The sequence below is a fragment of the Gymnogyps californianus genome, chromosome 8 (assembly GCF_018139145.2).
Source record: "Gymnogyps californianus isolate 813 chromosome 8, ASM1813914v2, whole genome shotgun sequence".
Taxonomy (NCBI): Eukaryota; Metazoa; Chordata; class Aves; order Accipitriformes; family Cathartidae; genus Gymnogyps; species Gymnogyps californianus.
Window position 1 is genome coordinate 31,150,552 of NC_059478.1, and position 72,089 is coordinate 31,222,640.

Consider the following 72,089-nt stretch of genomic DNA (forward strand, 5'->3'; position numbering starts at 1 on the left):
GGACCTTTTTCCCAGAGAGCACTGAACTTCACCCAGAAGAAAGCTTCCAAGCCATCTACAAGGAAACCTAAAGCTGGAGCAAAAGGTTGGAGTTAATGGAAGTGGTTTGTGGTTGTGGTTGCTCAGTGGTCAAAACAGTTTGCTCTTCCATCTGTGCACAAGGGTCTTATTCTAGGAATTCCTGCTTGTGTCACTCAGGCCAAAATAGACTCCCTGGGTCACAGGAGAAGAGAGAGCATGGCTCAGGAGTCAGAAATGCACAAAACTTGGCCTCGGACAGAGTTTTGCACTCTCTAACTAGGGCAGAATCTGATGTCAAGCTTTCCCCAAGAGTCATACTCCTAAATGGGAAGGAGCCCAAAATGATCACATGTTGACTGCCTGTTCAAAGACAACTGACTCTTACTGCCAACCTAACTGTTTGGGGAGGTCTGCTCTTAGAAAATTCACTGCTGCGTGCATGCTGATCTTCCTCCGGAGATCAGGCATTTCTCAATCGTGGCTGGGCCACTAGCTCTTTCCAAACTCAGGGTTAAAGGAGTCATCTGCTCTAGCCTTATCTCCATCTGCACCGGGGTCAGGAGCTCAGCAGCTGATGCTCTGCCACTCAGCTGTCCCTTCCCTTTCAGCCAGGGTTTGTGTCAGTAAACCTTTCTGAAGGTGTGGGAGTTTCCTTGTGGTGGGTTCTGGCAGGAGGTCCACAGAGGAAAAGAATATCTACCTTGGGTACATCTGCTTTGATTGTGACCCGAGCATGCTTCTGGTTTTTCTGGTTTTGTGATATGGGGTAACATAACAGACATGAACATGGGAAAAATAGTATGTCCCTCCGGTTCTTCTACTGCACTGATGGATTTTAAAATATATTAGATTTCCACTCTCTGAATGAAACATTCCTGGAATTTCTTACTGCGGAAGTTAAACTGAATTCTTGGCCAAACAAGTCCTCTGAAGATAATGCTGTAGGGTTTTAGGCATCTACACACTTGCCATCATTTGAGTTATTCTTAATTATATTAGGGTCCTTGCCTAGGTTTCTCAAGTGATGTTCATGTTTCTAAAGATAGGCAGGTTTTGTCCTTTAGGTAGCAGGCAAGGGTAAATTCTGGAGGCTGTAATTATTCAGTTCAGACAAGCACATCAACAAGCAGTGACCCATCCAGAGGAGAACTGAATTTCTTGGATTAGTCAGATTTGGCTACGAAACTCTTCAGTGGTCCAGCAGAAATCAGTAAGCAGGTCTTCTACTGGTATGTGAGAACCATCCAACCCAGTATCTCCACAGTTACATAAACATTTTAAAATTAAGAAAATAAGGTAATTCATCCCTTCGGCCTCTTTTGAAGGTAGGATTCATGGTTTTATGAACATGTGCCCTGACTCTTTCTTCTGAACTGATTTGCCTATTTCTCCTCGTGAGAATGGCCCATCAGCCAGAGCATCAACGATCCCTGGTTCCAGCATCGTCGGAAGCCTGAGATAGTCCACATCAAGATCTGAATCCCAAGACTGGCCTCTGCCAAACTGTAGGCTGGGGTCCAAACGTCAATAGCAGTTATTTAGGAAAGACTTATTCCGAGATACGGTTTAGAAATGCCTGAAGTGTTTCCACCCTGGTAGGCAGGGACCAGAGGACACTCCCAGCTGTTGCTCCTCGGCATGGTCCCAGCTCCTTGCAAGCCAACTGCTGACCCCTTCTCAGCCTGCCTGGTGGCAGCTGCGTGGGCTGGGTTTGAAGCCTCGGTCGAATCATCTGCAGATCCCACTTCCCACCCTTGTACAGCAAAACGACACCTTTTCCCTGCTGCCAAAAATTTTTCTAATGGCCAGGCAGAAATCAAGCTCTGGCAACAATCCCCTCTGGTCCCTAATATTTCCACCTAAAAAAAGAAAGAAAACAAAGCAGCAGAAGTAGCTATTTGTGCGCCTTTCAGGGTTGCGAAGTCACTTGCCTGGCGGCGGCAAGGCGCACACCTCGGGAAGAATGGCCTCTTTTCATCCGCTGGCATTTTGTTGCAAGTGGATGGGGCAGTGGCAAAGCCCTTCTGTTCAGTGCAGGCTCTCGATCCATGACGCTTTCACCGTTCCCAGTAACCCAAGATCCAACAAGGGCTCCTTTGACATCATTTGGGACTGAGCTGGAGCAGGGCTGGGCAAAGTCTTCCCCTTCAAATGGGAGGAGGAAAGGTGTTTATGCGAACGCCTGGGCGCTAGTGGGTATCTCAAGTCTGTGGGGAAGTCACTGAGCAGTCAAGTTAATTATTTTTAATGAACTGGGCCAAAGCTGATTGTGTTATTTTGTAACATATTAGTTTGGAAAGCAGCGAAAGTATTTGGCATCCCTCCCTGGCCATCACAGGGACCCTTTTGTGCTTTCCTTTTCCCCACTTTTCTCTCGTGTGTATAGCTGGCTCCCACATCTCCACTTGCTGACGCTGATTGATTGCATTAATATCACTGTAAATATTACATAATCTCTGCTTACAATGCTAGAAGGAACTGATGAGTTTGACTTTGCCAGGAGTTTTCAGGCTGGAAAATAATAATAAAAATAATTTAGAAAAAATAAAATCTTTCTTCTTTATTTCCCCCCATTTTTTTTTTTTGGCCATGTGCGTTTGCCTTTGGCCCTGTTGGCTGCAGACCAAGAAAAGGCTGTATCCACCATTTGTGGCCATTGCTTCCATGGGACAGTGAAAAAGAGGTGGGAAAAGGCAGTTGCAGCATGGCAGCAAACTGTGCCTGGCCTCATTAGAGGCATGGTAATGGGGAGAGGGGATATTGAAGTATGTTAGACCACTTATGGAGAAAAAGGAGGTGTCAGAAAATAGGGTTCAAGTAAGCTAAGGAGGAGGTGGATGTGCAGGGAGGTCTATACCCATCCTAGCATTGTGGGCCAGTGGAAATAGGGTTGCTGGAATAGGGTTGCTGGAGTGTGGTACCTTGTTTTCTCCATTAGTGGCTGATTTTAAGTCGGTGTACTGGGTATTTGAGCTCACCCATTTAGGATTTAAAGACCCTGCTTTCACTTGCCTGCAGAAGTGACAGCTTTCCCAGGGTCTTTCCAAGATCATGTCCCGGGCTGGGGAGGCTGCACCGCTGCAGGGAGGGATGGAGGGGAGGCTCCCCTGCCCTCCGAGCAGCCCCGTGGGACCGTCCTTCCCACCATGCGTAGGGCAGGTGGGAGGGGAGATGTGACGCCGCCTCCTCCAGCACCAGTTCAGGGTCATTTGACCTCGTACATGTAACACATCCTCCATCCCGACCCTCGCTCAGGCCAGTTCTGTTTCTTTTCTTTGTCTCCCTGCCGGAGACAACTGCATATCAGGTTGCGTTTTGAAGCAGGCGCACTGTTTTCAGACTCTGTAGAAAATCCATTTATCATATCAGCCTTACATTAGCCAAAGTATCGGAGATAAAAATTATCTTGGAAATCTAAACATAGATTCTAATCTAAGGTACAGCAGCATCTGTTTCCCATTACTTTTTATTACTTGCAAGATTTGAGCAGTATTACTCCTGTGGTGAGATATTTCTGAAAGCGGAGGTCTGCGCTTCCCAGAACTGCGAGTCCCAGTGCTGATTGCTGCTCCTCTCCCGGGGCTCATCTGCATGGGAATAGCTGATTACTCAGCGTGCAGCATCGGGGAAGCGCGTGTCCTGCACACAGGCAGGCTCCCCGGGCAGCGGACTCGACTGAGATCAGGGTTATGCTGACTTCAGCAGTATCAACGTCGCAGTTGGACTTCTTTCAGAAGTCTGCTCTGGGACCTTTTTTAGAGGCATTTGCAATACCAGTCTGCTAGGCTTCACTGGTACAAACTGGCCGGGGAGAAGCAGTGATGTGGATATGTGGACACAAAGCCGTGACTTCAGACTCCCCCTTTCTAGGGGAGCTCTTTCTGAGCCGTGCTTTGGGGACGATGAGCTCCTCACAGGTTGCTGCCAGAAGTGACGCAAACCTACCACTACTTCTCATCTCACGAGGCTAAATCCTGCACAGCGTGGTGCACGGTGCAGCTTTCAGCTAAGCCATGGGGCAGGCCACTTGGTCTGACGTAACGCAGCCAGCCTTGCCTGCACCCCGGAGACTGGCTTCAGGGCTTGCAACGCCTGAAGCTACAAGTCAAGTGGCCATGTCTCGGGGACATCCATGCACCAGCTTGGGGCCCTCAAGGCACTAACAGACCTCGATTTCCCTGACCAGCCTCGCCTAGGACCTTTGGTGGTCCCCACTTGAGCTCAGCCCAGCCTGAGCTACACTGTAGGATTGCCTGCCCCTTGCCCTGTTCCTGAGTTGTTGCTCGGTTTTCCTGGATTTTCCTTTAGGGAGCAGCCCCGCTCTTGCTTCTCCCTGACGCCAGCAAGCTTGCTGTTATTTGCAGTGCATTGGGCATGGTGAAGGGGGTGTGCTGTGAACTCAGCCTTGCCCTGCCGCACGGAGACAAGTATGCAGCTCTGCAAACTACTGTTTGCCTCTTGAGACAAATTATGGCATACTGCAATAGTTGAGGAATAGCATAAGAGGAGTATGCAATGAATCATGATGCATATGCACACGAGGGGAAAAGTTCAACCTTCTGTTTGCCATTATCTGACTCTTGAAAGCTGAACTGTTCAATTCTTGCATTTTCTTAGCAGAGTTTATTTCTGTGGCATTTCCTAAGTCTTTCTGTCTGTCTCAAGGCAGGAGAAAGAAAGTGCATCCCTCCTCAGAACTTTGCAGTTGTGCTGGCTTGCAAATAAAAATCAAATCGAAATAAAATAGGGTAAGAGAGCAGAAACATGTAATGTGTAACTCTAGATCTCTGCATTTGCAGAGTTGAATGCGTTTCTTTAGCTTACCCAGCTGGGGCAGCCGCAGTGTGCCTGAAGCCCGTCACTGCTGCACGTTCTGCCTGGGGTGGAGGTGGGTACAGGCACGGGGACCTTGGAAAATGCCTTGGCTGCAGGAGGCCACGTACCCTGCCATACCAGTGCAGCGGGGTTAAAAAAATCATGTGTTTCGCTTAGAGGCAGAGATGTCAAGTCATGTTTTCTCATTGCATCAACTGAAATGGGTTTTCGCCGATAGAGAAAGCGGAGACAGGAAAGAGTTCCTCCCCACCAACTAAAAGTTGACTTTACCTCTCAAGGTACCTGTTTTTCCCCAGTAATGATAACAAGAGCATGTGCTGACTGATCTCCTAAATTAGCTCCCTTGGGGTGTATGACTCTGGGCTTTTCAGAGCAGTCTGAAATCCCATCAAATTACTGTTGCCAATACAGGAAAATTAGTCTTTAATTCGTTTCGTGGTCACTATGCATAAGTACTCCTAAAGAATTGTGGTACCCAGGACTAGATACAAATCAGGGATTTGTTAGTCTCTGCTCAATGCATCAGATTTTGTCAGACTTCCAAACTGTATAGTGGATATTTGTCCTTCCTCAGGCAAATGTTTAACATGCAAAGAGCAGGCCAAGAGGTTTCCCATCATCTCTTAATCATCTATGAATACTCACGTGGGAGAGGGTTTTTTTTGGGGGGGGGGGAAGAGTATCTCCTTAATCTAGCGGAAAAATGAGATCCCAAAATAATGAGGAAACAGAAGCTAAACACATTTAGAGTGGTGACAAGACATGGGTTTTCAAGAATGACACTAATTACACATTGAAACCCATTAACTTGGTGACTGGAGGAGTCTACATTCCTTCCTTCCTCCCCTTTGCTGCCAAAACTCGTCTGGAGAGCGCAGGCTGAGCCGTGTGGGAGGTCAGCGCTGGGAGCGCTGCGACTCCTCCTCTCTGTGAGCTGGGAGGAGCAAGCGCGGTAATGCCGTATACCACTGCACCGGCTCATAATTGTAAACTGTCCCCCAGCTCAACACCCTGGAGCGTTAACCCTGAAGCCTAATGATACCCATTTCTACTTGAGGAGTACTTCAGGCCAATTCCCTTGGCAACAACATGTGCTTTTGCTGGGATTGGGACCAGTAGGAGTAAAGTCACCTCGTTTCACCCCAGATCTCCTTTCTGAACCGCCTCGCTCTGCCCTACGCCTGCTTGCGTGAGCTGCTTTTGTTGCAGTTCTGCGTATGTCCTAGAGAAGCATGCATGGTTCATCTAGCTAAAACTACAACTTGGACTACATAGCAATGAAAGTAACTAAATGAACCATTTCATTTGAACCTGACCTGCCAAATGAACCTCACAAAAATACAATGGCATTTGCAGTGTTTACACCAATCTGATTTTTCTGGATGTTCTCCTGGAAAAAAAAAAAGGCATCCTTCCCCTCCTTAATTTCACAGTAATATTTGCTTTCTTATTGTGTACTTAAACTGGCAGTACAATTACCAAGCTTAGAAAACTGTTTGTGCCACGTCTTATCTTTTTATTAAAAAAAAAAAAAACAGCTTTGACTTTCTGAACTTGCTACATGCAGCAGAGGAAGGTCATTCTGGAGAACAGGGACTGAGACCGAGCACTGTTTGGATGCTAACGGGCCACGAGCAGTTTGAGATCGGAGGTTTTAGATGGGATTTTGCACAGTATCGGATACAACAGAGCCTAGACCTCAAAATGCTCCCAAAACACAGCGGATGAGGATTGCCTGTATGGGTTAATCCTGCCTGTCCATGCACTGGAGGAAATACTGCAGCGCTCCTCCTGTGTCCACCCCCTCGGGAGCCGGAGGAGAATTTAGGTCAAAGTAGAGAGGACTGTATTACCGGTATTAGCACTTATTAACCAGTTTGATTCTATTAAGGGAAACCTGCAGTGAATAATGAGAATTGCGTTGGCCCTTTCCGCAAGTGCTTTAACAGCTGGTGGCCTGAGAGCTGTTTTGATGAAATAAATCACCCCGATGGAAAAATCGCAAAAGCCGCAGACTGTGGAAAGTTGACCAGATCTTTACTGGCAATATTTAGGGATGCTCTAAACAATGAGACAGTTGTTTTCCTGTTACTTTCAGTACTGTGCCTGGAAAAACATGATATTCCTGAAGCTGGCCTGCCCTGAAACGTTTAGGATGCAGGGCACTGCTCAACCTGACTGCAGGACTCCTGGAGGGACTTCTGCACTTGTAAAGATTTTAATGTATGCAATAATTAGCAGGATTGCCTTGACCTCAGTTGGAGATGGCAGGACAGGCAACAGTGGAGGGGTTTTTCCCTGGAGCCTGGCTTTTTCCTGCGAGCATCCTCCACGATCCTGCACCTGCTGTGAATTCCTAGGCAAAAAAAGACTTGTTGCAATGCACAGCCACTGCCATAAAACCTGTGAAAAGTAAATACAGAGGCAGGGCTGAATGAGCCCCTGAGATCCCAGTGGAGTAGCTATAAGGTATCAGCTCTCTTTCTGCATGTGGCAGGATCTCCCCTCGGAGCCGTCCTGCCTCTGGATGGCATTGCAGCAAGGCAAATCCAGCATTTCCATCTGCTAACTCTATTTTGGCTCATGTCTTGAAGGAGAGGCGCTGGGAAGAGCATCTCCTGGGGCAGACAGAGCATCAGTCTGCAAAGGCTGGGGAGAAGAGCTGAGGAGCGGCACCGTTGCACGCAGGGCAGGAGCCGAGCGGCCCCGCAGCAGTGCTGGACCTCCCTTAGCCTCTGTGCTCAGCAAATGCAAGGGAGCGAGGCTGTGCCTTGAGCCCCCTGGACCATGGAGGTGGGGGAACTATTTTTTCTCATCGAGCTGAGCTGGCGAAGAGGGTTTGGTTGGGTTTGTTTCTCCTCTTTTGGAGCTCCTGGAGCAAAGTGCTATGGAGACTTTGCTGAGTTTTAGAACAGAAAGTGAGAGCTGAGGTGACTGGCTCAAGTATAGATAACTGTAGATAATTTAGCAGATAGCAGGAGTTTCTTTTCATCTCTTCACCTTGACATCCTCCTTTTGACCTCTAACTGAAACTGCTTCCTCAGCAGCCTGTCTTTGGGGAAACAAAACATTTGGAGAAGAAATGAGGAGGTAAATGTAAATCAAAGGTCGTCTTGGCAAGAAGAGATCTAATTTTCACTTTCTGTTCTTGGGAAGGTCTTCAGTTCAGCCTGCAGGACTAGGTGTCCTTTCAAAGGCTAGGAGTAAGGATAGGCAAAAAAGTAATCTGGTCGAAGCTTCTCAGCTTAGAAATCCTCGTGCAGCAGGTTATTGAGCAGCAATAAAAGGAGGTTAAGGGCGTACAAGAAAGGAGACCCATCCTGTCTGGTTGTTGGTCATAGCAATTTCTGAGCTAGGTTTGACTCTTCCACAAATGCCTGTATGCTGCAGAGGAGCTTAACGCTGGCATTAAGCGGTGAGGAAGTAAAATAGAAGTGATCTGCCAAATTCTGTCTAATGAGGTCTTTCTCTTTAATTGGGTGTTTGTGGAAGTGGAAATGGTAGTTTAAATACCGTGGAAGACATCAAACCAACGAGAAGGTGCATGGGTGGCTGGCTGGGCTCCTCTTTTCCGGGCAGGCTCTCACGAAGCCGGTCGGGTTACCCTCGATGAAACACCCTCCGCTGTGCCTCCCTGCTGATGTTTCTGTCAGTGCTTTTCATAAAGCTCAGATGAGAGTGTGTCACCAGTCGCCCCGCTCGACTATTAGCTTGTTCTCCTAAAACTGAAGCCTAATGACCTCCCAAGATGGTATTGCTGGCACCTTTTCATAATCAGCAGAACACCGAATCTTGCATACTTTTTCTTTCCCTACCCTGTTGTCTTGGCCTCTCTCCCGTTTACACTGATGTTCCATTTACACCTTTTAATGACACAAAGGATGAATCTATCATGTTTATGAGAGATGCCTTAGAGAGCCTTTACTGAGATTCATTCCACCTTATGGAGCATGACCAGGAAAATAAGTTATTACAGTCAGAAAGTCCTGTTTACAGGGGAAAAAAATAGATCAAGCCCAGCATGTAATGCAGTAACTGTGGGCTGTGGGAGAAAAGATGTAATTGTTGTCTGTGCTAAACACAAATCTAAACAGGATCACAAGTAATTAGCTATTTAATAGGTGACTAAAGTAAATACTGCAATTAAAAAGCCTATTAAAATAATATTAAAAAAAGAAACCTCACGAGAAACGCAGCTTTGTCCCGCACTGCCAGTCAACAAAATCAACAAACCATTAAGAAAAAAATGTCCGTGCATGCCCAAATCAGTAAAACACATAGTAATTACTTGGCACATTTTATCTTCAAAGTCCTCTGCGCACGCTAAGTAATTAATCCTCCCAACACCTCTGTGCGGTATGTGCAGCAGGCACTGGTAAAAAGCAAGCTTGTATTGCAGCCAGGTATAAATACCTTGTTGTGGGGCTCATTCGTGATAGAGGAAATGCCACTCTAAAGTCAATAACAGGGAGTGGAGCGTGGTTATCTCTTCAATGGCACTCATTGTAAGCCATGGCTGCCTTTGCTTGAGGGAGGGGGAAACTGAGGCACGTGCCAAAGGAGTTAGTCGAGGCCGTGGAAAGCTGCCCTCGGTTTCCCCACCAGCCTCTGTGACGAGCGGAGTGGCTTTAGCGAAACCCTGTGAGCTTATGCAGCTCTCTTGCCTTCAAACCTGTGTCTGAACATCAGGTGTGACCTGGGGTCAGGTTAATCTGCCGGCCTGAAAACACTTTCCAACGCAAGCTTTGCGTCGGCTGAGTTGAAGTTAATGAATTTCAGTTTAACTAGTTGTTCCAGGGCAGAGGGAAGAGGGAGCTCCCCCTCCCTCACAGTGCCCACCGTGGCATCCATGCTCCACCAGCAGCTGCAGGAGGACCAACAAGACATAGATGATATGGCTTCGTGTGCCTGTGGTATTTTGAGCCCATTTTCGTGCTCTCTGCCAAACCGAAGACAGTTTTCTGCTCTGATCCTTCCATCTGTTGCTCCATGTGATGAGTTTTTGCCATAAAACCAAAAAGTGGGGAAAAGATAAATACAAGTAGTAGATCAGAGCAGAGTAACACGTGGGGGAACGATAAGTAAGAATGCAATGGTGGGGCACAGAAAACTGCCATTAACATCAAGCTGTGTCATAAACACGTCCAAGCCTGAGCTCCGGGAGTGCCAGCAGAAATGAAATACCGTACAGAGAGAAATCAAAGATGATGCCATCAGATCCCATCCATGTCCCGTTAAATGCAGCAAAGGGCTGCGGATAAGAGACCATTTGCAGCACTGGCTAATTAGGCTGAGCATTTATACCGTTGTCCAAAAATAAACTTTCCCACAAAGAAGGTTGAGCTACAAATGGAAAACTACCTGTGCTGAGATTAATTTTGGTGTGGGAAGGAAGGCACTTCTGCAAAATGAAAGGCTGTATTCAAGAAAGGACTTGTTTTCCCTTTGATCAGAGGGGCACCTGTGCAGCAAGGAGGAAAATGGAGGTTTATGGATTTGCAGCTGGTGGAGAACAGCGTTTTCACCAAAACTGAGCTTTTTGTAGTTCCATTTGCAGGTGTGCCAGTGTGTACGTGGAAGATGAACGTTGCTGTACATCTGGTACAGGTCAGCAGGGTTTGAACGACACCAAAATGTGGCTCCTCTGGTTGGGGAGATGTTGAGCTTTATGAGCTGGTCGCCGGCACTGCAGCAAGGTGCTGCTGAGTGGCCCTGGGTCACCCTTCTGCCACCCCTGGGGACAGCCTGTGGGTTGTCTCCTCCTACAGCCACAAATGCCCACAAAATAACTGCCTAAAATAGCTGTTAGCTCTTCCTTGCCTCAGACTCTTCCATAATCCTAATTCCTCAGTGGGATTTGGGACCGTGTTGTCTACGGCCATTTTCTTTTGGTTCTCAAGTGACATCTTGTGTGGACCACAAGGTTTCTCTCTCTTCATCTCCTTCTCCCTACAGTGCTCAGGGAAGGTCCTGTCCTTTTCTTTACTCCAGACTCCTTTGCTTCTCAACTCTCAGATGAGCCCCATGCCTGTCTCTATCCTCCAGCCTGCTTTTGCTCAGCCTCCGGGCCAATTGGTCAGGAGAAATGCTGTTCTTGAGGATGAATCCCTGTGAACACGTACTCATCAGTGTTATTAGCCTGGTTCTTTCCCTGTGGATTTTCCATTTGTCTAGGAATTAAAATGACAACAGAGAAGGCAGAGTTCAGAATCTCAAATGGGTTTTATAACACGTGAAACATTTCCCAAACCATCACATCGTGCAGGCATAAGTCATACAGTGTTTTTCATGTGCGCACAAGTCCTATCTTAAATCCAGAGTAAACTGCCAAGTTATTTCCCCATAGGACATGCTCCATGACGTAGATCAGCTGGATCATTAGGATAGTCCATCCCTGCAAAACAGCATCCGAACACATGCTGCGGTTTAAACAAGGAACTTAAGCATGTGCTTTAAGATTATGTGCTATCCTGATTTGTAAATAATACCCATAACTCTGATTAGGACCGTGGAATGAGGCCGGTCTCTAGCCTGAGATATATTGACCTGTCTGTCCGGAGGTTTCCAGGGAATGTCACCTTCCCGATTCTCTTTATTTGTGCAATTAGGATTTCAGACTTGGCTGAAAGAGGTGTATGCATGTTTGCATTATGTGACTCTTCTTTGAAGGTTGATCCGACAGCACCGGGTGGAAAAACTCCTATTAACACTGAACAAAGCCCAAACTGTTACTCCAGCAAATATTTGATTAACATCAAATACCTGCTCATTTCTGCTGTTCCCAAATAATTCACTGTTTGGAGGCGATTTAATTTTGTTATTTTTTCAGTGTCTCTTTTTCATGAGAGTAAGTGCTTTGCCTCACCAGTTGCTTCTGAAAGAACGTTGAGGACAAAACATGTGCAGAACAGGGGCACTTGAGATCCATCCTTTCCGGAAGGTGATGGACTGCCCATTGTTCATCCAGGAGCTGCTGGCAGCCCAGACCCCAGAATGCCATGGAGAAAAGGGCATCCAAAATGGGTCATGTCCCTAAAAGCAGAACCAGAGCATACAGAAAAGAGCAAAGGTGAAGAATTGGAAATGAAACCTAGTAGCAAAGTAGGGGAATGTCAACGGTGCGCAGCAAGGAGCTAGGGCATGGGGTGTGTGAGCTGTAACGGCGCTGGCTCTGGGTACCGTGCTGTGAAGATGTCTCTGTGTTCTACACCCGTGCACTGTGGTCCTTGGATGTGCCTCCTCTGGGGCTCTGCTCCCGGGTCGGGGCCGGCTGGGGCTCGGGGCAGGCTCAGCTCATTGCACAGCGCCGTGGGACGGACACCCAAGCCCAGCCTGCCTCGCTGTACACCGCTGAGACCTCCGTGGCAGAGCGCCCTGAGCACCTGGGTGTCGGGGAGCGCAGCATGCGTCAGGATTTCTCGGCATCAGGCGGGGGTTGACCTAATTTCTGCAGTTCCATTAAATGATGAATACTGGCTCTTTTGGTATTTTAGTATCTCTGCTTTTCCTTCCTTGCATGCTCACAGCATGGCCTCGAGATGTACAATATGCGCGGTTAGCCCAGTCCGTATACAATACAACCTTTATTAGATTATATGCTGCAGTAGCCCATTAACCCTCTTGTTCCTGTCAGGATTTTTGGACGCTTTCAGTAATAACTGGTACATGTTCTGGCACCTCAGTGCCACAGACGTCAGCAAATAACCTTGTGCTTCTTAGCATTTTTCAGAGCAAATATCCCAAGCATAGGACTTTCTCTTCTGCCTTGAAGGGAGTGGGAAGCAGCATTCCCAGCCTCCGCACGTGACTTTCCCCTGTTTATCCCACGGGGTCTCTCAGAATAGACCCTCTGCCATCCATCATCCGTTCAGAGATACAGATTTCGCTAATGGCCACAGTGTAAATATTTACAGTAAACAGTTTTAACAGCTGACTTTTAGTAGCCACTGTGCAGATGGAATTGCATAAACAGGAAGGACAATTATAGGGATGGAAAAATTGGCACAGGAAGCAAGGAAAAGTAAGAAACTAAAATGCTGAATTCCTACAGTATATAATTAACATAACAATTTATTAGCAATGACCCTTCTCTTCTGAAGACCCACAATACAGGCGTGAAATGAACACGTAGAAATTATTTGGCCCTACAAAATAATATATGGTGCTGAAATTTGCATTATGTTACTTTTTTGACCCAAGTGATTAGCCAGGATGTGGGGTCTCATGGCTTGTTTCCACTAGAAGTAGAAATTAATGATGGTCTCAAGTATTTCTTTAACACAATCCTGTTTATTTCAAAGACTGTGCAAAATCCTTGTTCCCTGAACTCATTAGGAATTAAATAGCAGGAGGCAGTTTCCTTGGGCAGCGGTCCAAGCCCCCTTTTCCAGCCAGCACTCAACCCAAAAAGCTCACTTCATCAGTCTCATTTCAAGGTCACGCTTCATGTGCTTCTTTAGTTATCCTTGACTTTTTCAGCTGCCTTCTCTCCTTGCTACTGTGATATTTCTCATGATGTTTTTCCTGCTTTTTTCTCCCCTTTTCCCCTACCTCCTTCCCACCTTCCCACCCCCAAAATCCCTGCATGAATTCCTTCACTCCTTTAAAAGAAATTCAAATCCTTATCCCTTAGCACCTGGCTAACTCATGCTATGTGCTTTGGGCAGTGGCTCCTACTGCTTTAGACACTAAATCTCCCCCCCCCCCAAAAAAACCCCCTATTTCTTCCATTTATTATCAGCAAAAGTGGCTATTAGGCATCCCCTCTCCCACCTGACAATGGCTTTGTGTCTTCAGCCGTCGTCGCTTGATCTTGCCAGATACCTGCGATTCTTATTACCCTTTTTTTTTCCTTCTTTTTCTTGTATCCTCAAGAATCTTCCTAAGGGAAAGACAGAATTTGTTCTGGTCTTTTAGACAGGCTTTGCCCCTGAATGGGGTTTTGTTTTTACTTTCCACTCGAGCTGGTAAATCCCTGTCACCATGAAAAACACAAAACAATGAAAAATTCCCGTGCACGCTTTGTCTGCGTGTACACACGCACGCGCTTCGGACCTCAGCACGAAGATATATTAGCTCTTATTCCCCGTCTCTGCCAGACTAACTTTTCCTTTCTGTATGTTTATTTAACTAATCGGCGCTAAGGCCACCTGCTCTTTGAAAGGCAGAAGCAGTATAAGGCAATAACAAAATGATTCAATATTTCAGTGGAAATCTAGGTTCCGTAGTTGGGGTTTTTTGGGGCATAGCGAGCAGGGTATTTACAAGGCTAATTTCAGCTATTCAAAGTATTTCAACAGGTTTTTAAAGGGACGACCTACAAACTAGAACTGAGAGCGAGGCTTAAGCTTGGGTTTATACATCCCAAGTGCCAAGATTGCTCAGATATACGTGCTGTATTCCCTTGCTTGGATCTGTTTTATCCTGCAGAAGGCAGGAGGAGGAAGGTTATTTGACTTGGAGCTGGGCAGACGTCTGACAAAATAATGTGAACAAATTAAGACAGATGAAAAGTGGGGACACAGGGGGAGAGAAAAGTGAATTTCTTTTCCTCTTCTGGAAAATCCAAACAGTCCAATATCTGCTGCAGTCCAGGTGGCATTCATTTCCCTCGTTTAACTAATTGGGGAGACTGGGATTTTTATTTTATTTAATTTATTTTCTTTTTACAATTTTCTTGAAGCTTTTTTTCGTCTATATTTTGATTTTCTTTGGAACCACATGTCTTCCTGCTATATGGAAAAGAATCAGTAAGCCATCACCTCCACTTCCTAAAACACTTTTACTGCTGATTTTTTTTTTTTTTATTAAATGGATTTTTGAAAACCTGCTGTTGCGTTAAAACATTGTGAAAAAAAACTGTAGTAAAAGAATTAAGAATTCTTCTAATAACTCTGTGGGAAAGACATAGCCTGCGGTGACTGGCTGGGGCTCGGGGCAAAATCCTGCTAGGTCCTGCCAGGTCTTCCTTGGAGGACCATATCACAGGTGAATCACAGCAGCAGGGGGAAATAAGTATGTCCTTCTTCAGGACCATTTTTTGCTGGGGATGCAGGCACCCAGCCCCACAGCTCAGTTTGGGGGTTGCAGGGCAAATCAACGTCTTCTGTCTCAGGGGCAACCTCAGGCAATAAGTGACTTTGGGCCATTTTATCAGCTCTCTGCACCAGCCTTGTGTACGTGCGTGTGAAGAGAGGGCAGTGGAACTAAACTTCTCTGATTTCCTTGGAAAAATGTTTATACAAACCTAGATGCCATGTGAAATCTGTACAAAGCAGCACCACAATGACACCAGCCTGCTGGATCTCACTATTTCTTAGTAATTTGACTCTTGGTCCTAGAAAAGGATGGATGTTTTCAGCTCTGTTGAGTTCATATTCAATGGGAGACCCAAGTGCACACAACCACAAACCTTAATCGTCAATTAATGCTCAGATCATTAAATAATTTCAGTCCAAGGCATGCTGCCAAGGAAAACACCACAAAGATTGTGTTATCGTAAACTGATTAACAAACTGTGAAAGAGAGACTTTTCCTGACACAGAGGAAAGATGGAAATATCTGAAGAGAGCAGGAAGGGTAATGTAATTAGGAAGAATTTGAAGCTACAACATAAATACAGGAATATACCCCCAGAGTCAGCAGTGCTCTTCAATATATGTAATTTTAAACTCACAAAATGCACCCATTAAATCACATACATGAATTGTGTGCTTAAAATTAGGCCTATGCGTAAGTCCCTTGCAGAGCTTGAGGCCAGGTGAGGCACAGGTCTAAATGCTGTTGACATTTTATTCTCAACAAATTAGGTCCCAAATTGTTTTTAACTTGCCTTTAACAAGTCTGACATAGTTTGGGTTATTCTTATCGTTGCTGTTGGTGTTTCCCTTCTCTGTTATTATTATTCATAATAATAATGTAATTCCCACTCGCATCTTGAGGCTTTAAGAAAGTCAAAAGAGCACTGGTAGAGACTGGTAGATCTCTCGTGTTGTCATTACCCACATTCAATATTAAACTATACCCTTGATACAAAGGAATGGCCAAATCCCAAGGCTCACACGAACATTCACGCCTCCCTGAAGGCCACAGCTCCGTAACACGTGCTTTCCGAGAGATCCTCAGCACATGCTTATTCACATACATGTAAGCTCTCTGGTATGCATCCGAAGAGAGAAATTTAGCACGCTACTCATTTGTTTTACAGCTGGTTAATGATGCTAATTGTGCCTGCACCTGTTCACTCAAAGGCTTTATTTAAATGAATTGACCTAATCTATGCAAAGAAATGGAGGGGCTGGGTCTGTAGCTGATGTTAGTCCACTGATGCTGGCCAAGCATCCCGTAGAGAGCCTCTCTCCTCCCAGGATTAACTGGTCAGCACTTTTGCACTGATAGGCCATAAACGGAGGATTTAGGGGAAATAATTTAAAGAAAAGATGCTGCTATACATCAGAGGTATTAAGAGCAAAACTGAGTGGTCTTGCAGCACTCTCAGCCTCTGTCTTTCTCAGGCAGGTAACCTTCCATCCATCCTTCACACTCAATTGGCTCTGAAAGCAATGCTCCCTACATGCTGGACTGGGACTCGCTGTCCCCACAGCTCCCCAGGGCACTGCTGGCTTAAACAACCTCTTCCCCACCTTGCTACTCACCTTGTCCCCAACACCAGCCCTTGCAATGAGCCATAGGGTGGGAATGTGACCCAACTGCTGTCCCCAGCCCCTTCTGCAAGTGGCCGATGCAAGGGGCAGTCAGCAGAAGGCAAGCGGCCTGAGTTTTGGGTTGTTTTTTTAAACTGAACGTTATAATTTTTTCATGTTTTATTGTAGGCTGAGAAATGAATGCAAAAAAAGCCGTGGCTAAACCCAGCTAAAATTAGCAGAGCTAGTATTGCGCCCATGGTATATCACGTAGAGTGGAAAAAAAAAAAAAGAGAAGAAAAAAAGAGGTGAGAAGATGTGTAATAAGGAAGCAAATTCCTGCCTTGACAACTAAATGTACAAGGATGAGGCTAGAAATATCACAGCAGAGGGCTGAACAGGAATACCTTTGGAACAGAATTGCGTTGGGTAACCTGTTCGAGGAACGACCCAGCAAAGATGAGGTTGCTGTGTTGGTGAAAGGAAACCTGCTATTCCCAAAAGACATGATTGGGCTTGAGACAGGGCTTTTCCTTTTCATAGCAGGGTTCCTTTCATTTCTTCCTTTTCTAAAAAAAGATAGGAGATCTTCTGCCTTTGCGTAGGAGCACTTTCTGGAGTCCCATCACTGCTGCTCTGTTGCTGCAGATGGCATCCCACACCTTAAGTGGCAGCTTAAAGGTCTCCAGAGGGTAACTAGAAAGTAGCATACCATCTGGTTGGAAAACCACTAGCCATTTAATAAATACTTCGGCTTCCTGCAATCTTATCAATAATTTTGGTCACAAAGACAGATTGCCGGTAGAAAAAGACTTTTACGGTTCTAATCCAAAGTTCAGATAAAGTCAATGAAAAGATTCCTATTAATTTTAATGGGAATTGGCTCAGACGCTATCCATGTGAAACCACATTTTGTCCTGTCTTTGTAAAGTTTGCAGGAAAAGAAAAGAAAAACTGTTCAACTTGTCTAGTTACTCTTTAACAAATGGTTTTAGTGTTTTTAAAATTCTGCCTTTGGGATGTTCATGCATCACTGAACACTGTTAAAATGGAATTTGACATTGGTATTCATGGCAATGCTAAGAAAACTGCCTTTCTTTATACGAAGAAAAAAACCTAACCCTAAAAGGAACATTAAACACATAAATAACATGAAACATAGCTGTTTCCACAATAATTTGAATGATTCATTTATTTGTTTTTAGTCCAGAGCTTTTAAGATAAAGATTCATCATATGAATTATTTTTTTAGGTAATGCACACTATAAACATTTTATTTTTCTCCCCCCTCCCTCATGATCCGATCCTTTTTTTTTTTTTTTTTCTGTGGAAAGCAAGATTTTTCCAAACTTTTTGTGAATAAGTGATGACGACGGGAAGTTCTCTAATCTCTTGCCATTTACAAGTGAGTCCACGTGGAGTTTTTGGATGGAAAGTTGCAGCAGAAGGTTCCAAGAGCTGCAGGGCTCTCTAGCTCCAAGCTGGGCTGAGTGTATGGAGATGTATCCCAGGCAGCAAAATCCAGCCTTCCAGAGTACGCTTATTTTTTCACTCTCATCCTCGCCCTCTAATGAGCAGTGGCAGCCTTTTCTTGCCTGCACATTCCTTACTACCTATGTAGCCAGATCCCTCTAGGGTAGGTAGGGGAGGATTTGGCTGCTAAAGGACCATCACAGGATCAGGGTGGCTCATTCTGGTCTGGCCCTGGGGACCGTGCTCTGATTTTTCCCTTTTTGCGTGTTCAGAGATGTTTGGAGGGAGCACGAAATTTGCATTTCAGCAGCCCAGACTTTAGTCCTGGGATTAACTCCTCTTGTTCCTCCCTTAAAGAGAAGCTGTATCATTTGGACAGGGGCTTCGGTGTGAGGAACGAGTCTGTCCATGACTTCTGATGATTTAACAGGGCGGTTTATTCCATTAATACATTATGTGTTGGGGCATGGCCCTTTGGAGTCAATGGGAATCTTTCCAGTTGGTTTCCATTAACTTGACATTAACTAAATATAAAATGGAGCTGCAGCTTCAGAGGCACTTAGCTGTGGAGAAACACGAGTGCACAAGGCCCTGCAGATCACGTCCCTGGGTGGCGGGTGGCTATTAGCTGTTTTGGCTGTAAATCTCAGCTTCATGTCATGCAGCAGGCCCAGGTGGACTGCGAGCTCCACGCTCCATACTGACATTAGGGGATGCTCGTGTGTCTTCTTGTGGTGCCTTACACAGCGTTTTATGTACCGAAAGAGGTCCACTGCACCAGGGGTCTGAAGATAGCTTGGGAAAAAAGCTTGCATTGCATCCTTAGTGCAGACATATTTGTGATATATTATTTTTTTGCCGCTTCTAGAACAGGCAGTCTCCTCTCTCAGGGTTAAGACCAAGCCTTGGAGGGACCAACTCTACCTCTAACAGTTACTCTGTTTAGAGAGCACAGGGTCAAGAGCAAATTCCTTTGCCCTTGCTAGAGTTCCCTCACCAAAACCACCAAGAAACATGGCATTTCTTCCAAGGCTAAAACATTGCTCTAACAGTAAGACATAAGATATCTCAGTAGGAACACCAGCTGTAGGCTCGTGCTTGTGATGGTCCTCTCCATTCTGCCACATGCTTTCTGCAAGGGGACGTTGCCTCCGCTCTCGTGCTCCAGGTCTCCAGCTCTGTGGTGGTGACAGCTCTCCCTCACTGCTTCTCCTGTTTTTTTAGTTTGTAAACTTTTCAGGACTGGAGCTCCTTTATCAATATGGGAATGTGGGGGAGCATTTTTTTATAGTCCATACACAACCGAGGGGTACAAAAAGGTCAGCTGTGTTCAGGTCTAAGATTCGCTGTAATAAAAATAATACAGAGACAAAAGTGATTGATGAATATTGAATATCAAGTACGGACTCACTTCTAGAACATTTTGAGCATTTTTGTTTTGGAGAGAATACTCCACTTGGGCTAAAATGTGAAAGGTTTGCAGTATTTTTTTTCCACAGAAAGAGTTGCTGTCTAACTATGTGGAAATACTATCTATTATGCCACATAGTAAAGCACATTTTTTTCCTCTTTTGCAAAAAGTGGTCAGAAGCCAGCTTGCTTCTTATTTATGCAACTTTTGTCATCCCACAGGGAAAGGACTGGAGATTTAGTAATATCTTGAAAAAAAGGATTGCCAATACAAATGCAATTGTTTCTTGCAAAGGCTCATTAAGGAGACAAGATTCAATACTTCCAAAAAGGAAGAATAAAGCTGAATGTAAAATAATTTTGAGGGGAATTTGTGGAATGTAGCAAGGAATAAGTCTGTGCCTGCTGCGATGATAGATCGTTAAAATTCAATGAGACTTATTTCTCTAGAAGTCAGATATTTAGTGTGACATAACTCACGATGCCCCGGGGGAGCCGCTGTAGGTGGGGAATGGACTCTTGGGTGGTGTGTTTATGGCACAAGCTCAACGGGAATCAGAGCTTTTTCAACTGGAGAGCTGTTTGCATGCTTAAGACATCATCTAGAGTTGCCCAGCTGGGCTGGCAGGACGCTCTAGGTACAGCCAAGAAAACATGGACTGAACACTGGGATATTAACCCATAAACAAAAGAGGGATCCAGGACTCCTGTGTGTGGGGCTTGGCAGCTTCAGCTCTTTGATGACAGCAGAAGAGGGACAATTCAGATCCTAGTTCACTTACAAAGTTAACCGCACCTCTGCATTCCCAACTCTATTAAGTTCTGGTTAAATCGTATTAATTCTAGTATAAACAGGACGTTTTTCCTATTTATGCATGACTTTGGCTAGGTTTGCTGTCCTGAACCCGAGCCATGACAGATGAACATCTCCACTTTAGCCTTGTTTTTGTTTTGCTGGTTATACTTACAGCAAACAACCGTGTCTGAGAAGCCTGGGGTCTGTGGCATCAACTGTTTAATCAGCTGTAGCAAGAATGTAATTGTCTTTGTTGTTAACCGTTCAGCTATGAAAAGCGTGAATAGTATACGTACATTTGGAAGCACTACACGAGTGGTTTTGTCCCTGCTTTGCTCCCTCCTACTGATCAAATGCTCGAAATAACTTAAATATTTTGGAAGTCAAGCATTTTGCTGTTTTCTCCAAAGTTCATGTTTTCAGTTCAAACAGATAATTGCATATGTAATGGATAGATGCTTTCCTCACTTGGCTCCGTTAACATCATAAAACACCTGCTAGGGCTGAGCTTCTTTTAGTTCTGAAATGTTTGTTTCTCACAACTCTTTCTGTAATACAAAAGTACCCCCATAAATACAAAATTTTTGCTTTAAAAATTTTGAAAAGCTACCCTCCTTGCTACTAAAAATGTATACTCACTTTCTCTGGTTTTTGTTGGTTTTTTTTTGTCTTTTCGCTAGAGCATAAACATTTTCCAGGCTTGCAAAAGAAAAGAAAAAATCCAACCAAATTTAATGCAACTCTTAAGGTGCCAAAAATGCAAATCTCCCGCAGCCATTGTTCCTGAGTACAGAGGACGTAGGATAAGGAGGTGGTTCCTCCTCCCAGGGCAGCAGTTTTGCATCCCTGCGAAGGAAAGCTTGGACTGTTTCTCTCTGCCCATACCACAGCCTGAGCGGGCTCTTTCTGCAGTTTAGGGGTGCCCAGCACACACCCCACTGCCCACACTGAGCTTTTGAGGTGGGAAGGGGCACTGGTGTCCACCCCGGGGTCATGCTACTCTGGGTTTGGGTACTCCATAAACCATGGAGAGGCAAACTCTGGTCCTGGTTACTCTTGGGCTCTGCAGACAGACTTCGGCTTAACTAAGCTGAAAACCAGCTCATGTGGATGATTGCTTCACTCTGTTGAGTGGCTGGATGTTGCAAGACCACTCAAGGTTTCAGTTGTTTTCCTGCACACTGGAATGTGTCTCTGGTCCGAGTGTTGAGTCATTTCTCCCAGGAACGAGTGGCTTCTGGCTCTTGACATTCAGAGCAGCGCCTGTGCACCCAGGGGAGCGGGGCGCGGGGGGCAGCCCCTGGGTCAGCACCCTCTCGGGAGTACAGAAATCGGGTGTTGCAATGCTTGCGTGAAGATTGCCAAGTTTTTAATGGAAAGTTAATGGATGGCTAACCTCAAAATGCTGGGAGCTACCTAAAGGGTTACATCACTCTACCACCCGCAAGCGTTTCTTGTGAACTTTTCCTGACTTCACCCGAACCTCTCAGCTGTCATCTCCTCTGGATTTGGACAGGCAGCAGCATTTGGGTTTGGTTTTAATCCCCTATGAAAGGCATTTTGTTAAGGTGTTGCTGAGTGCAGAGACAGGAGCAATATCCCATGTTGCCAAGTGTGGCAGAGACGCGCTTGAGCATCCTGTTCCAGACTGAGCCCTAACTATGTTAGCGTTAATATCAAGGAGCTGTTGGGTGGGAGAGGGTCTATCTCTTTTTCCCTCGCCATTGTCACATCTGAATCCTCCTTGAAAGTAGTCAGAGGGGAGCAAACCACAGGCTTCTTTTAAGTTGTTCCCACTATCGCTGTCTCTGTGTCGTGCTTTTGAAATGGCAACCCAGGAAATGAAAAGTCCCTGTTTTCTCTCTCACGCCCAGCATCTCCCTTTCCAGCTCTCAGTTCCAATTTCAGAAAAAAAAGTGAAGAAACCAGAACTGATAAACATCTTGCCATGTTGCATAACTCCTGCCCTCAGTGCATTTTCCATGCTCCCGAGCCAGACAGGTTTTTCATTTTGACGTTATAGTTATGTCTCACTTTCTAGAGCGACAGCTCTATCGCAAAAATCTCTATCTCCTGTTTTCTAAACCTGCAACTGTTTATGTTTGTTTAGCTTTCAAATTGCTCTTGGTCCCTCGCCGGGCTGGGGTGTCCCAAAGACACCGGAGGGAGAACAAGCGCTCGCTGTGAGCGGGGACCTGGAGGTGGTGGGTGGTCTGTGGGGGAGTGCGTCCGGAGCTGGCTGCGCCGTGCCTTAGCCCTCCACGTGTGCTCAGGCAGCAAACATCCTGCAAAACACGTAAATGTATTTTCCTTTCGTATGCAATCTCAGGCTACGGGTAAAATTTGAGCTCCCGGATCACAAGCTTTGCCAAGGGCAGGCAGGCTGCTCCTTGCTTGCCTGCAGTGGTGTGCCCAGCACAAATGCTTGGCTGTTTCCGACAGCCGAGAATTGACAGGGAAAGCTCAGATATTTTGACTTTTTTTCTTCGCTTTAGCGTACAGCAAACCTGAAAGAATACATTTGCCCCACTTTTCCATGTGGTGGAGGGTGGCACAGAGGCAGCGAGGAAGAAATCATCTCTGTGTTGCTTTGAAGGCGCTGCTGTTGTGCCTGAGTTTGCCTCCCCCTTCCCGCAAAATGTAACTTGAGCCTTCTGCATGAAACTTGCTCAATCTAAAGTTTACACAAATCGTCTTGTTACTTCCAGCTTTCCTTAGCTCTTGCATGGTTTTATTTGTTTTTCAGCCCTTTTCTCAGAGGTGGGTTGCTTAACACACAGCTGCCCCCCTAATTCCAGGGCAGAGATAGCTTTGGGGGATCAGGTTTCCCACCTGGAATACACTCAGCAGCCCCCAGAGCCCCAGGGAAAGGAAGGGCTATTTGATGTGAAGGAACTGAGAGATGCTGGCTTGGTTATCCATGCAAAAGGGAGGTCGTGAGGGTATTACAGCTCTGCAGCATCCTAAGAGGGGACCGTGCCAGGAGGACACCTAATGTCCAGGTATAGCTTTACAATAAGGAGATTTAGGAGAAAAAGGACAGATTTCTGACAACCATAACTTTAGTTGTCAGAGTTATGGTGAGTTCAGGTTATGTATGGTTCTGTATGAGTTCTGACAACTCATAACTGTGTGATTCTGAGCACTTAAGAAGGCATAAAAATCCTCCAGTTTTATAGGGATGTTAGACAGATTTATGAAAAGTGCTATATGATGAGAATAAGACTTGAGGATGCCGAGCTCCAATCCTAAATGCCCACTCTGCCTGGGGACCAGGTGCATGTACCTTTTCTGGGTTGCTTGCACTGCCAGAGCTCCTTTGACCCTAATTCCCCCCAGTGTGCCCGGCTTTATATAGCCATGCACTATAACATAATCCTCGCCCTGCTTTTGTGGAGTTATTTTTCCCGCTACTCCGCTTAAACACTATAATTTAAACCAATCTCTCTTGGCTTAATATGTACTGAAGCTTTTCGTTCTGTTGCCTGTGACTTAATTTTATTCCTTTTTTTTTTCTCCACCCCCTGCTAATTCCTCCCCTCGATTTTCTTGTCCCAAGACCATAGCTAGAGCAGTTTTTGTCATGATTATCACTCATCATAATTGAGTCAGCATAACTCATGATGTCCTGATAAGAAATCAACTCGCTTAAGCTATTTTGTAGACAACTCATCTCAATAATTCCCCTGCCCTCACGCTGACAATAACCTTCTATCTTTTTGGCCTGCTTTTTTTACTAGTATAATTGTTTTTGTCATGACGGTAGCAGTGCTTTGTGTGCCAGAAACATATCCCCAGAGCAGCTGTGATGAAAAACATAGTAGCAAGTTTTGCAAGTCATTATTAGTCATTTGCCAAAAATGAATGGCAGCTCAGGCTGGAAGTATGGTACCCAGATGATGCCCAGGAAAGCAACATCCGTGGCGTGTGCCAGGGGCTTTCTTCTTCCCACACGGACACGACTGACTTTTGCTGAGGGTGGTCGGAATGACTCATGTCCTGCCAGGAGAGAGCTGGGACCCATTTCTTGGAAGGAACAGGAGTGGAGGCAGAGCCTGATTCACAATGTCTAATTTTTCTTGAAAAATTGCTTTTGAAAGCTCCCTATGCTGTCAGTTCAGATTCAGTGGCCTGCCAGTGCCTGAACTGTTCTTTTGTCCTTGCTCCTTTCCCTAAATGCAGTTACTGCATGCCTAGGGGTTACAAATCCGTGCTCTTGACTTGCAATTTCTTGTGCCTGTTCTTTTCAAACCCCAGGATGGATATTTCCCCATCCCTCTGGATCTCCCCGTGTGATGCGATGGCTGTAACTCCCTCTGAGCTCCATCCTTTCCATGTCCTCTTCTCACTTGCCGCCCTGCCTTCACCCCACGCTCTGCAGCAGCTCTTTGCTGAGCACCACAGGCAGGGTGGCAGGCTGGTTGGAGTAACCTTCGGTTCTCCTATTTCTGCTCCATTTTTACTGCACCACAACCCTTTTCCTTTCTCCATGTTGTGGCTTTTTGTGGCTGGAAAACGTCTGAGGCTTTTTTCCTCATTAAAAACTCTAGCTGGATTAATTTTGACAGTTCTCATTTTACCTCCTCTCCCCAGCCTCTAAGATGCTTCCTTTGTTGCTTTTGTGTCCCTTTTTGCATGCTTGGTAAGACTCCTACTCTTTTGCCACCTTAAGATATCCATGTAGATCAGTGAGGAGTCCTTCCTCTTTTACCAGGGAGATATATTTGAAGGCATTTTTTTGTGTTTCCTAGAAGAAATTCCAACCCCCTTCATCATAGCAGTCACTGAGCTCTTCAGTCCCCCTGACTCCTCCAGCTCTACTTCCTTTTTGATACTGAAAGCCATGGTTTTACTTAAAGTGAGTCAAGTTGTGATCACTCAGTTTAAGGCTATTTGCTATGACTTAGAAAGCATTCTTTTGGTGCTTAACCAAAAGCAGGTCAGAAATAGCGACTAGTGAGGAAGCCTGTCCAGGAATAACTGGGCTCCACCAAGACAGTAGAGTGATTTCCCCAGTTTCCCCGAAGGAAACCTGCATCAAGAGCACAATTCCCGGTAGCTTCCCTCTCTCTAACACCATGCAGGGGTCATTGCCAAGGTCAAGTCTCAGTCAGACACTCAGTGTCACAGCATCACATCTCAACATGATTCTGTCCCGGACAGATGCTAACTGGTCCCTGATGGACCTCGGTTCTTTGCATCAGCAACGCAGCAGTGGCTTGTGATTTATCAGAGACCACCACACCGTAGCTCTTGCTGCTCTGCAGAAATCCTGCTGGAGAGTCTGGACCAACTCGCCTGATAATGTTAAGGGCTTTTGTGGTCTTGATTGGGGAATGTGTCTCTTCAAGTGTAATAAGTCTTCCATCCCTGAAGGCCCTCTGTGAATTTCATGGACTTATTTGGCTCTTTAAATCCTCCCTTGCTGGGAGGATGTTGCTGTGAACTCATGGATGGCTGTGCTCCGTCTGGCCTTCCATAGGAGCCTGCCTTCTTGTTCAGACCTCTCTGAAATCCGCCTTTTATCCTCTGCCACTTTTGATTTGTTGGTGTTTCTTCTCCCACTAGTATTTTTTCAAGCCTGGTTTTAAGTAGAAGTGAAGTTTACATATATTATGTTGTTTATAGCAGACATTTCTCCTTCAGTTCAACTGGAAGTGCTGCATCAGGGGTGGTCCTTCCTTCACTTCAAATCACCTTTTAATCTCCCATCGACCAGGGGTCACTGCCACTTTCCACCGAGTGCTACGTAGGCAGCTTGAGCTTGGCTTTGCTTGATGGCCAAGGGCCCAGATAACCTGCCCTTCTGCAAATTCTTCTTCCAAAGAAATAAAACTCTCCATTTCCAACCTGGGGCGGGGGAAAAACCCACAACACCCCAAAAAACCAAAAAGACCATGATCTCATCAGGTATGAGAAATTCCTCTGGGGACAGATATTTGGCGCTCTCCTGTTAGCCGAACGAGTGAACAGCCTATTTCAATGAGCCCCAGTGAGACCCTGGATTTGGGCAATCTCCAGTAGATGACAGGCTGCTCACCAGAGCCCTTTCAAACCAGCTCAGCTAGAAAGAATTGTTTCACTTCAATCAGACGTGTCCTTACACCCGCCCCTTCTGTGTGGGATTTCTTCCTGTTGATGTCCTTTTTGCAGTGGGCAGGGAACTTAGAAAGGATGGGAAAAATTGTCTTCCTGTGATGCTGTCATTAAATGTATACTCTGGGAACTGCCTTTTTGGCAGAAATTTAGAGAAATCATATATTTCCCTTTGTTTTGTCTTGGAAATACATAAAAAAATGACAGCAATCACAAAGCTGTATTGTTATCAGTGAATGCTGTTTGGGGAAACCTTGCTTTACTGTTTTTTTTCCATACATTTATTTGGGGTTTTTTTGGCTGCTTTTCTCTTGCATAGGCAGTAAAGTTAAAATTATTGTAGGATTTGGAGATTTTAGCCCAGCTTCACTTACAAAAGAAGTCAGAATTTGATAAAATGCCCACTAATAGAGGTGGAAAGGCTCCCACTGACTTTCAGAAACTGTTGCTCATGTGTCAGAGAACATCCAAGAACTATTTTATTTTATGATGGTTTCAGAGTTAAGGAAATGGTAATTCTTTGAGTAGCAGATGGATATTGGCTCACACTTTTGTACAGTTCCTATGCTGCTACAGCATCACTATTTGACTTTGGATTGGGCATTGCTGAGGACAAACAGTAGTATGGAAATGTGCTTTTTCCCCCTGTTGTCCTTATAGACTGCCCAATCATCTTAAATTTTATTTAAAAAAAAATATTTGTCCAATCAACTTGAAATTTGGAGAAAATTAATTTGGGAATGGGATCTCCTTTGCATATCAAAAGGAGGGATAACAAGATACAATGGCTGTAAGCCACATCCAGACAAATCTGGGCTAGAAACACAATTAAAAATTTTAATGGTGAAAGTAGTTAATCATGAGATACCTTATAAAGATTTGATTTGTGGATGGGAGATGTAGGATTCTCCATCACTAGAAGCCAGGGTTGGATTGTTTTCCTCTAGCTGCTCAGCATGACTCAGAGACACCCTGGGGACCGGGTAGAGAAACTAGTTCAGGACACAGGTCATGCCTGCGTTGGGCAGGAGGTGACAACAGGACAAGGTTCATGCTTGGGTTAAGCAAGAGATGACAAAAGACAGTCATTACAGTCCGCCTCATCCTTATAATCACAGATTTGCATTAAGTAGGTAATTATCAACAATATGCACTTCAAATCTCAGTTCTCATGTAGGCGACAGAAGAGTTCATCTGCAGAGAAATTTAACCCCCCAAGACTTCTGCAGTTTTGGTCTGAAAAGACTGTTGCAGTTGTTGTAGATGGAGCTGACCAGGCTCATCGGCATCGCTCTAAGCCTGCAAGAAATATTATATACACATGGTCCAGGGAAATTCTGCTGCAGCCTCTGGGCAGCAACGTGGTATGGCAGGCGGACAGGAGTTATAGGAAGTGGAAATGTAAATGAGGTGTTTGGTGCAGGTAAAAGCAAGCCTCCTGCTTGTCTGGTGGTGCTGTGATGACAGTCAAACTGTCAGGATGCAAGAGTTATCCCAGGGACTGCTTGGTGGCTCCACTCCTTGAAGGAGGGGTGCCCCAACATGCTGATGAGGATATTTTGGGTTCTTGGGCTCTGGTAACATCAAGCTACTTCAAAGGAAGAAAAACTGTGAAGTTAACACTAAGAAAAAAAAAAAAGAAGAAAGAAAAGAGGCCCGTGTTTTGTGGTTAACAATCAGTGAGTGTCACATCTCTTTCCAAAGCAGAGGCCTCTTGATTTTTGCTTCTGTCTCATTCAATTATGCTCAAAGGACCATACTTAAAAGCTTCAGGAAAAGGAGTCAGACCTTTACAATAAAAGACACGAAGCTGCGTTTGCGAGTGCCAGCCTTTAGTTCCTGCAGTTCACATGCTGAAGAGCCGTTGAAATGCCATGTCAGGGCTGGGCTGATGCCGGGGCTGACAGGTAATCTCTGAGACACCATGCCCATGTGGGCATGTTCTGGTTTGGTAGCTGTGTACCAATCCGTGTTCACTGCCAGACTCTTTCAGAGCATCTTAATAAAGACATTTCTGATGGCAGATTAATCAGGTAGCCCATTTTCTTGTCCCAGATGATAGAAAATTTGGAAGAAATGCTCCAAAAGCATGAACCCTTTTCTTGACCAAGACACAAATTCCCAGAAAGTCTACATCTGAGGTCCTTAAATCTCTGAGGTTGGGCTCAGTGGACCCACATGTCTTGTTCTGGATCAATGTGAATCTCCCCTCCTGAAGGGCTAAGACCCCCATGCAACCCATGCACATGAAGGTCTAGGATCCCCAATTTACCCATTTCCTGGGATTGTGATTGAAATTCTTGGCCCAACTGTCTCAAGATTATTAGTTAATGTTGGTGGATACTTATGTCCAACAGACCTTTTTTTTCCATGAGTTTCTTGTTGTTACTCTTGAGTTGGAGCTGTTGGAGCTGCTGTTGGAAATCTTAGGGCAACAAGGCACAGGCTCAGTGCTGCACAGGCTTTCACAAACATTTCTCTGCCTCCTGCATGGCAGGCACGTCTCTAGGTCTACTCTCATTCTCTTATTTTTACCAGGATGGAAGGAAATCATACAGACGACTCTGTTCCCACTTTTATTCCAGCTACATAAAATGCTAAGAGCCTCCCTCACTTTTTCTGATTTGTTTCAAAGTTTATTTGAAGCTAAGGACAGGCAAATGGGATATAAATGTGATGGTGCTGAGCCCAGACTGGGATACCGAACTGCAAAATTTCTTGGATAGGGAGATAGGTAAGGAAATATGTTAGAGCATTAATAAAAAATAAATCTTCCTCTATTGTTTTTCTTCTCCAAGTAAAATTCTAACAGATACTCATTTACAGTTTGGATATATGCCGTGAAATGTTTGACATACGGTTAGCTTCACGCTGTTAATTATTTGAGGCTTTCTAGAAGTCTTATGTGGGATTTGGTGCAGAGCTGTGTGGCTCAGTAGATCCCATGCAGGAGGGATGGCATCTTTTCCTGCTGCTTCTGTGTTGTGAAGGTTGCTCACAGGCTGTGTCATCTCATCAGCTGGGATGTCAGCGGCTGCTTGGAAAATTCATAATTGAGCCATGTGCAGTAGGCACAGGGTGTGCGTATTTTGGAAGAGAGATTGCCTCAGGGAGAAAGGTCAGCAGAAGGGGCAGTGCTGAGCAGATCTGGAGGTAGTTTAACTCACTGCCCTTGAGAACCGGTGTGCAGCAGCTATTTGCCTTTCCCATGAGCAGAGTGTAGCGAGGAGACCCTCCTCTCTGCTCAGCACTCAAGCCTTGGTCCTTCTGACATCCGGGGGGTCCGATGTTGAGTGCCAGCATGGTCCAGTGCTTCTGGAGAGCCTTTTTTTTTTTACAAACCAGACTCAAGTTTGGAGCAAGCCAGAGACTTTTTTGTGTGTACACGAGAGCTGGAGCTCGGGCTAAGCAGCCATGTAGACACAGCCAGTGGGAGCAGCAAAGCTTAAAACTTCAAGCTCTGCTTTGTTCCCCGTGAAGCCAGTGAACGTTAGATTCTCCTGCTTACTGAGGAGGCAGGAAAGACAGGAATTTCAAAACTTCATTCCTTCAATTCGCCTTTCCCTCAAAAATGCTGCTCTTCCTTCAACTTCTTCTCTGGTCTCCAGTCTAAGCCAAGTTTTCATAACTCCTTTTTCCCCCACCCTCTGGTTTGAATTACTGCAGTGTCTATCACTTTTAGCTGACTTTGTGAATAAACGCTTATAACGCAGAGAACATCTTGCTTTCTAAATCACTTAAGTGATAATCAAATTTAGCAGCATGATTTAGAGCCCAGGAAGTTCGGAGGGTGTGTTTATTTTACTAGAATTTCTTGTACACATAAGTGACCATTCTGCTGACTATCTGTATGAAGAACTCCTCGTGGGAAATACTGTGAATTTTGCTTCACTACCCGATTGCCACTTTTACTGTAATCCAGTGTTTTGGAGGGTGCTAAAATCACAGCTTTTGTTGCCGGAGATGAACTAATGCTGAAAACTCCCCAGAGAGAAACGAGCTTTCATCCAAGTGGAGGCCAGACAGCCAATTATTTTTCCTTAATAAGAACAACAACCGCTTGATGCTGCATCCTACTTCAAACTAATAATGAGTTAAATAATAACAACAGCTGGTGGAAAGTGAAAGAATACCAGGAAATAGCTCCTCAGGCATCCTATAGTTAGCTCGTGGACTTCATTGCCACAGGAGATCGTTGTGATGACTGCTATTGTACAAACGCCATGGCCCTTACTCAAGAAAAACTGCCGCTTATCTGCATAAGAAATCTCCAAGGGAGGTTTCTGGAAGAGCTTGTTGTAGCGGTAAGGTGGGACAAGAATGACTCCACGCTTTGCTGTGCAGGCCAGGTGACTGTTCATCACGGCTAGGAAACTCTGTCAAGGCTTCCTGGGAAGCCCCGCTAGCCTAAAATAGATAACCCGGGAATAGCTGTTCCTAGGATCACAATGCTTAACCTACCATGCTTCCTCATTTCCCCTAAGCCCCCTCAATTCCCTCAAATTAGTGGTCAACTGAACAGAAAAGGGTTTCTGTGTGCAACACCTGTCAGGTTTCCATCGCAAAATCACTTGTCAACTCTACCTGCCTCCAATCTGATTCTGCAGGAAAATTATTTTCCAGCCTTATTTTGGATCTTAATTAATGCCTGTGAAGTAAATGCTGTAGTGCCATGGAAAAACAGTCTGTGAGCTCACAAGCAGTGTGAGGGTCGGCAGCCTGTCCCCAGCCTGAGATTTCCATCTCTGCATTGACAGCTTCTGCCTCAGGCAGATCTAATTAGATGTAAGATTGTGCGAGGATCCGAGCAAATTTATTCAGTTATTCTGCATATCTTGACACCAGCAAGGTTTTCTCCTGAGTCCGCACATTAATTCTGACACTAGATTTCCTTTGTAGGTTTGTAAGTTTACACTTCTAACAAACTTGGCCTGTACTTTTTCCACTGATGCCCATAATATGCTTCATTTTAAGACCAACTGGACAAGCTGGGATTTTCTAGTTGTTTTATTTCCAGAATACAGGCTGGAAATTACACAAGGAGCTAAAACATACATGAACCTCTTATCATCATAATCAGATATATATCAGTGTTACATAGGAAGGGCTGTCTGTACAACAACTGGGAAAAGGTGTGAGTCATCGTTTCTTACTCCATATAAGTAAGTGGAACATCATACCACGGCTCGTAAGATGGGATTACATGTGAAAGAGAAGATTTGAACGATCAAGGGTTATCGCTGAGATTTTGTAATAGAAATGACCTGTGATTCACTTCTAATTTCTGAGGTTTTTGCAGTTTTTTTGGAGCTAACGAAAAGCTACAAGGAATGCTTCCTGTAACATCCAGAGCCCTTCACTGTACAAAGGCATCGACACGCCGTTTTGGACACATAAAGGGCAAAGGGCTTGCCAAACAATTGTGTCCTGACACTTCACTATTGGCTGAAAATTGACATCCACACATTACTTCATATCAGCTCAGCTGTGTCTTGTACTCATTATAGTAGCTCAGGAGCTGCTTTTTTGCAGCCATGAATACGTACGTAACTTGTGTGTGCCGTTCAAGCTGTCTTGCTGGAGATCTGCCATCAGCCGGGGAGGTCATATGCATCTGATGGCTAGAAGGACAAATGAGTCTGAGAAAATCAATAAAAACTCTACAGAGCAGCCCAGGAATCCTTCCAAACGATGGAGATCTGCTGCAAACCAATGCTTTTCAAGCATTTGTTGCTACTTCAGAAAGACCAGCCCCAGTAAAAACAACTTCTTTACTAAGTAAATGCAAGTATTTTGTATTTTTCCTGTGTCCTGAAAGCAAAATCCATTCAAGGCAGCATCAGATGCAGCAGAAAACCTAGTGCCTCTGTTCACTGGGCTGTTTTCTTCTGACTGGACAAACTTTCATCCTAGTATTCTTGTTAAGTCTCATTGTCAATAAATGAACAGCCAAGCTGCAGCCAACGTGTGTCATGGGAACATGACCAGGAAGAGACACTTGGAAGAAAGAAGAACGCAGGACTACACAATATCTTGATAGTTAACTTGATTAGAGCGATTAATGCTAACAACCCAGAACAAAATGCAAAGTTTTGGGAGCTTTTGGGTGAAAGCAAACATTGCCGTTTCCCGTTAACTCTTTTGCTCCCTGGCTGAGTTTTGCTCATACTCCAGATGTTTACATCGCTTCCTTTTTTCAAGACCTGGATAGTCATGTTGACCAAATATTGGGTTTATAGTTATGGTTAACTTTTTGTTCTTCTTGCCCAGGACAAACAAAGAGCGATGATGGTGGAAGAAGTCTAGCTGAAGTCATGTAGGCCCTTTGAATCAAGGACAGATTTTTGTCTAGAGGACACTGTGACTCTGACATGCACATCTGAATTACCTTTGGAAACATAGTCAGGGCTTTTGCAGGAGGGCAGCTGGGTAGTTATAACAGTGTTTTCTGGCTTCCAGATCCATGACTCTATGCATCCTCTCATTAAAAAAAACCTTTTCCTCGGTATTTTAAGAAGCTGAACTTTGGCTGCTGATTCCTAGGTGGAGTAACTACTTCCAGCCATCATGAGCTATGAAACACCTCTTTTACCAACATCGTTACGACTCTTATCCAAAGTCCACTGGACTCTGCAGCTCTTCACTGACTCTTGCTGGCCCTGGGCTGGTGTATTTATACACAGAAAAAGCTGTCTTGAAAATTTTTTGAGGCTTGGGTTTTGCTGCCACTTTACATATTGAACATGACTGAGGTTTTGGTAATTGTTCCAATGGTGAAAAGCAGAAGAAATTTAGCTCACCCGAACAATCGCTCTTGTCTGATGATCTGGGTTTGATTATGGCCCTTTGTAGATGTCTGAAAATCAGTTCATATCCTTTGCTTCAGAGGCAAACGCTATAAAATGCATTTAGAGTCCCACTCAGTATTGCTCACATTTAATTCTGTGTTTATTTTTGGTCACAAACTCAGTGGGAAACTGCATAAACAAAGCTGCTATAAGCATACACACGCGCACACAAAAAGGTTGCCAAGCAAACGATGCCAATCTGGGTAAATCTAATGTAAACACCGAGTCTAGACAAAATGATCTAGAGACAGAAGCCAGCTCTGATGTCAAAGGAGATCAAATATTGATAAAATTGCTAGAATCAGGGAGCCAAAGGGGTTTTGTGTTAAACTTGGATAGTGGTTAATGGTGATGTTTTTACTCAGCTTGAGTTAATGGAGTTTTTGACCTAATGTATTACTTCAGACTTCCTAACTCTGCATCCAGCAACTGAGTTAACGGGTCTGAAAAGCCTTTGCTTTCATTAGTCCTTAGATGCCTTTCTGGACTGCAGGGTACAAAGCCCATCTTCCAGCTCCGGGCGAAGCCTCCGTGTGCTGTACCCTAACATGTCCTCCATGGTGCCTCCACAACGCTGCCTGGTGTGGACAGGTGTATGGTCCCGGGGACAGACCAACTCACCTGGTCCCCAAATCCCCCTTCCGTGTCTGTTGCCTCCCGTGAACATAGTGGGTCCATGCACTGCAGCATCTCTGCTGCAGCAGCTCTGCACGAACGGGTGCCATCACCTTCTGTTCTACAAATACTCTTGAGTGTGTAATGTGGAGCTGGCTGTGGGCGATGCAGCTGAGGTCTGCTGGCTGCTGCTGCAGAGAACATGGCTCAGAAACTTCTACACGTTTATTTGCATTTCCAAGAAGGGCTTCAAGGTAAGGAACAGTTGAAGCCCCGAACCTGAGCAACACTTACCGTCTGGAAATACGCTCCCAGCACAACTGCAATGATGAAGTAAAGCACAAACTCCTTTTGATTTGCCACGCTTAGTTTTGCCATTAAAGCAATGCTATGGCTTCTTGAGGCTGTATTAACGCTGCATATCATGCAAGTCACAAAGGAGCTGCTGCCCCTGCCCAGAGCATTCAAGAATGCTTGACCATCCCCTTTCTGTGCTTCATGGTTCATCTTGTGTTTTGCATGCCTTATCTGAGATCTGTATCACATATTCTACTCGCCCATTGTGTCGATCGGTCTGGTTGCAAGAGTACTTGGTCAGATCCTAATTTGTCTTGAGGTTGTGCTGCCAACATCTGCACACACTCTGTTCTAGAAGGGAAACTCCTAGCCTGATTTCTGGAATACAGTAACAAAGTTTCCCCAAACGAAAATAACTTCTAGAGAAGAAAGCAAACTAACAAAAAAGTTATTCATGGGAAATGATTTAGAGTGCAGAACAATATGTCACTTACTAAACAGGTTAGGGTCAGTGGCATAATAAGCACCATGAAAGACAAAATCTGCTGTGTGGTTCCTGTGGTGGGACAGATCTCCCACAGCCTGTGTACTCGGCTGCCTCTGTTCCCAAAGCACTGTCCTGCTCCGGTTAACTTCCAGGACTAGCTGCAAGCCTCTCCCAAAAGATGATCTTCATTGCTTCCAGTTAGGCAGAGGTTTCATCTGCTGGATGCTTCTGCTCTGGCTCCTTGGCCAATGACATGTTAATGAAGATGTGGGACTGAACCGTGGCATTGATGCTCCTGGAGATCTGCTCTGAGGAGCCAACAGGGACGTCACAGTCCTGACATTACCAGCGCAAGGGCCACCACTAGCTCTGGCCCCTCCGATGCCAGTGCCCCTCCTGGGCATGAGCTGTGCGAACATGAGGTGTGCCTGTGGTGGCGGTGCCCCCCTCCCCGCTTTCCCCAGCCCTCACTAGGGAAAGCCCTAGGGAAGATGCTCTTTCATATTTCCTCCAGCTGCCCCTAAAGGCACAGAAAAGCCCTGAAATGAGGGAAGTCATATAATCTATGTTTTGGATTTTGCTTAAAAGCATATTAACCCCCCTCCCTTTTTTCTTTCGGTGGGATTTCCTTTGTTTTACTGAGCAGCTGCAGGCTGTAAGGTCCCAGAATTGTAATTTTGGCCTGCAATAGCACCGTATACTGTCACAGTGTGTATTACATATCCAATAAAGCCTGACTATTGCGTCCTCTGGGCACACTTTAAAATAATTGCTTGTAAAAGCACATACTCATCTCAGCTGCATTCGTCTGAGGGACCAGCGACAGAATAGGCTCCCTGACTTCCCAGACCACAAATTCTCCTTATCCTCCTCCATTGCACTCACCCTCCCTCACCTTCAGCCCCCCAAAACAAGCTTTTCCAAGGGAATCACTCAATGTCTGTCTCTATTCCTTCAGCCTCGCTCAAGGTTGCATGGAGGTGGCCCAACACATAGCGGAGGAAGCTCTTCAGGGGCAAGAGGTGGCAGAGGAGAGGCAGTGGGACTGTCCTGTTTGTCGCATAGGAGATGGAGGGATGCCTTTTCCACCTCCTCCTCCACAAATCCCCTGTCCTCTGTGCACAGAGGAGAAGCAGGGCCAGACCACGGTGATGGCTGTTGACTTGCCTACAAGGACACCATGACACCCTGATGGCTGCCCTCACTCTCAGCCGTTGGGCATAGGGTATTGTTCAAACATCAAAACTCCTGCATAACACTGAAGAAAAACAATTTCTGCAACCAACATGGCCTACAAACCCCAGAGAATTTTCCTTTCCTCCTTCACCTCTTAAATCCTCTGTGCGAGCAAGGAGCCCATAACCCTTTCTTGGCTGTTTCACCCTGTCTCAGAGTGACTATTAGAAATTAGTGACGAGTGAACATCCAGTGTTTTGCAGTTTGGGGTCACTTCACTTTAAATAAGCGTCCAGACGTTCACAGCTGAGCTAGCCAGAGCTCATTTGTCTCGAAATTTTCTCACGCGATTTCAGGCACAATTTCTTCTGGCCACAGCTGGGAGTATCAAGAGAATAGTCCTCTTTGCTGTGTTTTGGCATGTTTGGCTCTAGTGCTAGCCAGAACTGGAAGTTAGAGGAAAAAATCCCTCTGTCTATCTGTCTGTCTGTCTGTCTATCTATCTACCTATCTATCTAATGTACTTTAGGCATGTGTATGTGTATAAAAACTTTAAAACCTCAGAACCCTAATGAAGCTTTATTCAAAATTGGTTTGAGTTGGACATAACGTTTTGGAAAATGGTTCTTCATTTCTAACCTAACATACACATACTTATGAGGAATCAGCATTTCAGTCCATTTTGAAGAAAAGAAATCATGAGATCTGACTGGGTGTTTTTGTGTGTGTGTGTTTTCAAGGTTATCCATTTACGGAAAGCAACAGGCGAAAGTTTATCTGCTGACAGCTCATTGCGAGGATTCCAGGCAGGGGCTTGCAATATTTACACAAGGTGTTTCATTGTGAACTTTCTGAATGTGAAAGTATTAAAACTCAAGAAATACACATAGCGAGTTGCAGAAAATTAATTCTCTTCCTTTCATTTCTGTACTTGCAAGCAATCTTTGCCAGTCCTCTTTCCATTCCAGAGCACAATAATACCCATAAAAGACCAGAGAGTGTCTGCTCTTTGCAACATTTCTGCTTGTTTATAACAGGAGGGGAAAAAAAAAAAAAAAGGTTGAATTTATTACAGCTGGTGGGGGAAATCTGGTTTTGTCCATTTTACCTGATTGTTGCTGAAACCATATGTACGATGTAAGTGTAAAGAAGCATACCTGTAAAGAATTTCTGCTGTTGAGCTTTCTGCAGGGTTTTCCTGAAGCCTGACCTTCGGCAATCATGGTTTTGCCTTGTTTTACAGAGATCTAATTGTTCCTAATTTCCTGTCGATAAATGGTACAAGGTGTGGAGTTGCACATTTAATGTTAAATTTCAATCATTTGTCTGACTTAATAGACCTGAATAGCTCTTTCAAATTAAGTCTCTTCAGTTCATGTAGGACATATTTATATTGAAAATCTATTTTGAGTGGGTAAAGCCATTATTCAGCATGTAGGAAAATATTTTCTACGTACAGTTGTTGAGCTCTGGGGGAGCTGTGGGCACAGGGCTTGGATCTTCTGATCTTGAGAAATCGACTCTATAGGATGACTATTTTTTTTTCTTCCAGTGAAAATCACGACAGGTTCCCACTTGCCGCAGCTAAGCAACTTGCAGATGTCCTCCCACCTTCGGGGTAATCCTGGTGGCACAAGGACAATGCTTCCTCTCGGAAACATTGTTGGTCCTTTGGCATCTTTCTCCTCTTAGCCATGATTTCTGGTAAAGACAAGTGTTTTTAATGGCTGGATTTTGTGTAAATCATAAATCTGCTTTTTGCAACCGGTTTCTCTTGCTGTCACTGATAAGGCCTTCCTTAGGCTGGGGTAGGCTGTAAGGAAATCAGTGCATCCAGTTTAGGGATTAGTTCTTCAGGGATTAGCTCTTCTGCATTCTTCTCCTCTTGCCCACAGATGCAGGCGGGGAAGTTCCCTATGCCCGTGGTGTGGAGTAACTGCAGTGTGGGCTGCCCTGAGTCATGGAGGCAGTAGCCAAGAACACATCTAGCTCTGGGAAAGGAGTGCTGGTTGCCTGACTTGAAGCCTCTATCAGAGCCCCCATCTGAATGTCTTCATCTAAAATATATGGCAATATTTCTGCTGGACCTTGATCTTGCTAGGTGTGATGCAGAGAGTAGTGTTTCTACCAGTTAATACTTCAAAGAGGCAATAAAGTCCCAGGGAAAATTGCTTTTGACCTGTGATGATGCAATTAAGGATTTGCAAAACTGTTTTCAGAGGATGCAGGAGAATTTATAAGAGAACTATTAATGGTATCTGATAAACCAGTTGAGGTAAAGCAATTTGTGTATAGACGGTAAGTATAGACGGTAAGTACTTGACTTTATTCTAGACATGAGTAATGTTTCAGTAAATTACAATTTACTGAAACCTTTAAGTCAGCAGTCATTAATCCTGTAAGATTTCCACAGATGAACTTAGGCCTATGTTGCTAAACACTATTTAGGAGTAGATTAAAAAAAAAACAAAACTCACCACATAATTTTCGCAGCCAATGTGGATCCTGAATCAGAGTAATTATTCCAATTAGAACGTCCTTGTGTTTAGTATTTTTCATTCAGTTTTACACACTATTTTGAAAGCTCTTGACAGGATACTAAATTTTGCCTGAGTCTTTTCTCCCTTTCTAAAGCACTCAATTACACCAAAAAATCCATTCATTTCTCAATATATGGAGCTATTCTTCTGTTTGTTGTGTATGATACCACTTTTCGAGTACTGAACCTATGAAAAATGACTGTATGTTTCCTATGAAAAAAAGATGTGTATCAGAACTTTTCCTTAACACAGAGTGTGTTTTAATATAATTCAGCTCATAGCTAATCCCCTCCTGCACAGATAACATTTTATACTCAAATTTTGCTCTTTGAGCTTTTCAGCCTTTCAATTCCAGCGCTGGATCCATATCAGGTTTCCTCTCTTAAATAGCTCTCCTGTCTGTTTTGTATAACTTCCAATGGTTTGCAGGGTATCTTTGTTTCAAAAATCTGTTGGTCTGCTCTGCTGGGACTACATACGTCTCTGTTGTGTTTAACTATTCCCTGCAACCTGTTAATATAGCGTAATGGGTTTGCAAAGATAAAAACCTTACCAACAAAATAATACTCCTTTCATTACAAAACGGACTCTGCAAAAAAAAGTAGACGCTTGAAATGAAAAGTATTTCTAGAGAAGAAGTATCTAGGTCACAGCTTTTCTCAATTTTTGTAATTTAATGCAGCCTGGAATAATTGCTGCATGCATTCTTTTGAAATCAAGTCCTATAATGTTGTTATTGCTCAATCTCTATTTTCGAATGTTCCTGGTAATGTACATTGTTCTGTTTTCCAAATAATTACGTTGTGAAAATGCTAAAAAAGTAAGTTGAATCAGAGTTTATCCAAATATTGAAAAGAAACATAGCCATGCACATCAGCCTGTTAGCTGTTGGTTTCTTCGTGGGAAATTAACTCCACTTCTGAAGATCTCACTGCCACAAAGCCCCAGACTCTGGAGAAAAACATGCTCTCGTGGAGGAGATGGGGGAAGTAAAAGACTTATGGCTCAAGTCTCAGGTAATCTTAGGGAAATCTGAGGAAATTAAGTAGTGCTTAAATGATGCATAGTGCGTCACGTATGCAATTCCCTTCGGAGAAAACAGTGGGATCATGCATGGTTTCTTCTTCAGGATTGTGCCCTTTTCCTCTTATATGTGCTGCAGAAGACATTTTAAGAGCACTCTAAAGCAATTTAAAAGCATCTGATGGAAGTAAAAAGGTTAAAGGCTTTGTGTACAGTCCCTAGGAGTTACCTGGCAGTCCCAGCTTTACATTACAAGAAATGACTGGAAAACCAGTTCTGTGAGATTTGCATTGCTGATCAGCTCAGGAGTGCAGGGGGGAGATTCTGGAGAGGGAACAGCAGAAAAGCAATTGCACCCTTACTTGTCAGTCTCAGAAAATAAAAGGTGGGCATATAATACCTTTGGTTTGACACAAAAGTATTTTTGTTTCCCTTTAGCTTCACATTTTTCTGCACACCACTTCATATGCCACCAGGTCAGGGGAAAGATACGGAAGATAAGTACTGAAGAAAAGTACCTACTCATCTACTAAGAGAGAAAATACTGGCAGATTTTCAGATCAGGCCTAAGTGTTTGAAAAGCTAGTCTATTAAACGAAAAGATTATTTTCCACTCTGTAGCAAAAAAATGAAGCACTTAAAAAGTCTCAACATATTTCATGAATCCTTCATGAAAAATAGTGGACTGTAAGTATGAAGTGGAGCTCACAAGTTAGTGTTATGCGTTCTTCGGTATCTCTTTCCACACATGCCCTTTGAAATTAATAGACTTAACCTCTCTTTACTTTTGTTGTGTCTGAAGAGAATCAGTTTTCAAATAGGAAAAGGAGGAAAGCTTAAACCGCTCTAGTGAATAGTTACTTATCCTCTCGCTCCACCGCTGCACTCCATCACCATATCTTCACATACAGTCAAGAAATGTGCTATTTTTTAGGTGGGATTTGTAACTGAGATCTGGACCGTTTCTGTTGCTGAACAGCCTGATATGCTTCCCACAGAGGAGTTCAATGGTATCTGAAGACAAGTCAGGAACATCCATCCCCCTGTTACTTATTGCCAGATTTCTTGTCTTACCATTGGTGACCAAATAATTTTGGCTACGGATGATTTCCATCTGCCCAGCTAAGTTGCTATGGCATTTTTAACTGCAGAAAGTATTGGGCTTTTTTTTTTTTTTTCTTTTCCCCATTTTCTATCTTTGGTTTAATACAGAGGTCTGACTGGCCCTGCAAAAGAAAGCTTAAATTAGAAAACCTTTAATTGAGGTGTTTCCTATCAATCCAAATAGGTATCTCTTTTACTACTCGTGCAGGAATAAAGGTTAACCAGTTGAGTTCAGTAATTACTGATATTCTCCAACAACCAAGCTGGTTTAAGTGGTGGTTTTGCCATATTTTTAATTACACTGCATAGATGGGGCAGATTTTAAAATACTTTAGCCCTGTTCAAATTTAATTGTAGAGTTTTATTTTTTTTTGAGAAGTCATCACTGTGTCCGTATTAACAAAATTGTCTGGATTGCCTTAAGAGTGTTTCTAAGGTGTTAAGTCTTAGTTTTTATTCTTTATGATGATGATGGTAATTGCATTGCACTGCTGGCTTTTTTGGTTAGTTTAGTGGGATCTGTTTCCCCCTATTCGTATGATTAGTCATAATGACCATAAATAGCCATATTTCCATCTGAATCAGTAGAGCATCCTGACTAATGCAGGAGTTCTTATATAGCAGAAGCCGAGCTCTCCTTATGTGTCTGATAGCGCAATGTCGAATAACCAGCATTCACCGCGGGTTAAAGCTCCCATCCCTTTGTATTCGGCATAGGTGCACACTGTTGCCTGTGTCTGCTTGCTTTCAGCTGTGGTGGGGTCACAGAGCATGCAAGATACACACTGCTCCCGCCCCACAAAAGTCTCTTCATGAGATGATACAAATAACACCAACCAAATCATTCAGCCATTGAATTTTACCTTTTCTTTTTCTTATCTGGAATAATCTAAGAACATCATCACCTTTCTGAATTGTTACAAAAATTTCTTCACAAATAATTGATCATCTGTCAATTTTTCTTATCAATATTCAAATGCCATCTTTTTTTTTTTTTTTATTAGCCGTTAGATTTACAGGAGAGCGTAATACGACTTCATTCCATGATCAAAGGAACACACCATTTAGTGCCAAGTTTCCAATATGAACACTTGCGTTATAAAATTTCTTTCCATTAAGTTGTTGCTTCTATAATTGTTCTTGTCAGTAAACGTGTTCATTACTGGAAAGAGAAACTTGAAAAGAACATAAGACCAGTTACAGTGCATTCAATAAGGCATTAAAATGAGTATTCCTGGGAACCCTTTTTGTAGTATTTTCCCAGCAGTACGTCTTCCAATGGACAGCTCTACAGGAAGCTCAGGGAAAGAAGGAACCTAGGTCATTTTCCATGGAAATCCTTGTTCATTTAGCCCAGAGACTCCAAGACTGGACACTGTTTGGCAAGACATAATTCAATAACAGCATCTTCCCTGCCTGGGAATATAACTCAGTTGCTTGGTTTATCTGAGAAACCTTGTCGGAGTTTTTAAGCATGGAAATAAGCAGCTGGTTAAGAGGAGGATTTGAAGCAATTTTGTTTGAAAATGTGGCCCTTTTCAAGCAGCAAAGCTCAACTATCTGTATTCTTTTGGAAATCTGAGATGACTGCTTATTTGAGAGAGCTTAAATGTACATCTATTCTTGGTGGTAAGCCCTGTATTTTCATATCCATTCCTCTCATGAAAAAGAAACTTGAGACAAATTGCAAAGAAGGGCTCTTCCCCCCTCTGTTTGTAGAGGAAAGCCAATAGGGCAAAGAGAGCTCAGACATTTTATTGGAGGGACCACATCTTAGCTGTATCCCTTCACGTTCCTGAGACAGCAAAATCCCTTCTCCTCCTCTCGTCATCATCTAATCTGTGTGGCAGCTTCAGCAACTGTTCTGATAGGAAATGCAATTTTAGCTTTGTTTCCTGCTAAAACAAAGACGTTAAAATTGAGAAATCAACACGAGTTGGGCCTCCAAGGAGCAATTAAATAGAACCTTAAAATTGGACTAGGAAGCCCTGATTCCACCTCAAATTTCCTTGTTTTAGACCCATTTGGAGTGATAGGTATTGAAGGACTGCAGGAGTAGAACAAAGGAACCTACTTACAGCAAGTAAAATGACATCTGAAACATCTGAGAGGCTTCATTCTACTTTGGTGTCATAAATTTAAACAAACGCATTAAATCAGTTTAGCAGTCAGAGACCAATACATCTTCTGTCACCTGGATAACCACACACACAAGTTATAGTTGCACACAAAGAAGAGCAAGACTTACTGTTTTATTATCTTTTATTCCTACCAAAGCTCAGAGTTTGTTCTTTTTTGCCATATTTTATGTTATCACCTCAGTCATCATGGAGAGATGCCACTATGTCCTCGTATCATTTTCTGTGGTTTGGAAAAGGTGATCTGCTTTTTTCCACCAAAATTTGGACTGATCAGATGGAAAGCTTTCTCCAGCACACAGCCTGCCCCTCGAACCTGAAAACAGCATGTTTCACCTGACCCGGCATATGCCAATGTCAAAATCTGAGCTGGTCATCCTTAGAGCGAGTAGAGAAACAGGCACCTAAAGGACCTCAACCACTTACCCTGCAGTAGCCATGACACCTTAAATACTCCTGTTCCTCTCATTGACTCATGAGGGCCCCACGAATCTCTTCACCATGTGCAAGTCTGCCTCGTGTACGGTTAAAGTGCCGGGAGGTGAATCCATTGACAAAGATCTGGCTCATTCATCACATCTGCCGGTTTTACCTGTGTTTCCTTTACATATTTATCTTTCTGGCTACTAGTGGGTTAAATGGAAAATCACACACTGCTAAAGCTGCAGGTTAGCGCTCTGAGATTTGGAAGGATTTCACTTTCTTATTGTGTTATTGTGTAGAAATAACATCATTGTTTGCTGGGAAAAAGAAACCACAACAAAACAAAACATCTGTTTTACTCTTCACATCAATAACTACATTCATCAAACCCTACTAAGGCTACTGAAGCAGGAGACCATCAAAATACGAACCGCTGTAATGTCTGAGGGGAATTTGCAACTTTGCTGTACCTGGGAAGAACATGAGTCACAGTGTATTTGGCAAGTACAGAGACTTTGGGGAATATGTCTTGCAAAAGGCAGCAAAGCAATGTCAAAGAGAGCAGATGGATTGCATTGTGCTTTGCAGACTGGAAGACGCTCTGTTGTCTCCTGGAGTAAAGCAGTTGCTCTGAAACATGTCTCATAGCACACTTTCTGCTGATGTGGTGGTCACTGTGCAGGAAGCAGCTGAGCCCTTTCTAGCACTTCCAGCAGCCAAGTCCGAGCATCCTGACGGTGTCATCCTTAGAGACAGTGTGTCTGAGGACAGGCAATGACAAGGTTAAGGTGCTTGATAGCCGTGGGACTCCAAGTGCACAGGAAAGTGTTAGATGAACAGTAGCAATGAGGGGGCAATTAGGGGACATAGATCCTATGGAGGTCTAGAAGATCCATCAATTTTTTTTTTAGTGAGGGATTTTTTTTTTTTTTTTATTGCAACATTTCTGGGGGAGAGGGGACGGAGGCTGTGCTGGGCAGGATCCTTTGCAATGCAGATGCCAACTGCTCTGTGTGGAGTAGCAAAGCAGTCTGTACGTGCTTTCGTCGAAACTTGGATGCAGTGCATTGACGCAGTGACTCTTTGCCATTGATCCCAAGGCAGATGGGCTCAGGGCCTCCCCAGCACGGTGCTGCTGGGAGCACTAGGTCATCACTCAGCTGCTTCTCACAAAGGTGTTTAAAAGATGTGCATGACCTGCCAGAAAAATTTCTCCTAGTCCCCTTGCTTGGGAGTGAAATGTCGTGCCCCCAAAATCATGTGGGAAGATTACAACCAGATTTTCACGTTCCAATGTGTTCTGTTTACAAACGGAGACCAAACTATGCGACCAAATCACAACCCCTTATTAGAGGGGAAAGGCTGAGACGATGAAGTGCCGTGCGCTGTGTGGATGAGCTGGAACCACTCTGCTATGCCTCAGCTAATTGGCACAGGACCCAGTAACGTGGGTATCCAACCAGTCGTTTCATACATAAAAGCTTGTAATTGTGTGAGTATTTCCACTCACTCTTAATTCGGCTGATGAAAACGCACAGATGTGAGGGTAAAAGGTTGTGTGAGATTCAGGATGTCGCCAGCTCCTCTTAAATAGCCTCCCTGGGCTGCTCAAATGTTATTTTAATAATAATAGTAGCAATATTAATTTATTGTAAATTGAAAAGGAGAGTTAAAGCAAAGGAAAGCTGTGCCAGGATCCTCCAGGAAGACACAAGAAATCGAGAGGAGCCTCTTCTTCTCAAAATTGGAAAGCCACGCTGGGGGAGGTGAGGGCTGTGCACTTCTGCCACCCACCCTGTCCTCTCCGTACCCATTTGCACAGCCCATGGCCGAAGCAGGGGTTGTACCAGCCACCTATGTGGGCCATGGGTGGTCAGCTGTGGGTGCCCGGAGCACCTTGCACCACCAGCATCACTGGCGAGTCTCTGCTGCAGCCACCGCTGGCTGGCTGGTCCAGCCGGCTTGCATGGGAGCTGTTTGTCAGGTGCTCCACTGAACCCCCCTCAAAATGCTGCCTGGAGAAATGCCAAGCTTGCCCTCAGGGTGACTTGCCTTGAGCAGCTGGGCTTGCTCTTCTCACATGCCAGCCCCCCTTGGACGTGTTGCATGGGCATTTGAGCATATACCCAACCATAAAATAAGCATAAATGTTTTCTCAGGGAGAAGATGAGGAATGTGTTTTAAATCCACTCCAAGATTTCCCTAAAATAAAGACTCCATTTCCATGGACAATGATCGTATTAGCACACCAGGAAGTTAAAACAAAAAAAGGAGCTAGAAAGAGACTGTGTTGGTCACACACTGCTGGGTTTGTCCTTTCTGGACACACTTGATTAAACTTCTGTCCTGGTTTCAGCTGGGATAGAGTTAATTTTCTTCCTAGTAGCTGGTATAGTGCTGTGTTTTGGATTTAGTGTGAGAATAATGTTGATAACACACTGATGTTTTTAGTTGTTGCTAAGTAGTGTTTATCCTAAGTCAAGGACTTTTCAGCTTCTCATGCCCAGCCAGCAAGAAGGCTGGAGGAGCACAAGAAGATGGGAGGGGACACAACCAGGACAGCTGACCCAAACGGCAAAGGAATATTCCATACCATATGATGTCATGCCCGGTATATAAAATGGGAGGAAGGGTGGCCGGGGGCCACTGCTTGGGGACTGACTGGGCATCGGTCGGCGAGTGGTGAGCAATTGAATTGTGCATCACTTGTTTTGTATATTCTAATTCCTTTATTATTATTATTATTATCTTTTATTATTATTATCATTATTGTTATTTTCTTCCTTTCTGTCCTATTAAACTGTCTTTGTCTCAAGCCACAAGTTTTACTTTTTTTTTTCCGATTCTCTCCCCCATCCCACTGGGTGGGGGGAGTGACCGAAGTGGCTGCGTGGTGCTTAGTTGCCGGCTGGGGTTAAACCACGACAAGTTCTTTACTGGTTTGTAGACACCCTAAATCTAACAGGGAAGCACTGAAGTACTGACATATGGTTAAGACAGTAAAACTCCCAAAACCTTTCCAAGGATTAGCTGAATTTCATCCAAAATTCCATTAAAATACATACTGAAATAATGTGGAAAAAGAGGAGTTTTTTTTTTTTAATCCATTTATGTGGTTTTTTGGTGTCTTAGTGTCATCACGATTCTTAGTTCAAATTCCTGAAGTTCACACACCTCGCACAAAACACTGCATTGACTTGGTGCCGCAACTGAGATCCATTCGGGGAAGTTTAATCTCATGGACCCTCAAATCTAACACTTCCAAATTAACACCAATTGTGTTAGTTTCTTCATATGCGCTCTCTCTAGATATTAATTTCTGGCTGTGTGCAACTGCCGACAGGAAAAATGTGTTAGAAAGATTTAACTCTAACCTCACGCAAGCAAATGATGTTTCAGACCTTCGATACTTTGACAGGGGTCTGGACGCTGGTGCGTGAATGGAGACAATTTGGAGAAAAGCTTCTGGTATTTTCATTCCTCAAATGCAGTCCCCTGGTGACTGGGGTTGCAATGACTGGGCTTCGTCAAAAACCTGCCTCGCTTCCCCCAATCCTATTCTAGCACCTTAAAAATGTCAAGAGGACTCATTCTTTCTCCTAAATACCTTGCTGGGAAGGATACAGAACAGTCCACTGTGGGCTATGATGTCTTCAGAGAAAAGTAAGAGGCATCTGGGTCATGGCTTGTGTCAGGGACCTCCAAGAAATCCTTCTTTGGCAAGCTGGTAGCTGTTCAGTGCATGTTTTGATGTCAAGAATGCTAGGAGTATCTATACCATTTTCCCTGTATTTCTCCAAAATGCACTGCTTGGACAACAGCAGGAATAACTACAAGAGAGGCAGATGGCATTAGATGATCATGCTGAGGCTCAAGTGTTGGACTTCTTTGCAGTCAAGGTGGGCTACAAATACACATTGCCGTCAGTTGTGGCTCCACAGCTGAAAGGTGAGGAGACATTGCTGTATCTGTATCTGATTTGCGTGTGCCCTGAAAAGGAAATTGTATTGCAGAAGAGTTTTGCACTCAGGCCATGTTTTTATTTCAAGCTGGTGAGATTTTGCTGGAGGTCCACTACCCAGCCCTGAATGTTGCGTGGTTTCAATATTTTGACATCACTAGTTAAGGCGACAGTGAAAAATTGTTTTGTATTATTTTGTTAATTCTAAAATGGTACATTTGTCTGGGAAACAATACCCCATGAATCTCCTCATATTGAACAATTATTGGAAATTTGCTGGAGTTTTGTCTGAAAAGAGGATTTGCTAAAATATTCTTTTGAGATGATAAATTAGTTGGCAACTTCCAGATAGTTTCATCTGCAAACCAGGGAGAAAATGGATTAACTTTCATATATTTTATTTGCCTTTTTTAAACAGATTTTTTTTCCCTGTTCAGTTTGGAGATGGCTTTTTTTTTTGCCTGAAAAAACAATTCCAACTCTTTTCTAAAGGCTAAGAAAATAACAATCCAAATGTGAAAATGAAACAGAATCATTCATTTATAGTCACACAAAATAGATTAGTCAATCTGAAACGAACTTTTTTCCTGATTTTTCTGTTTTGGCAGCCAAATTAAAAAAAAAAAAAAAAATCCATTCTTTGCACAGCTCTAAATAACGTGTTTCAAAAATAGTCCAAAGGGATACATTCACACAGAAACAGATTCTCTTTCATTTTTCAAGTCATCCAATAGAGAGGGGAAAAAAGGGACCAGAAGCTCCTCCAAGTTTCCTTCTGCTGCTCCTCTTAAAACAGGGAAAACACATTTCTGACCACATTACATGTTTTAGTTGGACGCCACTAAATACAAGGCTTCTGCTGAAATGCAGAACACCACCCGACTGAAGTTCAAAGTCGGGCAACCAGCCATGATTATTTGTAAAATAAAATGAATCCGAAAGCTGTCATAAGTGCAAGCGCAATGGTAACTTGGAGCATCTTCCTGGTTGTAAACACCCTCCCGTGGTGGTCCCTGCCTCATTTATCCTAAGATTTACCCTCCCTTTGTGACACAGCCAGAATTTAGGTGCATGAGGACTTTGGCTTGGGATGCGGGGTTGTCCTGCCTTTCCTTCCTTCATCTTCCCTGCTGTCTTTTGGTTTGGGCAGTACTTGAAGGCAACGTGATTTTCATGGAGGGCACTGGGATATATGTGGTCCATGCATGGGTAGAAGGAGGACAAATAAAGGACGTGGTATTGGAAAGGGACAGTGCTTTCCTCTGAGGGCTTTGTTGTAGCTCCTTCACCTCCCCCTCGTTGGGAGGGTCTTGGTCTTTCTCACCGCTGATGGCCTTTCCCAGTATGGCATGCCATGTCAGCAAACCTGGCCTCCTTCCTCCACACACTGAGTTAAAAATAAAGCTTCGGGGGAAAACATGTCCCTGATGTCTCTTAATGTAGGGACCTTTTACTAAATGTTGTGTTTTAATTCTTTAGTTTCTACTTTCTGGGGTTGTGTTCCAGTTCATTTGGATGTTTGAATTCAGGATTTTATATATTCCTTACTCTTTTGACTCATGGGGACATTTCTGCCAAGCGCACGGTAGTTTCTGCGTGCTGTGAAATACATAATTGCATTCACACTCTCTGGTTAAAGCATGTGGCTGTTAGTTAGCTTGCCAGATTCCCATATCTACCAACAATTTAACTAGCAGAGCACCTAGGAGTGTAGCAAGGAGTGCAGGAGGAGATTTTCTGCTTTCCCACCCCAGAGCTCCATCCTCTACAAGATCTGTGGAGAACGTCTGTGTAGCTAGGCAGAAAAAAATCCATTTTAAAAAAAGCAGCAGCAAATATTTGTACTTCTTTCCATACCCACGAGCTGGTCATCCCTGAACCTTTCCCCCCAGGTTTGGTTTTGACAACAGAAAGCTCTTTGGGCCACCCAAAACTCCCTGAGTTGTGAGCTTCAGGCAAACCAGCTTCTAAGGCCGAGAGGATCTAAGAGAGTGATGCTGCATCACACGCAGCTGCCCTGGATGTCTGTCTCCATGCCAGCCAGTGTGACTAAAACTGGCCACAGCTCCTGCCCAGGCGCTGGTCCCTGATGAGGTGTGCGAAATGCTCCACCCCAAACCCCCTCACAACTGGTCCTACAAAAGCCTCCCTAGGTTTGAACTCGCCCGCAGTTCCAACCATGGTTTTCACTGTAACCAGAGAGGCTTTCAACCTTTTTTTTGGCTGAAGCGGCTCGCCAAAATTCAGGGCTTAGCGCTTTTTTTTTTTCCTCCCCCCTCTTTTCTTTCCCTGTTTGGCTGGTGGGAAAGGAATGCCTGGCTGGAGTCAGAGTCGGTGGTGATGTGGGCCGTTTCTTCCATGGGAAGCTGTGAAGTCCCACTTCCCCCTGCACACCAGGAATCAAAGAGCCGGAAAGGCTCTTGTAGCTCGGAGAGCCAAGTGCTGTTCTCAACCAGCCCTTGGCCCCAAAAACTTCCCTTTGGAGTTTCTCAGTTCCTGTGCTTATTCTGGCCTCGTCCTCTGCTTCTCGCCACTGCTCCCAGGCTGCGGGTATGCTCCAGGCACTCTTCCCACCGCCACGTCCACCAGATGCTTACCATCACCTCCATGATGGGATGGAGTTCACGGTCCTGCCAAAGGAGGTCACCTCAGACCAACCCCTTGTCAGTGTTGAGCAAACCCTTGTCCACCACGAGGAGATTCACCCATTGGCAACAGATGTCAACAAGAAAAAACAACCGTGCAGCGCTGCTTGTGGTCTGCAGGCTTTCGAGACCAGCAGGACCTGATGTGTCTCACCTCCCGGTGCCAGCTGCAGGGTAGAGCAGCTCGTGGCACCATGCCTCGGTAGCAAGGATGGGGGACTGGTATTTAAGGGTCGAACACGGCATATAATACTCTGAAGCAGTCACAGCACCGAGCTTTAAATAAGACCTGTTCTGTTGTGATCGGTGAACCAAGTGCATTTCACGGGTGCCGTGCTGCACATTTTTAAGAATAACAACAACACTTGTACAGCTTGGGGCTTCCTCTCTGAAGAAAACAGATCCAACGTAATTCCACATATATATGGCTGCTTTAATAAATATACTTATGTATGCTGTAAAAACAGAACATTTTCCCGGCCCTAAGGGTATGGATTTGTCTGCAAACATTGCCGTAACATGAAATTTCAGAGTCCTTTTCTACAGTGGAAAACAAAAGATTTTTGGTAAGCACTGATTAAAAAAAAAAAAAATCGCTGGAGTTGTCTGCAGTACAAAACTTTGCAACTGTTGTTATTCACATCATCAACAAACAGTCTAAAAGAAGTGGTGTGCAGGGGTGTGGGAAAAAGAGCTTTGTGGTTTTTGGTTTCAGCTCTGCCTGTGAATCACTTTGCAGTCTTGGGCAAGTGGCTTAACCTCTTGGGGACTCGATCTATTTAGCTCTGCAGTGGGCTGAACAGTATTTAGTGGACCTCATTTAAGGGGGTGTTTGAAATATCCATGAGAGATGAGAAGATGCAGAGTCCCTGAAGAAAGATGGCATGTAAGTGTAATATAGTATTATCATGCTTGCTGGAGTATCATGGCTTTATACTTCCAGAAATCCAGATGTCTTACATGAAAAGAGTGTTATTGCTACATACGTATGCGTTTTTCTTCCTTAGAGGCAAACAAAGCAACATCTTCCAGACAGGGACCAAGATCCTGACATCCTCATCAGGCAGACTCCCACCCAAGCCAAGTACGGTTTTGCCTGAGCTAGAATTTGGCTCTTTGTGAATTATCCAACACAATCCATTGACTCTTTAACCCATAAATTGTCAAACTCAATTATTTCCAGCTAAGCAGATGGCTGAAAACAAATAACCTGTAAGATAAGGTACTCTGGCTCTAGTTTAGTAAAACTCAAGTTTGCTAAACATGAACGTTATAGTTACATAAATAACAAGAGAAGAAATCACCCCCAAAGCCAAAAATCGTTTTTCTGCAAAAACATAGAGGATCAATTTCTCTAGTTTAGTATTACCAAACTTGGCAGTAATTCACATTTGAAGTATAATGATGTCATCTGGTTGGCCTTTTCCCATCGCAAACAGTAAATCTTAAAATCTGGAGAGATCTTTTATTTGGTTATTCATATTGTACTGCATCAAGGGGTTACAACACATGTGCCTGAGCTTATTAAAATCATCTGGAAAAGAAGAGCTTATTATTTAAAGGCACAGTACTTGAGCCTGTGCTGTTTTTCTTGGAGACTGTTTTTTTCTGATGTCAGCTGCACTTACAGTCATACGCTCACCACCACTTGTGTCACATTGAGAGGGCCCTTTGTTTGAAGTGGCTTTTTGTAGTGTCTGGAAATAGACACTCCAACCCATGGACTTGCATCCGTTGTCCAAGGGACCAGGAGTGCACAATGCCTTTCCTCTTCGGCAAGGACTTACACCATCACGGTCAATCTCCTTGTTGGCTTTCGAATGGAAAGTTACTACTCGGTGGTGATGAAGTCCACACGAAACCTCCCATTTTGGGGAACAGGCACGTTGTTGTGTTCTAGCCAGCCAAATCTCTTGCTCACAGGGACAGTTTCATCGCATTTACTCTGGTGCAATGAACAAATAGCAGCAGGCTGGACTTCTTCAAGTCCTGGGGTGCCTTCAGCTGGGCTGCTCCTTTCCCTGCTTTCCCAAATTTCCGAAGGCTTCTTTCTCCTGCTCATTTTTATTTACGTTTCTGAGGTCTACGTTGTTTGGGGTTTGGTTTGGGCTGCTGGCTGTTTTCCTTGGAAAAAGCCGTGGTGAACGAGCGCAGGATGTCCTCACGATGCTGTTTCGTGGAAATTTCCCTCGCTGGAGATCTGTGTTTCTCCAAGGCAACAAGCCAGCCCAGCAGTACCAAGCAACCTGGGTTTTTTTTCAGTCAGTAGATTCCTCATCACAGATCCACGCAGGATCTAATTATGCCTCTGCTATTTTTTTCCCTATTTACTGAATATCTCTGCATGTGTGTTTGCGCCGGTGCATTCTGCCCTGGCCCTTGAGTCCCTCTGCGTTGGCTTCTTCCTCCAACCTGTGTGGTTAGAGGTTTCACGGGTTTATTAACTCTCCTCATGGTATGGGGGAAAGGCCCTTTTTGTAACTTAGCCAGGTAGGAAAGTTTCGTACTGGAGTACCCGAGTGAAACTTTGCTGAACTCTTCTCCTGCAAGAGCATGATTGAAATGCTTCCAGCCAATTGTGAACACTCAACAGCAACTTATTAGATAGCAAAGCAACGATTGCCAGGTACATAAAATTAGCCCATGGCTGGAATTAGAAGTAAAAAAAAAAAAAAAAAAGAAACCACCACATTTTTTCCTTATATTTGGAGAAGGAAACAGTGTCTAACACCTGAAAAATTAAGATAAATTCATTTGAGAATATCCTTTTACTTTTTTCCCCAAGTATTTGGCAAGATGTGGCAATAGGAAAAACCCAGCTGTAGCTTTGAAATTAGCAGACGATTCCCCACATTGAATGCCACCATGAAAACCACATTTCTGTGATGGGGATGGGTAACTTCAATGGACACGAACAGCTTGGGGCGTCAGATATGTGATTGTAAGATCTGCCACCAGAAGTCTTATTCGGGTCATTTCCTCGCCTTCATCATACCAACCTGATTTTCAGTGCAGCTGTTACTGCATGCAGTAATGCTTATTGAGTAGTTCTCTGAATCGATTTCCACCCACAGAAAAGATTCCTACATCATCCACACTCATGTATATCATTTCTATCCATTTATCTATCTAAATAGTGGAGGGATAAAAGGCAGATCCCTCTGCTATCTTAAAAAATCCAGATTGTCAGTACTTTCAAATTTCAAGGGCTGAGAGTCCTTTTAGCACAGTGCTGTCACAGTTTTCTACATTTAATGTGCCATCTCAAGGGTTGTCCTTGTGCATCACTTTCCTGGCCATGAAAGTTAATTATTTTTCTGCATAATGACTATCACCACAGACCTGTTATAGATAATATTAAATCCTGTCCCAAGAGATGTAATAGCCTCCTCATGTGTCTTTGTACACCACGTTGCAGTCTGTAGTCTCAGCCTTGCTTGCGTGATCGTGCAGGATAATACAGTGCAAATGACGATGATGAACAGTGTTGTCAGGCGTTCAGCTACGCTGGCTTTGTAGGAGCAGCTGCCGTAACCTCGCTGTGTCTCCATTTCTTCATCTCTGTAAGGAATACGGTACTCTCCTTCGATCTCACATGGTTGCGGATGGGCCACAGCACAAGGCGTTAATGTTTGTAGATGCAACACAATTGCCAGAGAGCACAGAAAGAACATGTGTAAAAACTAGTCACAAATTTCCAGCCAGGCTTATAACTTCAATCACCTTTTTTACAAAAAAGGTCTGCTTTCTGTGGGGGAAAAAATTGACATTTCCTGAAATCACTAGAAGTTTTCATCTGACAATGAAAAATTTACTAGCCCCGGTTGAAAGCTTTTTGATTTTTTTGATGAAAACATAACAGTCCTAGAAAAGAAAAATCTCCTTGGCTGGTCCTGGTTGATTGTTGCTTTACTCTGTATCATACCTGATCACTGCTGCATTGACTTTTTCTTAGCTTAGAAAAAGTGCTTTGATTAATATCGTTGCAGAAGCCTGTTAAATGACAGTGAATATTTTAGAGTTATTGTACCTGCTTAGTCAAACAGAACGTGCTTCCAATTAGCGTTGGTCTGCACTGTTTCAAAATAAATGTGTAACTCATTATCAGCTGGTATCACAGGTTTTGAACCAAAATACATCCCAAAGGAAATGTATAACAAATATTTCATATCAGTTGCATAAATCATGAGAAAATGTGCCTTTTTTTTTTTTTCTCTCTCTCCTTCTTGGTATGCTGTACCCCTTAAAACACTAAGAGCCTTATGTGCCTATTGCTGTCTAAAGGCAGGGCTCGGTCACCTCCACTCTTTTGCGTGGCATCCTGGAGAAAGCAATGGGCAAGTTACAGCTTCACAGTGAATTAGGGTCAGATGGTATCAGCTGCAAACAACCCTGAAGAAGGAGGGGTAAAAAAGAGCATTGTCCCAGGGGAGATTGCAGGAAGGGTCGCTCCTCCGGGGCACGGTTCTTCCCCACGCTCCCCCTGTGCCCAGGAAACGTGGAACACTCCCCATTTAACCAGACTCACTGTCCTCAGCAGAGCAAACCTTTCCCCTCTTCTGGGTTGTGTTTCAGTCTACATGAGATGAGGAGTGTCCTTATATTTGATCTTCTCCCATCAAACCACAAACAGTGACAAATAATTTGGGTTAGCCCAGTATTAAACCTTGGTGGAGCATCTAACCTACCCACAGATCAGCTGAGGTTTGTCCAGGGATTCCTGGGACTTGAGTTTCTGTAATTTAGACAGAACCAGTGTCCTTTAAATTAGAGGATATATTCCACCACTGAGCTCTTGATATCCCATTCACACAGAGTAGATGTTCCCGTTGATGCCCCTACATCCTATGACCTACCTGAAGAGTCTGTTTTCATTGCTCACTTGTACAGAAAGCTTTTCCCTCTTTGCTGACACATTGTTTATGAACTTGCCCCGCCAGCCTCCTCTGCTCAGCTTGCTTCCCTGCCTTGCTTACCAGCTTCACTTCAGCCAAGACCTTCCGAAAAAGGTCCTCTCAGGCACACACAAAAGCACAAGTCGGCTATATAAAATAAACCAGACTGGCCTACAAAAAAAGCACCATGCAATAAAATTAGTTGTTACTTAGCCACTACATGGTCTTGTTCTACAGCAGCTTTCCCTCTCTGTTTCACCCATCACCTGGTGTGCCTTCCCCATCCCTGCGTTTCAGGGAACCCAGGGCAGGGCTTGTGGCTGACTGCTCTGCGGGGTGGCCGGGCACCATGGATGGTTCATGCTTTGTTTGATTTCTCTGTGAGGCAGCTCATGAGACAGCAGTCAGCCCTGGCTATGAGGTGCAGTATTGCTCGGCTGAGCTGTCGTGAAGACAAAACACTTTTAGGTGTGTCTGCCCCTAGCAAAGCACGACCAGTCCTGGTGCAGGTGTGAAGCGTGCCTGCGGTGTGCACACCTCTCTGTTTTGGGCATGGTCAATCAGTCCTACTGTCCTTTCTCTGATCATCTCCAGATTTTTCTCTCCATTTTGCTTAGGAATCTGATAGCAAGTCAAATTTTTATTCTTCTTTTTTCCTTGGAGAAGAAAAATTCTGCACTGCTATTTTTAAATTCAGGAAATGCATAAATATTCAGCGCCAGCAAAATAAATGTGAGTAAATATGTGGCCAAGTGCAAATGAGGCATTCAGCAGGGGTATCTTTCAGCTGCTGAAAAAAAGAAACACTTCGAGGACATGCCGAAGGTGCCATTCCCCATCTGCAATGGGGACTCCAGGAGGCTGCAGGGCTGGAAAGGTGCTGGATCTTCTATGGGAGGAGAGTGGCGGAGGATGTGAGAGATATATAAAAAAAACAAATATGAAAGGAAGGAGAAGCTTTCAAAAAAAGAGCGCTGTGTTTATGTATTTTATGAGGCTACACAGGAACTGGTTGGAGGGATGCTGCACAGACACGTTGTCCAAATCGGAGGGTGTTAAATGCTTGGATGATATTCAAGTATGCTTATTCACCATGTCACCCGTTGGCTTCTAGCAGCAGCCCAAATCCCAAAGGATCCCTATTATTAATTTATCCTTGATTCTTAGATAGGCACAGGCTATTTTGATAAAGGGAGGAGAGCTATTGTGACTTTCCTTCCTTTATTGCTCCACCCAAGATAAAGCAGACAGGATATTTTACAGCATTGTACTCTCAGTCAATATATCGTCTAGCAAAAGGTGCTGGACCTCAGAGACCAGGCTCCCTTCTGTGCTAGGCTGTTCAGTTTATATATAAAACTGGAGAAGTTTGACTTTTCAGGATTTTCTCCTTGCTCCTAAATTGCTCAGCCCAAACTTTTTTGTTTCAGATCATGTTATAGAAGTGCTTGATGAAGACACATGCTTGGTCTCTACTTATCTTTCAACATAACTCAAAGGATAAAGTCCCTATTTGGATGAACATTATGCCAATTTTTTTTGGTGTTTTCTATTTCAGTTAGCACTGCCTTGAGTCCTGCAGCAAGAGGCTTCTGGCCAAACCATTGATTCTGGGGCTGTAGCAAAGAAACTCACCACAACAGCCTTCAGCCCAAATTCAGTCAAAATACAGCCTTATCCCTTCAAAGATCATGTTCCAGAAACTCTGTGTAGATGTTGTTGTGGGATCATTATGACCCACACCTTTGGTAATGCAGGCTTTCGGTCACTCTTACTTCTGTCTTATCACTGTTGTGTCTCTGCACAGACCTTTGAGCTGGCTTTGCAAAACACCCTGTGAGTTGTGCAGTGCTTTTGCTGCCCACCACATCTCTCAGTCCCCTGCTTGGAAGGGTTGCAGCCAGGGAGGAAGGAGAACGGGCGTCCACCGAGGAGGATTGCTGTTGGGAAAAGTCACAATGTACTCAAGAAATCTGCTTTGTTATACATTTTCCTCCTACAAGACCAGTTCTTCTGTCCTCATGGGTAGGGACTTTTTACCAATAAGGCAAGGAGAAAGGTCTCTGTAGACCTGAATTACCCTTAAACTGCCTTAGATGTAGGAAAGGATTTGATTGATGATGGTGTTTCTGGTATTGGTCACAAAACATCACTCTTTTACAGATGGGATGTGGGCTGGTGACTGGGCCAGGTCCAGCCACCCATTGCACTGCACAGTGGCCGGGTACGTGCCTGGACCCTGATAACATAAGCCCGTATTTATCCTTTGGGTGACTTTTCAGTCACACCCACATCAAAATGTTGAGCCTCTTCTGGGAGAAAAACAATGCAGGGGACGTGCAGGATGAAAGGGCTCCTGGGACAGCCGCTGCGCCAACTCGAGCTGAGCCCAGAGACCCACCATGGAAGTGACGTGTTTCATGTCTTTTCCCGTAAGAGCCTGGTATCAGAGGGACACAGGACTGGTACCATGTTTACCCAGGCACTTTGAATAAATCCGCTTCCTCCACCAATACAAACCACTCAGCCAAAATGGATTAATGTCTCATAAAAAGGGGCAGTTGCTCTATTATCCTTTAAACGAAAAACAGCCTTAAAAATATATGAATAAGCCACGTTGTTTTAATGAGACGTGGAAATTAGCTATCACTGCCAAAACACAACTCCTTCTCTCAGCCTCCTGTTCTGATTATAAGAACAGTAATTTGCCAGCTCCTGACTTCCTGTTATGAAGTTAATTGTTCAATTTTCAGAAAGATTTGGGATAGTAATCTAAAGCCCAGGGGCTGACTTTCACCCAGCATGGATGATCACCTTCACCTTCTCTTTCTCCTCCTCCTCTCCCTCCTCCTCCTCTCCTGGGGCAGGGTGCAAAGCCACAATACGAGGGACACCTTCATGTCCCTGAGCACTGGGGAAAGCCTTCTGCAAGGGGCAAGAAGGTAACGTCCATGCGTGATGGGGAGGCCAGGAGACATGAGGCCCCTGGCACCAAAGGCAACCAGAACAATGAATCAGCTCCACTTGCCACCACAGCCCAGGCCTTGTTTTTTCCTTAGAAGAAAACCATCTTCCTCTGAAAGAAGCAGTCTTTTAGAGGGAAAAGCCCTGTTTTCTTTGCAAAAACAACCTACCTAGCATAATAAGATTACTGCATGTTATGAAATCTATTGAAAGAGAGAATATCTACAGGGAAAAAAGGACTTCGCGTGCCTGGCTTCTGCCAGGGGAGTGAGCAAAGTCACCCTTGCAAAGAGAAATGCAGGTTTTCTTCTGGTAACGCCGTTTGTTCTTTAACACAAGAAGGATACTGAAATTCAGGGCTAAGTTTGTTGGTTGCTGTACTCTCTATATGAATGACACAGCTATGCATATCCCCGGTCACCACGTCAGTGGCTTCTGGAGTGTCCTGAAACACAGAGGACATTGCATGTCACTCGAGGGCTCACCAAATGTTAAGGGGAATCCCCTGCAGCCACGAGCACTGATAAGGGTAGTTTAATGAAAGGCACATTGGTTCACGGGTCAACATTTAAGAATTTTCTCTTGTTCAAATGACAGACTTTCCTATCCTTGGACAGCATTAGATTAAAACAGGTTCCACCTTTGCCTGTTTTGGGGTGCTTTTTTAAAACCTATCGCCTTTCTGTCTAAATATTACAGGAGAGGTTTTCAAAGACACAAATAGCAGTTCAGCTTCCAACTCCCACCAGCTTTCCAAGGGAGATGACCATGAAATTGCCCTTTGTACAGTAAAAATCATTCCTGCCTATACTGCACTATTAGGTTACCCATACGGGCTTCTTCTGTTGACCTCAAACCCCCGTGGAGCTCGTGTTCCCAGCTGCTGGCAGAGCTGGCGCTCGGGTAAGAGATAATATCACCAATGCCTTTGCACCCTGCATATTTCACTGTTTCATTTGGGTGACACACATTTTTCCAGTGTTAAACGTCTGTATTTCTGTGGAGATAGATATATATATATGTGCAACATTCTTACAATAACATTACATTGGAAATTTGTGGCAGGCAGGATCTGTATTTTAAACTTTCTCTACGGTGACTGATAGCAAAGTTAAGGTTTTCTAATGTATTTCATTATGTTATCCACATAAGAAATCTCGCTGACTCCTCCTTTGGTTCCTCTTGTATTTAATTTCCTACGACAGTCTATATTCTACCTCTTCATTCCAGGGAAATACGGATTTGATGAAATGTATTGTACAAATGAAATCTTCTGAATATTTTCCTCCAAGTGAGGAAATTCCCTATTGATTTATTTCTGTGAGCAGGGCATACTCGGATACAGGCAGAGGATTCTTGGTACACACAGTTCCTTTCACAGCTATAAAACATTGTTGTTTGCAGAGGTATATTTTCCCAGATCTCTGCTGTATTAATCATTGCTCCTGACCCAGAATGTTTATTCTGAAAAACAACCACCACTGCATCTCCCTTCTGGGACGCGATATTAAAGTATGAATGCAATGAAGAGGGCCAGAACTTGATCGCACAGAGGCTCCGCACCCTCCTCATGCTCTTATTTGCCTTATAAGTCATACCCTAGGAGCTAGCCTGCACTTTGAAACTGTAATTTAAGTCCATTGATCACCTCCTTCACAAAAATCGTGAGTCAGCTATAACCGACGTGGCAAGGCTGTTTGTTTATTCTTCCGAACAGATGTTTGAACAGCCTCTCCAACCTCCAATAAAATATTGCAGACAACTATGAAGTTTACTAACCCCTTGTTAAAGTGATCTCCTTGAAGTCTTTAGCTCACCAGAAGATAAACTGCACCAACATGGCATGCTCCCACTCTGAAGTAGAGAGCCATTTCCACCAGCAAACAGAGATTATGCCCGTAAACTTTTGCACTGGAAATCATTGCGTCTCTGGTTTAGATCAATGACATTAAAACAAAGACAGACGGAATATTTTACTCTTATCTGAGGCTGTGGTTAATTGCCTTTCTGATTCCTCACATCTCTGTCTCCTCTCTTCCCTTCCTGCTCTTGGCACTGGGCTCAGTGCCCCAATGGACTGGCTGTTGCGGGGCGATGGCACACGGCAAGAAGTCTTGCAGCGCTCGTCCTTCTGTCCACAGCCTGGGGTTAGCCCTGGGGATGGCAACGCATCTACACTTCAGGACTGGCACTCAAAGCATGACCTGCAGAAGTGGTTTTCAGTGCAACAGCAGCAAATCGATGCAGGGGCAATGTTCCCGTTCCCACCGTGCCATGTTTGTAAGCATTTCTGGTCCTTGCCCTCCACGCGCTCTCTGCCCACTGAAGGATGGTTATGCTCAGCCCATCCAACAGGAGAGGGCAGCAGCATGACAGACAGGTCTGAGACCAGCAAGCACAGACCTAGGACAAGACAGAGGACAGCAAGTGGGGAAGACAACGGACTGACCATGCCCAGCAGCATCTGCGGTGGTCAGCACATGGGACATGAGCTGAGGACCAGATGATCAAATTGGACATGCTGCCAATAGTGGCTGACCAGTGCTTTTTTTCACCAAGACACATTGCTTCTCTAAAGCTACATAATGCGATATACAGCTTACATTTTATTTTTGACACCATTCCCCCAGGTTTTCATCTCTCAGTCCTTTCTCCCTCCTGCCCTGCCCCTCCAGGAATTCACATTGCACACATTTCTGCAAAGGGAATTAATGGTTTCTCTTTAAAGTTATGGGAGAGGGATGTCCTTTCTATTAATGCTTATCATCGTGTACTGCTTCAATAAAGATTCCTTGTAAACCAAAAAGAATGTCCTGAGCAGCACTGAGGGGCTGAATTGCCTAAGATGTTCAGCATCCAGGACCAGATCCCTGAACATGCACAATTTTAAACACAAAGAGAACACTAAGTATCAGCTTCAGTATTCGGTTGGCTCACGGCAGTGTATTTTCTATGCTACCCACTGTACAGCATTGGGTTTGTGATTTCTTTCTGTTTTCTTTGTAAATAAATCCTTATAACGACTTTCCTTTGCCTAACTCCAACACAACGGATGAAACATAGACAACACTAATGATTCAGCATGGTGAAGTCTGTAGCCCATGCCTGAAGTTTGTCTACGCCAAGGGATCTCATGAAACGTCCCGTGGCCCCCTCCTTTCCCAAGGAAATGAGGCACACACGGGAGACAGACCACGCTCAGCTCAGTTCCCAGCAAGGAGCCGGGACACGACCAACCTGTGCACCCAGAGACCAGGAGGGTGAGCACGCACGTGGCCGGGGCCCGTTCTCTTCCATCATGATCATTTCATAGAAAGCCATCGCTTTTCCAAAGAGGTCACCAGGTCAGCAAGCAGCATCACAACCGTATATGGCATCAACAGTGTCGGGTCTGCTGCTTCAAATGGCCGGGGATGTGTCCTTGGTGAGAAGCAGGCATGGGATCTATGTGACCAAAAGGTATAAGCTTTTGTCACCTGAGCTATGGTAGCAGCTCCTTCAGCTGGTATCAGTAATAGCTTTCTATCCTCCACGTGCAAGAGACGCTCAAGAGAGATGCAAAGCGCATTATGAGCACAGTGCAGATGCATAACAGAGTGTCTGGTTTGACTGGTGGAAGGTTTTTCTCAGTTCCAAAGTCGGTCTTTCATGCTTTGGACCCTGTTAACGATATTTGGTAATATATAGCATAGGAAAGATGGAGCTTCTATATCCCAGACAACAGACTCCATAAATGCATTTCTAAAATAATTCAGTGAGAGATAATCTGTTACACTTGTGCACGATGAGAGGGAAATTGTCCAAAATTTGTATTCTAATGGGGAAAAAAATAATTCTTGGAAGCAGAGAGAGGGAATCTACTGGCTAAGAGACCCCAGAAAGCTTTGAGTGTTTCACAGGCTGTAACTGATACTGAGACTTTTGGGCAAATGGACAAAGGAATTCCTGAAGGCAGACCTCTCTCAAGCCCTAAAATGCACATTTTTTTTATTTTGTGAAGAGGCATCTTTAATGTTTTGGTGGAGGAGCTTGTTGGCCTGTCAGGGCTTCAGGAGATTATTTAACTTCTTCCATTCACAGTCTTGGACTTCATGGTCTTCTGTCTTTATTTCTAATGAATTTCTGTCTCAGCTCTGAAATGTCTGGTTCCCATTCCAAAGATGTAATTTGACTTCTCCTGTAAGAGGTCTGACTACATCCATGGTTTTTCTGCAGCCAGAACTTACAGGCACTTCAGCTTCTATTCAGAGCAAATCTGGGGCTCAATTTACATGTTGGGGCCGAACTCCATCGAAGCAAAGTGCCCTCAAGCCCTCACAAGACCAGGCCCTTTGTAACTTCACTTCTTATAAAACATGGATAATAAAGTATTCTGCCTCTTTAAAAAAAAGAGCAAAACGAGAGAAAGCTCTTACTGCTTCAGAACATCTTAAAACTATATATAAATGTAAATGAACTTGTGCTCTCTGTTTTAGAGGTTGAAACCACTGGGATGGCTGGGGATAAGGAGTGTCAAGGGATGCCCATCATCAGGATGGGTGGTAAGGTCCAGGGCTGGTTTACAACCTCCCCTTCTTAGCTGAGTTAGTTGTGTGCCAGGCCTGAGAGCTGCTATAATATAGATATAAATGGTACCCAAGGCTTCTGGAGGTAAGAGAAATGGAGAAAATTGGTGGCTCACAAAGAAACCCTATTCATATCCCTTCCTCCACTTACTCTGCTAACAGGAGTGAAAAGAACTGTTTTCATGGGTTCTTTACCCTAGAAAGCTTCTCCCACAGCAATGTTCTCCTCCGACACCTCTGCACCCCAATGTGTCTCGCTAGTGAAATGGTATAATGGGTTGTTATCTCTAAATCTCTTTAGCTGTTGGAGTCACTCTAGGCTTTCAAGCAACCGCATCCTGCTGGATGAAGCTCTGAGCACTGCAAACCCCCATTTCCCTTGGTAGCCAGGGTTCATTCATGTCAGTGGATCTTGTTCAACGAACAAGTTTTATTAGACCAGAACTGTGTGCTTGTTAACAAAAAAGGATAGGAAGAAGGGACAGGGCTAGACTCCTAAACTTAAGCAGCAGAGCTGGACTGAGAGATAAACAAACTATTAAATCACAGTGCTGCACTGTTGCCAGAATGATATATCTCTCCTTTGAAAATAGCGTCTGCAAGGAAATGACAAATAATTTTCCATATGCAGACCTTTCAGACACACTGAAGTGAGTAACTAGGAGGACGTTAGTATTTTCAGTATTCCTGTCCTTCCGGAAAGCCATGGCCAAATCCCTACTGAGCACAAGGAGAGCCTCTCACTCCTGGAAACCGTACTGACAACTCAGAGAGCACTGTCTAGTAAATGATGAGTAAAGACCCCGAAATGATGTGTAGGATTCCAGCGGTACGTGGGCTCACGTCTGGACCGCAGCCATGTGGAGGTCACAGAGGGAAATAAATCAGTGGCTAGCGAGCTGCGCTGGTGAATTTGGCTGTGATTTCTGCCCCGTGCTCATTGTAGTGACTCCAGGACCTGCGACTCCATTCGTCAGCGCGACGGCGGAAATGCAAAATCCAGATCGTTACAATGGAGACCATTGAAAGAAGGCTCTCAGGAGAAAGTCTGCTTAGCAAAGGGAGTCATCAGCCCTTCGCAGCTGCAAATATGTTGTCTAGGACAAGAAAACACAGGGAAAAATAAATAAATACAACGAAATCCTGCATTAAGGTCTCAGACCCAATAAAGTCACTTCCAGAAAAACATTGTCAGGTGCTTTGCTCATGTAACACACGGGTCTCTGTGTGTGTGTGCTGCAATTACAGACTGCAGCGGACTCTTCAGGAGTTAGGAGAGCCATGTGCCCTGCCCGGTGTGGGGCAGGTTGGGGTGCAATGGGGTGGCGGAGGCCCTGCAAGGCAGTCCTTTCAGGTGCCCCCAGGCTGATCAGGGCTTGTGGTGCTCACTGCATATGCTGAGAGCAGAATCCTGCTACCTTTCCCTACCTGGGAAACATTTCTAACATAAGCCAGGAGGTCTCCAGCTCTTGAAGGAGCCTCCATGATGCTCATTTCCTGTTGGACCAACTTGATCATTAGTCATATTTTGTTCCCACTAAGCTTTCCCTAATCCCAGTTCTCCCAAATTTATTCTACTCTCCTTTCACACCTTGGCTTTTGAAGTCAAATTTCTTTTCACTTCTGCCATCAACCCAGTGGCTGTCATCTGTGAAGCACGACATTTGTAAGAGCTCATTGGTGAAACAGTCTTCAAGGCAAGGAAGGTTAGTACCAGCATCTTGCAAAATAAGCAGTCTCTCCATGACATGCCTGACATCTCCAAAAACTCTGATAGACATGGCAATTTGGGAGGTTTTGTTGTATAATTATTCCTGAACCCTAAACACAAGCTGTATTACGGGGCTTCGTGCTCATCCCAAGCAGTAAACCAGCTTGTACCTGTAGACCTAGCTGCAAATTCAGATTTTAAGATGCTATAAATAGAATAACCCAAGCTGCTTTCTTATTTTTTAATAAGGCAGGAGGGCTGAGAGCTGACGGCAGCTCTGCCAGCTCCTTGGTGCCCTGGACCGAGGGAGCCGTCGAGAGCTGCCATCAGTCGCAATCAGATGCAGCGTGGGAAGGTGCTGTGCTCCCTGCACTGGCTCAGGCTGCGGAAAAAAAGCCCCACTTTTGTCAGGAATATTTTACAGAAAGGAGGGATGTTGGCTCAAAATCCGTTATTTTCTTTTATGAGAACTGTTGTAAATTTCTGCAGAGAGCATCGCCATTGAGAATCCAGTTTCCCTGAGATAACCCCATTTTGGCAGGGGTTTTTGTCTCTCTATTTTTAGTAGCATCAACGGTTATTATTCAGATTTTTGAAAGACTCTCTCTGACCGTTTTCATCCCCGCTTGAGCTTCAGTTTTGCACCTAGACTAGACTTTCCCCTTCCTACACCGAGTGAAATTCATGGGCGGGCTGAGAAGAACCATGTAGTTTATCGAGTTATGTCTTCTTTAAGCCCTCTTTTCTAAAACTTCCGTGAACCATAAGCAGGTACCCAGCACAGAGCTAAACTCTGTGGTTTGCAGAAAGCAAATGAAAGCCAGGGAGGAGAAGGGAGGTTATCTCAGGGGGGTAGGTCCTACCAAAGCTTACTCTGGCTTGGTGAGGAGTACCTCCTTATTAACGCTGGTTGTAATAACACCCTTCAGCTGGTTCATGCCTGCAGCAGATGAAGTCTGTTGGAAGAAGGCTCTTTGCCTTGGAAAGGTTCCTCTGTTGTTCTTTTATTTCGATTGCCATTTTCAGGAAGGATGCAAAGCCTGCCCTCCGTTGCGTGCTCTCGTTCGGTGTTTCTGCTTCCTTCCCATAGCTTGCCTTGGGCTCCTGCTAGATAGCAAGATGTTAAGAATCATCATCAACAGAAAAACAGTGTGCTCTTTTATTTTATTTACACAGCTGCCATGAATTTTGTTATGCCTAAATCCTCTGTCTCTTCCTCTCTCAGTGGGTTGGAGAGAGAAGAATGGGCTTTTTAGCATTTGTGTTTACTTTTATTGCTCTTTAAAATATTTTATGGCCTTTTAACAGAGTGGCAAAATAATATTAAAATAACTAAAAAAAAAAAGTATAGAAAATGTATTAAAGCATCATAGAAATGGATTTAACACTTCAAATACCCCTTCAAAGTGGCACCATGTCCTTGCTTTGAAGTGAAGCAATAAATTCACTTTATAATTCTTTATTAGAGGTTTTATTGGAAATTAGAGTGCATGTACTAAACAAAATGTCAGCTTATCTACATACAAATATTTGCCTACAACTTGGATGTAAGACAACATATTGTACATTACAATGCACTTTATATTACAGTAGCCAGCAGAGATTCAGTCAAGGTCCAGCCCCACGCTCAGTGCTCCATCTATCTGTATTAAAAGTCAGCCTTACTCTCAAAAAATAAGCCGACAGATGGTGCCAAATGGGAAAATAGCTGAGGCGACTTGCTTCAGGTTGCACAGGAAGGCCATGGCTGATGAGCATCCCCTTGGATGCTGCAGAGCGTGCCTTTCACAAGAGCGCACGGCAGATTATCCTAAGCAAAAGTTGTGATACACTGATAGTCTTATCTCGCTGGTGGCTGGAATTAAAACAATGCAGTGTACAAATGCAGGCCATTTATCACAGAGAGAGCAGACAAAACAAGAGGGATAGAGGAACAAGATGCAGGCAAGGGGCTGGCGCAGGGGAGGCATCTGTCTCAGAGCAAGCACGCAGCACAGGAAGGCAGAAGGTGGATGCTTTGTTATAAAAATAGCCACATATGCACTTTTTTACTGCTTTTGTGGTAAATGATGTCCTGAGGAGCACTGGGAGCTGACAGCATCCTAAGGGACGAGGCCAGGCCAGCACTTCCCCAGGTACCCAGCAGTACGGTGGCATGCAGAGACTCTCGCTCTTCCTTGGTGAGGAGAAGAACGACATCTCAGACAAACCCCTTAGCTTGCTTAGCGCTGATCATCTTCCTTCCCGTTCCCTTTACATTTGCAAAGCTCGTCGAGAAACTGGTGAATTAAGAAGTGGGGAAAGATGATTATGCCAACATGTGTTGTTTATATGACATAAGTAATCACCATCAGGGTTGTCACAAAGGAGACTGCCACTGGGGAGTCACGGGTGGGAGGAGACCAAATGGTAATTACGGCACTTGAAGCAGTGACAAGCTCCCAGTAGCCCAGAGAGATAAATCTTCTGCTGCCTACTCCTACTTGAAGTTATGGCATCCTGGATTTCAGAAGCTTCCACTCTTCTGCACGATCCAATAAACATCCTTTCAGGATCTCCGGTGAATAAATAACTCTTTGAAATGCATCTTCCCTGTTGTGGCACCCGTCCCCAGGAGTGCCTGCTTGTCTCTTTGGCATCGTGTAAACATTTACAGCACAATCCGGAGCTATTTTTTTCTTGACTAGCAGCATAATTACTTCTTCAAAGGGCCAGCTCCTCATGCCTGAGTTCATCAAGCTGTCACTCAAGAAAGTCAAATCTCTGGATGGGTGCTGCAGCCCTCCCATGGGCTCTCCAGTTTCCTGTAGTTCATGGGCTCGAACAGAAGCTGTTTGACTCAGTTGGCTGCTGGGCTGGAGGAGGGCACTCGTTCGTGCCGATAAACAAACCTCTTTGCAAGGTCAGCTCCTTCACAGCTGCCCCTCGCCCTCCTTTGAAGCCTGGTGTGTCAGCAAGCTCAGCATCGCCGTCACGGTGTGCGAGGGTAAAGGTTTTTACTGTGTTAAAGGAATGAAGCTGAGAGCGCTTCTCCTGGCACTTTTCCTTGTTCACTACAAACCTGTGATCCCAGATCCTGGCTCCCAGGACAAAACAGGATTGTGTTTAACTGGAACCGGTGTGTATGGGGGCGGTTTTCTTTGAAGGTGCCTTTTCCAGTGCAGATTAGAGCCAGGCTCTCCAGTGGTGTAAATCAATGGCGCTTCTACAAAGAAGTCATGCGTTACCAGTCAAACTATGTCTGATTTACCTCCCCAAGCATCTGTCCTTCTGGCCAGAATCAGAAACACTCGGAAGACGCTGGCTTTGTCCTACCATACCAGTAATCTCCTGATTAAGTTATAAATTTGCTACTAAAAACCTATTGTCATGTTCAAGTTATGCAGGGTGAACACAATATCACGCTACAAGGTAGAAGAAGGAGATTAAATATTAGAGCCAAATCAGTTACAGATTTATTCCATAAACTTCTCACGATTTCATTGTATTTTTTCCTCCTTTGATGAATGGATTTTCCCAAGTATGACAGATTTATTTTTTGTGGCAGGTATTTTTTCTGTTGCCACACTTTATGCCAGTTTTCCATTAAATCCTAAGGAACAAGATGAGGTGAGAAGTAAGTTTGTTTGTAGCTGCAATTTGATTTAGGTGCATGTAGTTCATATTGGAGAACTTTTTTTAAACAACACAAGGACTCTGTTTTGAAAGCCTTTGTATGGCTGTTTGGAAACACTGATGTTTTTTAGGAAAAGGAAGAAAGCCAAGAGAAATGATAGGATCTGCAAATGGCATTTAAAAAATTAAAACTAAAAAAAGAGCCCGTTTTAAGCATCACCTTTAAATTGGAGATTCTCTAAAAGATTGTGGAATATTTACGTATAGTTAAAAGGGTTTTCTTGTAAAGACCTGTGGAATATTTATGCATTACCAAGAGGAATTTCACTCAATGTACTCAGGCAGGCTTTAGGTTTCCTCAGATTTCTTTGGAGATTTCCAAACCTATAAATGCTGTAAATATGATCAGACATTGCTGTGTCTGAATTCTGTTAAACTGACTTTTTTTGTGTTAAAAAAAATACAATCCGTGGTTTATTTTGCTTGACCCATATTTGATATTTAAGGAAATTAAATAAATCTCACATTTAGTGTCCCAAAATAATATGGGGTGTCCATTAACACATGCTAAAATTAATGAAAGCTTGGTGGTGAACATATAAATAGCACAGCTGCCAGGCTATTTTGTAAAACTAGAGCTGAGCTCTCCCTGCTGTAAAGTGTGCAGAGCAGATTCACAGAGATAATATTTGTTGCTATTTGTAATGGCTCTTTTGTTGTTTCTGTTTTATGGGCTCTTTGGTTGCACACTAACCGGCTATGCAATGTGGTACTCCCTCAATATCCTATAGCTCTGCTAAGATGCTTGCAAGTTGCTCAGTGTTTCCACATTCAGGCCTATCAGGAAACAACGGATCCTTGTGTTTGCACCCTTGCACAACAATATCTTGGTATAATTGCACCGCATGGAGCGGGGAGACTTCCAGTGGATAGTCCCCCCGTGGCAAATGTAGACAGCAAGTGACGTACAGGGAAAAAAAAAATTAATCTAGCACTTTTGAACATCCCAAGCCAGGGACTTGGATCCAGTTGTTCGTTATCCATCCCGTTTTCCCCTACTGTTAGAGTTCCTAATTTCTTTTTCCCTAAGATGGCAGCTCTCTTCCATTCCCACCTCCACCGATTTTTATGGGGCTGACCATAATTACATGGCACTGCACCATGGTTCTCCAGTGGCAAGTTTATTACCCATTGACTTATGCCTGGTTTTACTAGCAAAAATGACATCAGAATCTGGCCCTCTGCTTTCGTTTTGCTCTGTTGTTTAATAAAAAGCATGGCAGCATTGACATGAGCTTAGCATGATTCTCCAAAAACCATCATAAGGTAGTCTTACCCCAAATCGCGACTCCAGACAAAGCCACCTTAAAGCAAGTCTGTGGTTAAATAAGTAAAGTACTGCAATCATGATGCTGAAGACCGTGACTTCTCTCATCAGCCAATAAACACACGCTGCAGCCCCGGGAGCTCCCAGCATGGCCCAGGGAAGACTTTGTGTCCCTTTGGACTGCTCTCCCCATCCCCCTGAGAAACCTCCCATGGAGGCAGAGTGCATCTGTTGCTCCATACATCACGGCATTGTCACCACTCCCAGCACTTGCAGACAACTGTGCTCATGGCGGAGAGGCAGTGGAAGGGGAGCGGAGGCCAAAGTTTTGATTGAATATCCAGATAAAAGTCTTGAAATGGGTCCTACTTCCCATTAGGAAGTTGTTGAGAAGATTAGAACATTAAATGTGCTCTCGCATGAGGTCAGAAATTTAATATCCCCCCCCCCCCAAATTATACCCTATAAACAAATAGACAAAAGCAATAAGTGTGGGAGTTTTCTACAGAAAGTATCAATGGACCTTAAGCAAGCACATGTAAAGGTGGTGGTCATCTAAGAACATTTTCCTTACCACCTCCCCCCCCATCCCAATTAAGCTTGGAGATTTTTTTCCATCAGCCCTTACCAGAAAGCATCAAAAGCTTGTTCCAAAATCCACTGACATCATAGGGAGCCTTTCCAAAGGCTAATGGGCTTTGGGATCAGGCCCCCGGTTTTTATTCCAAGCATTCACAACAGTGAGCTTAAATTGGTTCATGCGCTTGTGTGTGCCCAAGAAGATTTTCCAACATTACGTTCATTTGGGACAAAGTTCCCCCCGTGCAGTGGACTTGAAGTGAAGCCCATTTAAATCCCATCAGTCGCTTGAAAGGGAACGTGAGAAGGGCCAGGCCAGCTGAGCAGAAGTGGATTTCATCTTACACCCGCTCTTATCAGCACAGCTAAGGGGAGGGACACCCATGCCAGGCAGCTGCCAAAGCAGGGGTGCCAGCGGCACCATGCTGAGATGACGGTGGTGGTGAGGCTGCCCAAAAAGAACTGAGAAGTTTGCAAGGGAGAAAGTGGGGAAAGCCTAGGGAAGAAAGCTCCCAGAGGGTCTCTGCTCTGCGCAGCAGTTTTACCACTGTTCATGAAAGAAGTTGTACAAGAAGGGTGGATCTGAATATTTCTGTGCCTTCCTTTTGGTGGTATTCATCCATCCAGTGTTAGACATTAATCTCTGCTTAATTGACCAGAAGGCCACAGATCCATGGTATGTGAATATGATCCTAATTAGCTCACTTCAGGTTACACATTGATTTTCTGCGCCTTGCCTTTTGGAGCTGTGGAGCAGCTTGTTTTTTGAGGAGAACATAAAAGAGAAAGGGGCAGGGGGGGTGTTAGTTACAGCTATAAATTTTACAGTTCACTGGAAACCACATTAAATGGCAACATCAGTTTATAGATCAACTCTGCAACTGCTTGGTCGTTAAAGTGGTGGTGGTAGATTATTGTGTTGTAGCCTTGTAAAATATGGGCACCGTATTTGCTGGGAGAGAACTTAAAAAGAACAATAAAAGTCTCCAGTGTCTTTGATTTCTCATTTCTCTTGCATTACAGTAGGCAATGTGATACGATCTGTGTGTGCGCTTTTCTGGGGGGTGAGTATTTGCAAGGCTTTTCTCTTACGCTCCAGAGGGCAAAGCTGATGAGTCTTTCTAATTTAAGTTTATATCAGCTCTGCATCACTCTTTGCCTGGCCCAGACATGGAGGATATGGGCAGGAGATCCCTAAATTGCAGCGATCTTCCAGGGGCAGCAATTTCCAGTGCAACTGAAGCGGTGCGTCTGGCTGTACGGCCAGCCCATGCATCGGCGGTGCCCGTGCTTGGCTGGCCCTTCTGAGAAGCAGAGCATCATGTACCTCTTCCAGCTCAGCCAGACCCGAGGACAAAATTCACATGCAAAAATAGAACTTGGAAGTGATTAAAAGTGGAATCTCTTCCTAGACAGTGCCTAATCTCTGCCTGTCTTCTGCAAATGTAGACATTTATTTTGGACGATGAAGAGCTTCTTTCGAATGTTTGGCCACTGCTAGAGACGCTGAGCTAGTTGGAAAATTCCAGCCACAATATGCTGCCTGATGACCAATAAATTTTGCACTGATGTTTTCCTTCCTTATCGGAATAAGAGAGCAATTTGCAGGACTGGTGTGATGTTCATTGGAGGGATTAGGGTTAATAATGACATTTTTGTCTGCACGTGGCACAAAGTCTCTTTCAACCAAGGAACAATAAGCACTGCCTCACCACAGGCCTGGCTGATCAGAAACCTTTTCTTTAAGAAAGGGCTATTTCCAGCCTTAAAATGCAATATTGTCAGGTGAAATTAATGAGCTTTGCTGCACAGTAGACAAATGGAAATTCTCTCAGAACCATAATTTTGCGGACTAAGAAGCTAATTGTGTGAAATGAAACATTTTACGAAACGCTACTGCTACCACTCACCACACTTTACAGAATTTCTCTGGATAAAATCCCACTCGCTTTGTGGAGGATAACCCAGAGATGAGGTGAAGCGCATGGCTGTCATGAGCCGCCGTGGTGGGCCCAGGAGCAGATAGGAAACCAAACACAATCCCCCCCCTCTTGTTTGTTGTTGATACAGGCTTTAAGCTGGATGGCTGTGAGGCTTCTGGCTGTCTTTTTTCCCCCCGTAAAGGCTGGACCACTAAAGCCACTGGTTAAATTCCCGCTGCAGGAGGAACAAGTACTAGTCTGAATCAAGTCCAGTCTGGCGGTGATGGCAGTCACCACCACAAGGCTGTCAACCTTCGTTTGTTGAATGAGTCAATGAGATTGACCTTCCCACTCACTTTCTCAGGAACAGAAAACAATCAATATTCTGGGCATGTTTTTGGCAATTTCTGCAGAACTCGCATGGCCACATGCGGGACCTCACTGCACTTCTGGCTCAAGAGCCAGAAGAGCAGCAGAGAGCTTTCAAGGACATGTGAAAGACCTCTTCTGTCCCTTTCCTGTGAATAGCGAGAGCTTTTGTTGCCTTCATTTCAAAAAGTGATATAGTCTTGTGAATGCTAAATCCACTTTAAAAATAACATAAACAGAATTTGGTAGAAGTGATTGAATATATGATGCTCCTGTCAAGTTTGTTTGGTTGCTTCATAATGGAAAGGATTGTGAAGGCTGTTAGTCACTCAGCCTTTGAGTAATATGGCAAGTTACACAGTTACGATTTCCTTAAGAAAGAAAGAAAAAAGGAAAGCTGCTGTTTATCTAACGCAAAGGGAAAGGGCAATGCATCTCTGCTTGAGATGTGTGTACTAACATTACATGATCTGACTGCTCTGCAGTGAAGGACTAGGATATTTTCCTGATTTTTTTTTTTTTTTTTAATGTGAGGGAGCTTTGCTTGGCTCAGGGGAGCATAAAGACTGAAGACCTCATCTTCCACCAGGCTGCATCCTATTTATGGCACT